The sequence below is a fragment of the Pseudophryne corroboree genome, chromosome 7 (genome assembly GCF_028390025.1).
Source record: "Pseudophryne corroboree isolate aPseCor3 chromosome 7, aPseCor3.hap2, whole genome shotgun sequence".
NCBI lineage: Eukaryota > Metazoa > Chordata > Amphibia > Anura > Myobatrachidae > Pseudophryne > Pseudophryne corroboree.
This window is the reverse complement of record NC_086450.1, coordinates 136,304,542-136,376,630: the sequence shown is the minus strand read 5'-3', so window position 1 is coordinate 136,376,630 and position 72,089 is coordinate 136,304,542.

Genomic DNA, 72,089 nt, shown 5'->3' with positions numbered 1-72,089 from the left:
GCCCTGCTAGAACAGCCGCCTGCTTCCTGCCCCCCCCCCAGCGTGTAAAGATGCCGTGTGCATGCGCACGGCATTCATTCACGCTATGGGAGAGAGCTGGGGGCAGCCCAGCACCGCCGGAGGTGCTGGGCACGCCCCCAACAGTGATGCCGCCGGCCACGGACACCCCCTACAGCAATGTCTGTGGGCCACACCGCCCACTAAAATGCCGTTATCGTGACCACACCCCCTAATTTACATGGCCACGCCCCCATTTCGCAAGTATGACCCCGGAGTCCGGCGCCCTGCCCATTTCATTTCTAGAGGGAACACTAAGTATATACATACATACATATTTTCACTTTTATATATACTGTATATAGTTAGCATATATAATATTGTTGAGCCAAAGAAGAGTAGATAGGTGACAATGCTATTACTTGTGCTGGAAGACCTTGCATAACCATGTGACAAGGATCAGGAAGGAAACCTATTGGCCACTAAGGGGAACTCTTAATTTGCAAATAAATAATTTACCCCTCCTGTTGATTGAGATTTGAAAATATGACATCTGCTATCATTGGGTTTTAACAGAAACACCTTAAACACCAATCATTACATTCAGCCCTGGTAGAAAAATTATTGGAAAAATATGGAGGAGAACATTTTGGTTCAGGTGAAATGGTTCAGAGACATGTAGAGAGGATGGATGGTAGAACAAAGCCAGATAAGTGTAACAGGGATATAGTTAGAAAGATTGGGAGAAAGCAGCCCTAGAAGATAAATCCACATATATAATACTCCTATATCTTTCTAATCGGTTCTGTTCTGCTTTGTGATGGCATATCATCCATAGACAAAAAACTTACCGAACACATCAAATAATGATGATGAGTGATATTATTTATATAATGTCGTCATATTGTGCAGCGCTGTACACGGAGATAATGGTATCCGGTCTCTAGGTTGACCACACTTTGGTCGGCATGCATTAGGTCGACATGGTTACTAGGTCGACATGACAATAGGTCGACATGAGTTTATCACAAAAAAATATTTCTTTTTTTTATTTTTTGAACTTAGTCATACTTTATGATCCACGTGGACTACAATTGGGAACAGTAACCTGTGTCGAGCGCAGCGAGGCACCTTGCCCGAAGCATAGTGAGCGAACACGGTGCACTAATTGGGGTTCCAGGTCACTCTACGAAGAAAACGACACCATACATTTTTTTAAAAACTCATGTCGACCTTATGTCATATCGACCTAATGCTTGTGTCGACCTACGTATGGTTGACCCCATGAACCACACCTGAGATAATTCCACATTATAGGTGAATAAGCTGTGTCGGCGGAATTAATCAGCAGTCTGTGTGCAGGAGCCGCTAGCACTGGACGCAGATTCTAAACAAAAGAGAACAGGCATGATAAATATATTGTTTTATTTTTTATACTGTAAAAACTGTGTATTTTAATGTCATAATTTTCTACTTTAAAAAAGATTTCTATTAAACCACTCTTTTCCATAAACTGACTTTGGTGTGAGTCCGTCCCTTGGCACGCTCTCCCTTCACTGTACTGTATTTGAAAGAGTAACATTATTGTTATCAGAATCAGAATCAGCTTTATTGGCCAGGTATACTTACGTATACTAGGAATTTGTCTTCGGTTTGCTATACAACAGCCAAGTAGGTAACAGGTAAGCAGGTGTGTGTGTGTGGGGGGGGGGGCAAGTAAAGTTACACAGATAGGTATACCGTAGGGACACAAGTGAGTTACATGTACGTCTGGTCAGTCAATGTTCAGGAGTTCAGCAGGCGGACAGCTTGGGGAAAGAAACTTTTGAGGCTTCTGGTGGATCTGGCGAGGACAGCCCTGTAACGCCTGCCTGAAGGAAGCAAGTTAAACATGCTGTGGCCGGGGTGTAGCTGGTCTTTTACTATCTTCATTGCCCGCTTTTTAGCTCTGGACAAGTACAGGTCCTGGACTGAGGGAAGGTCGGCCCCGATGATCTTCTCTGCGGTTCTGACCACCTTTTGGAGCCTGCATATGTCCCTCGCGCTGGCGGAGCTGTACCATACGAGTATCGAGGAGCACAGTGCCGACTCCACAATCGCGGAGTAGAAGAGGAGCAGGAGCTTCTGTGGGATGTTGAACTTCCTTAGTTGCCTGAGGAAGAACAACCTCTGCTGCGCTTTCCCAACAGTGGCGTCAGTGTTGGACCCCCATTTAAGGTCCCTGGAGATTGTGGTCCCTAGAAACTTGAAGGAGTCCACTAGCGATACCACACTGTCAGCAATCGTTAGCGGAGGTGCACTAGATGACTTCTTCCTGAAGTCCACTATCATCTCGACAGTTTTGAGGGGGTTGAGGTCAAGGTTGTTGTGGATGCACCACTGAGCCAGCCGGTCTACTTCCCGTCTATAGGCCGATTCGTCCCCATCCTTGATGAGGCCGATGACGGTGGTGTCATCTGCGAATTTGATGATCCTTACTGATTGCGCCTCTGAGGTACAGTCATTTGTGTACAGGGAGAAGAGCAGGGGTGAGAGGACACAGCCCTGAGGGGCCCCTGTACTGATGGACCGCGCTTGAGAGGTGAATTCCCCCGCTTTCACCACCTGTGTCCTATCTGTCAGGAAGTCTATTATCCAGGAACAGGTAGCTTCTGGGACCCCTAGGCGAAGTAATTTGGGGTGGAGGATGCTGGGGACGATTGTATTGAAGGCCGAGCTGAAATCGACAAACAGGACCCTCGCGTAGGTACCGGGAATGTCTAGGTGCTGTAGAATGTAGTGCAGGCCCAGGTTGACTGCATCCTCGACACACCGATTCGAGCGATAGGCGAACTGCAGGGGGTCCAGTTGGGGGCCAGTCACAGTTTTCAGGTGATTCAAAACCAGACGCTCGAACGTTTTCATGACCACAGACGTCAGTGCTATCGGCCTGTAGTCGTTCAGGTTCGTGATGGTGGGTTTCTTGGGGACCGGGACTATAGTAGACCTTTTGAGGCAGGAAGGGACTTTCTGTAGCTCCAGCGATTTATTGAAGATCTTGGTGAATATGGGGGCGAGCTGACCCGCACATGCTCTTAGGGCAGATGGTGACACTCCGTCAGGACCCGGAGCTTTCCTGGTTTTGGTCCTTTTGAACAATGCCTCCACCTCTTCTTGGGTGACTTGCAGTGCCTGGGGTTGGCCGTCGGTGTTCGGGGCATCGTAGAGGTGATTGTTTGGGTTGCAGGGGACTTCTTTTGCGAACCTGCAATAAAAGTGGTTCAGTTCATCTGCAAGGTCTTGGTGCATGGCGGTGGACTTTGATGTTTTCCTATAGTTGGTTATGGATTGCATTCCTTTCCATACAGATACGGGGTCATTGGTGGAGAGATCGTTTGTCAGCTTGTCCGAGAACCGCTTTTTTGCTAGCCTAATTCCTTTAGTCAGAGAGTTCCTAGTACGGTTGTATAGTGCTCTGTCACCGCTGCTATAGGCCTCCTCTTTGGCTCGACGAAGTTGCCTGAGCTGGGCATTGAACCAGGGCTTGTTGTTGTTGTAAATGCGGTAAGTCTTGGTAGGTACACACGTGTCCTCACAGTAGCTGATGTAGGATGTGACAGTGTCTGTCAAGTCATTCAGGTCGGTTGCCGAGGCTTCAAAGACCCCCCATTCCGTGCAGTCAAAGCAGGCCTGGAGCTTCATCTTGGCCTCATTGGTCCATTTCTTGACAGTCTTAACGACAGGCTTAACTGCTCTCAGCTTCTGTGTATAGGTAGGGAGTAGGTGGACGAGGCAGTGGTCAGATAGGCCGAGTGCAGCACGCGGGATAGACCGGAAGGCAGACTTGAGGGTAGTGTAGCAGTGATCAAGGGTGCGCCCTTCCCTAGTGGGACACGTGACTTGTTGTTTGTACTTAGGTAGCTCCTTGCTCAGGTTAGTTCTGTTGAAGTCACCCAGTGCTATAAGCAGAGAGTCTGGGTGTTTTTGTTCTATGTCGGATATACATATGGCCAGGTGGTGCAGGGAGAGAATAAGGGAGAGAATTTAAATACTATGAATGGTGACTCTGGTGGTCACTGTTACTTATTAGTATTAATACTGATTTGCATGCTCTTTTGTTGAACAAATCTACAATAATACTAATAAATAACACAGACCACAAAGAAATCGGAGAGGCATTGTTAATTAAATACAGACACTGTTACTAACTATGGGGGTCATTCCGAGTTGATCGCACGCTGCCGATTTTTGCTGCGCTGCGATCAGGTCTCTACTGCGCATGCGTATGCACCGCAGTGCGCATGCGCGTCGTACGGGTACAATGCGGATCGTTGCTGAGCTATGGATTTAACGAAGAATCCATACGCACAGCCGATCGCAAGAAGATTGACAGAAAGAGGGCATTTATGGGAGTCAACTGACCGTTTTCTGGGAATGGTAGGGAAAATGCAGGCGTGTCCGGGCGTTTGGAGGGCGGGTGTGTGACGTCAATTCCGCCACCAAAAAGACTGAAGTGATCGCAAAGTCTAGACCTACTCTGAAACTACACAAACTGTTTTTGCAGAGCTCGGCTGCACAGGCGTTTGCACACTTGCAAAGCGAAAATACACTCCCCCGTGGGCGGTGACTATGCGTTTGCACGGCTGCTAAAAACAGCTAGTGAGCAATCAACTCGGAATGAGGGCCAATATCTTGTAATATACAGAAATAAAGTTACTAGCCCAGTGGTTCTCAAACTGTGTGCCGTGGCACCCTGGGGTGCCTCAGGACCCTTGAAGAGGGTTTTTATGGTCAATGTAAATTTTTATGGTCAATGTAATAGGCAAAACCAATGCTGGTGACTGCTAATCATAAAATATGTGGACAAACAGAAGCAAATCCTGTCCCTCACCACACAATTAAACCTAAGGATGACATATAAACACTATTTACTCAATTTATTATTTCTTTCTAAATTTCACAATAAAACGTTTAGCCTAGAGGTGGTGTGAAAAAATGTCTGATACTCTAGGGTGGCGTAATTCAAGAGTTTGAAAACCACTGTACTAGCCTAAAGGTTCAATTCTAGCTATCATAGCTGAATTAAACCCCCATAGTGCTTTAGGTACTGTACCTCTTACCCTCAGCACATTTTGAATAGGACTGATGGTTAGTCACTTGCAAAGTAAACAGCCGCCAGTCAGGGCCAGATTATGGACCACATGGGCCTGGGGCTGAAAATAATCAAGGGCCTAAATTGAGAGAAGTGGAGGAGGTGTGACCGGTGCAGAGTTGACGTGGCCAGTCTCATTGGGCCATGTACACCCCTTTATTATCTGCCCCAATGTCTCCCTAAATACATAAAAGTAGAAAACTTACATCATTTTGAGAGGTAAAATCTGGTTATGGATTATGCCCGACTGTGTGGCCTGCTGGGCAGCTGACTGTCATTGTGCTTTCATGATGACAGGACTATTTTTATGCTTAGGTCTTGTGCTGTAGTCCCATCCTCATTGTTAATCTGACCCTATCATTAGACAAAAAAATACTCTTGATATTGCGCGATATTGTGAGCAGCACCTGAGATAGAACCCCTGTTAGTGGGAAACCAAAATATTCATACAAACAAACAATATCTCTGTGCGCTAATAAACAGTAATGAGTATATATGACTGTAAATTCAGTTCAGGAGGAAGCTGTTTGCTCCAGTGGATCGATCGATGTTCAGTGTATCGAGGTAATGTAGGGATTCGGATGATCAGAGCAAGGGTTCCCTAAAAATAAACCCCCTCACCATAATTCACCAAAAAGAAAAAAGTCAGACATATATAGTACAAGATTTTCTTTTACGTCTCAAAAATATTTAAAAAGACATACATTTTATTATAAAAGCAATATTCCATACACATGTCAGAGTACAAGAAGTTAGAATGGACATTATCTAGCAGGTACATCATAATTCCACTTCTCAGTTTTTATATATGCCCAATTTGCATGTTCTTTTAGTAATAAGTATATTTGCATGTTCTTTTAGTAATAAGTATATGTGGTACATTTGTTTTTTACTAAATAAATGTATATATTTTTAATTATCCATCCACGTTTATCATTGGAGAAAACCTAATTAGTGCCAGTTTTCTTCTTTTTTACTGTGGTTTCTGTTACTGGGACTGACAATCCCTTACTGGCAGCTGTGACAGCGCTTTCTGGGTTTTGCACTTTTACTTAGAATAGATTTCACCCTCACCTTTAGCAAAAGGTGTGAGCTCAGGGTGAAATTTACAGACACCAAGAAATGGCAGATATTGATGAATCCTACGCGTTTTGTCTTAACGCCTTCATCAGGGGTATACAACAATCAGGTTTCAGGTTTACTGACCAGTTTAAATGGAATTTAGATGGAATGCTAGCCCTATCATTATTCACATATAACAGTTTAGTTAAAATAAGATTACCTTGCACAGTGATATGTCATATCCGTAGATACAACTGATAACCGACAGTCAATTAAGTTGCCTGTAATTGATTTTAAGTAGGGAACTATCATTTGACTGCATATTGAATAAGCCATAATTACAAATAAATGTGCCGTACACTACTGGGGTTTTGCCCAATTTCATCCGATTCCGATGTTTCGGGACGATAAATCGGATGAAAACTGGCAAATCTCATGTGTTTCACATCTGATTCGATGCGCGGTCCCGTGAGCATCGGATCACAGCCCCTAGATCGGAAGTACTGGACTATAGATATATTGTACTGGCAGCATTGGCTGGGGTTGCATACGATACATCGTATGCAAAAGAATTGCATATTATTTGTCATATGCGATCCTGTCACCAGGAAGCTGTCGGGCGGTTCAAGGGTGATCGTATGCGGCTTCTCCCCTCTGAGAAGTCGCATAAGTGTATGGCCACATTAAGTGTTAGCTGAGCATTGGGGTGTGGGGCCCCCTGAGCTGCTCTGGCTGGACCACTTCAAGGCATCGCCACTTAACACTTATTTTAATTTTTTATATCACTTTCTTTGTTTGGTTTGTATCTATGTAATATTTTTTCACATTTTCCACTCCTGTAACACTCCTAACACTGAGCAGCCACTTACACACATACACACTTGCCAATGCTGGACGCAACGGTGGTGGGGGGAGCTGGTGCAGCATGGCCCTCGCCGGGCGATGTCGTCAGATTAAGTTGCATGCAGGTCCAATGAGCAATGTGGTAGCGTGCATCGTCAGCGACATAGTGGATACATGCTGGACGATTTTAAAAATGTATCGTTCCAATCCATCGGCATAGGGCAAATCGTTTAAAAAATTGTCTCATGTGTACCCAGCTTTACCTTTAAGGTTCAAAAGCTTCTACATAGAAAAAGCACTTGAAGCGTCGTCATTGACAAAGTAAGCTAGGATAAGAGATCAATAGGATATCACCTCCAACTAGAGATAATGCTAATTGATGGGGTGACATTCCATTTTCAGTGAGTGGTGTGTGTAGAGGACATTATACTGGTATAGGTTGTATGTGTTGTGAATGTTTTAATGCACTGGGGCACTGTAAATGTGGCATAATCAGAACTGTGGTGCACTATACGAGGTATGGTCTAAACTGTTGGCACTGTAATGTGGCATAATTTGAACTAAAGGGCACAGTATGTGGCATGAACTGGGGACACTAATAGTGGCAAAATATGAATTGGGGCCACTGTAATGGTCAATTCTGAACTGTGGGCTTTACTGTGTGGCAGTGGCGGATCCAGGGGGGGCACTCGGGGCCGTGCCCCCCCCCCTGTCATTTGTGGCCTCCGTCCCCCGGCGCCGACGGTCCCCCCCGCTTGTGTCACTGAGACACGCCGCTCAGTCCGGCGGCAGCGTGTCTCAGCTGTCAGGAGGAGAGCGCGGCTATGTCTGGCGGCGTGTAGCGGACTTCAAACCAGCCGCCGGTTCGTGAGCCAATCAGAGCTCGCGGACCTGGCAGCCAATCAGGAGCCGCTGGTCCGCGAGCTCTGATTGGCTCATGAACTGGCGGCTAGTTTGAAGTCCTACACGCCACTGGCGCCAGACATAGCCGCGCTCTCCTCCCGACACCCTCAGAGCCGGGCGGAGAAGCAGCAGCAGCGGGAAGCATTGCAGCACTGCTGTGGGGGCATTTGTATACCTGGCACTTTGAGGGCAATTGTATACCTGGCACTGTGGGGCATTTGTATACCTGGCGCTGTGTGGGCAATTGTATACCTGGCACTGTGGGGCATTTGTATACCTGGCACTGTGGGGGCAATTGTTTACCTGGCACTGTGGGGGGAATTGTTTAACTGGCACTGTGGGGGCATTTGTATACCTGACACTGTGGGGGCATTTTTGGATCTGGCACTGTGGGGGCATTTGTGGATCTGGCACTGTGGGTGCAATTGTGGATTTGGCACTGCACTATTGGGGGCATATGTCTGTGTATCACGTCTCATTTTAATTGGCCACACTCATTTTTTTGGTGCGCACGCCTCCGGCGCGCGCACACAGTACCTCTATGGGACACTCTCTGTCTGATTGGTCGCTGCTTAGCCCCGCCGGGACTGCCCCATTCTAGTGAATGGGGCGCGTGCGTGTCACGGACACGTGCGCGCCCCAGACGCGGTGATAGGCCCAGGCACAGACGGAACTCCATCTGTAATGTAAGGGGGCATAAGTCAGAACAAAAATATAGTACTATGGATTGTTTGAGGTAGGGGGGCCCCAAATCGGTATTTCGCTTAGGGCCCCATGAGGTCTAAATCCGCCTCTGGCCAGCGACGCACAGGGAGATGACGGGCACCCGCTGAGGTTGTGTTACCAGCGGGCGCCCGTCTCTCCTCACCGGAGGCAGGAGCTCAGTACTGAGCTCCGGCTTCCGGCGGTCACTGTGCGGCGTGCGCTATGGGAGAGACGTCAGTCATGACGTCTCTCTCATAGTGCTGAGGAGAGGACGCTGTCGAAGTCAAAAATATTACATAGAAAGAACATACAGACTCCACACATATAAGTCGCTATACTTGCAAATACGCGCAGCGAGCACAGCAATATATGGTAACACACGCATTTACACGGACATGCCACAGAGATGGATTTGACAGCACATAATAATAATAATAATATCAAGCGCCAGACATCATAATGATTTAAAATTATATAATGGAGTAATGTCATGTATGTATATTATTTGAACGAAGCAAGATAGACCTATAATATTTGGTATTAAAGCAACCAGATTAATGTGTAGATTCATTTGATACTTGTTATTAAGTTGTAGGACATTGCAACAAGTAGTTATGATTAAATGTATGAAAGCTAAAATCACTCTTATTAGGACAATAGACATTTACAGAAACAGGTGGTGGACAGGAAACTCAGGCCAGCTCTTTGGATGTCTTCAAAGCTGAACCTGTTTAGCATACGAACAGACCAGTGACTCATCATGAATGAGGAAGTTCCCTCCCTTAAAACTAGATAACACATTACAGAGACACACAGTTGCTAGTTGCTGTTTTGTCCCAGACGATGATGGAGGTGCTTCTAGACCAGTTCCTGTATTTATTTGCTGAGAGAGAGAGATATATTAAGAGGAAGATGCATTGAGGGAATGGTATGGTATGCTGGCCTGTAACTGTATGTATTAACTGCTTACTGTATGAATTGTAACCATGTAACTATATGTATACTGTACATTGTAATATATTTAATCCATATCCTTTTAATAACAAATATATACATCAATGAGCTTTGGAACTCAGATAATGTGTTGGTGTATTGTTTTCTCTTATGGGATGCAGTGTTTTGCGATGTATAGCGCACATTCATGGCACACGGTAATAATATGTGCAGGCGTCTACAATATATATTAGAGCGGGCATTTTAAATATTTGTTAGAAAGCAATTTGGTATTCACAACGCCAAGAGAGGAGGACTGCAGCGGTCTGGAAGCGGGAGCGGGGCTTGGTAAGTATGATGTTTTTTTTCTTCCTTAGTGCAGTGGGGGCATCTACTGGGGGCAAACTACGGGGGGACATTACTACTGGGGGGGGCATCAACAAGGGGCATTACTACTGGGGGCATTATTACTGGGGGGCATCTACTGGGGGCATTACTACTGGGGGTCATCTATTGGGGGCATTACTACTGGGGCAGCTACTGAGGGACATTTTTACTGGGGGGCAAACTACCGGGGGACATTATTACTGGTGGCATCTACTGGGTGTATTACAACTGGGGGGTCATCCATTGGGGGCAAACTCCTAGGGGGCATTACTACTGGGGGCAAACTACTGGAGGACATTATTACTGGGGGGCAAACTACTGGGGGCCATTATTACTGGGGGCCAACTACAAAGGGGCTAACTACAGGAGGGCATTACTACTGGCGGCGTAACTACAGGGGCATTACTACTGGCGGCGTAACTACAGGGGCATTACTACTTGGGGGCTAAACTACAGGGGGGCCAAACTACTGGGGGCATAACTACAGGGGCCAAACTACTGGTATTTTTGCACTATATGCTATCCTTGTTCACAGGGTTGCCATCAGAATTGTGCCCCACCCCCATAATATATATATATATATATATATATATATATATATATATATACACACACACACACACAGTCAGGTCCATAAATATTGGGACATCAACACAATTCTCATATTTTGGGCTCTATACACCACCACAATGGGTTTGAAATGAAACAAACAAGATGTGCTTTATCTGCAGACTTTACGCTTTCATTTGAGGGTATTTACATCCAAATCAGGTGAAAGGTGTAGGAATTACAATGGTTTCTATATGTGCCTCACACTTTTTAAGGGACCAAAAGTAATGGGACAAACTAAACAATCCTAAATCAAACTTTCACTTTTTAATACTTTTTTGTAAATCATTTGCAGTCAATTACAGCCTGAAGTCTGGAACGCATAGACATCATCACCAGACACTGTGTTTCATCCCTGGTGATGCTCTGCCAGGCCTCTAATGCAAAGGTCTTCAGTTCCTGCTTGTTCTTGAGGCATTTTCCCTTCAGTTTTGTCTTCATCAAGTGAAATGCATGATCAATCGGATTCAGGTCAGGTGATTGACTTGGCCATTGCATAACATTCCACTTATTTTCCTTAAAAAACTCTTTGGTTGCTTTCGCAGTATGCTTCGGGTCATTGTCCATCTGCACTGTGAAGAGCCGTCCAGTGAGTTCTGAAGCATTTGCCTGACTATGAAACACTTCAGAATTCACCCTGCTGCTTTTGTCAGAAGTCACATTATCAATAAATACAAGGGAACCAGTTCCATTGGCAGCCATACATGCCCACGCCATGACACTACCACCGCCATGCTTCACTGATGAGGTGGTATGTTTTTGGATCATGAGCAGTTCCTTTCCTTCTCCATACTCTTCTCTTCCCATCACTCTGGTACAAGTTGATCTTTGTCTCATCTGTCCATAGGATGTTGTTCCAGAACTGTAAAGGCTTTTTTAGATGTTGTTTGGCAAACTGTAATCTGGTCTTTCTGTTTTTGTGGCTCACCAATGGTTTACATCTTGTGGCGAACCCTCTATATTTACTCTTGTGAAGTCTTCTCTTGATTTGTTGACTTTGACACATATACACCTACCTCCTGGAGAGTGTTCTTGATCTGGGCAACTGTTGTGAAGGGGTTTTTCTTCACCATGGAAATAATTCTTCTATCATCCACCACAGTTATTTTCCGTGTTCTTCCGGGTCTTTCTTTTTTTTTTTACATATTTTTATTGAAGCAACATATGTGGTACATACATAAACATACACAGTAGGTCAAACCTATACCAGAAAGGTAAAAGCGAGAGGGGAATAAATAAGAATACAACTGTGTCCTCAGTCAAGAGACATTTCAATTATAGTAAGAACAATAATATTACACTTGTATAGAGCATGCCTCCGGAGGCCTAAGTATCAATTGAATTAAAATCTGGTCTAATCAGCTGACCCAGATTTATGCAGATTTAAGATAACAAAAAAAGAAACAAAAAAAAAGGAAAAAAACATCCGTGACCGTACGCCAACTTCCCCCCCAGACGTCTATCGAGCTCAGAATGACAATCAGTTCTATAGTACAATCGGCGGATCCCCCGCAATCGTTCTAGTTAAAAACCATTCTGTACTAGACAAGGAGTTGTGGAGCTGCACCCTAATCGCTGTCGACAAGGTCGTTATATAACTTTCCCATACTTCAAAAAATCTCTGTATCTTAGTATCTTTGTCTAGCATAATTCCTATCCATTCCATCCGAAAGAGATAAAATAATTTGGCTTTAAATAATGAAAGTGTAGGTGGATCTCTAGCAATCCACACTTGCAAAATAGCTTTCCTGGCCGCTATACTAACTGCCAACAGCAGCTTTCTACTTTCCTGAGAGAGACGTAGGTCCGGTGAGACTATACCGAAAATCGCCCATTCTGGACACAATCTCCAATAATTCACTAGGTTAGCCGTCAAGTAGTTCCTTATAGTTATCCAGAACTGTCTAATCATAGGGCAGGTCCACAGGCAGTGATATAGGTCTGCCTGGGGAGAGCCACACTTCCAACAAGCATGCGTGTCAGCTAGTCCTATTAGGCACCTTCTATGCGGCGATAAATTAGTCCTGTGTAAAATATTAAGAGACATTTCTTTATATCTAGAAGAGGGAAATAGTTTACAAGCCTTTATATGGGCCGCAAGCAAGTCGTTCGTCTCAATCCCAGGGAGACATTCCGTCCAGGACCGGATGCCCCCCTGTCCCGTAGAGTAGTCCAGAACATTCCGAAAGTAACCATAAGCAATTGATATTGCCTTACTAACTCTAGGGGCTTGTTGCAGCAGTTTATCTATCGGATTGTTCCAATCCATAGGTGAGAAGCAGCTTATAGTAGCAGACACATAGTGTTGAGCTAACAGAAAGGCCACAGGATAGGCCAATAAAACTGGATATCTAACGGTGGCCTCCTGGAATGTGAGCGGCCTCAAGCTTTGCAAATCCACCAAATGCGCTATCTTGGAAACACCCCCCTCCCACCAGATGTTGAAAGGATAGTGCGCCCTATCCTCCTGGAAGTCCGGATTGGCCATGAACGGAAGGTAAAGTGATTTGTGGGCATTTAGATCCAGTTTATTTCGTATGTCCGTCCATAATTTTTTAATGCTCCACAATAGCGGATTCCTCCTCCACTCCTCAGACACCTCCCGAGCATGTAGATGTAGAAAGGCAACCAGATCCCCTCCTTGTAAAAATTCCCTATCTAAATCAGTGTTCGTGTAGTTGTTGTCATTATGCACCCAGTCATGTAAATACCGTAGTTGAGCGGCTTGGAAGTACCAAAGAACATTAGGAAAATTAATCCCCTCATTCCCTGTGGTTTGCTGTAGCTTAATCAACGCTATATGTGGTTTCCTTCCCTGCCAAATAAATCTTCTAAAAAGAAAATTGATGCGTTGAACATCTTTAGGTAGAAGCATATGTGGCATGGCCTGTATAAAGTACATCAGACAGGGGAATGATATCATCTTAATCAAACTAGCTCTCCCCATGTATGATAAGGGCATAGATTTCCAGGTGTCAAGTTCTGCTTCAATTTTGCGGACAGCCGAAATAAAATTTAGGGTGTAAAGTCGTTCCGGTTTTCTCGATATTTGAATCCCCAAATAGGTTATTTGATCTGAGCTCCACTGTAGTGGTAAGCCCCCCACTCCGCCTCTTAAAAACGCACCACTCCCCAGTCTTAGTGCCACCGACTTCGACCAATTAACATTGAAACCAGAAACATGTCCGTACGCCTGTAGTAAATTAAATATATGAGTCAAGGAAGTCCCCGGATCTGAAACATACAGCAATAGATCATCAGCAAATGCTGTAAGCTTTAGCTCTCTGCGACCTATCTGAATGCCATGGAACTGAGTGTCACTCAATAGTAAACGATGGAGGGGATCTATGGCCAAGTTGAACAGCAGAGGAGACAAGGGACAGCCCTGTCGTGTGCTACGATGCATAACCACCGGATCACTGGTATAGCCATTCAGTAAGAGGGTAGTGGAAGGAGAATCGTATAAGTAACGAATAATATTAATAAAGTCTTGGTGGAAAAGTCTACGTTCTAAGACCCTGAATAGATGGGGCCAAAGTACCGTATCGAAGGCCTTAGTAGTGTCTAGACTGAGGAGTATATTCCTGGATTGGGGCGACTGAGCAGAGGCTATGACTGCAGCAATAGCAGCCCGAATCCCCTTTACCGAATGCGTATTGCGAACAAAGCCAAGCTGATGACTAGTTAGAGCGTGGGGGAGAATCATCTGTAGTCGATCTGCCAAAATTTTGGTAAATAGTTTTATGTCAGTATTTAATAACGTAATGGGTCTGTATGAAGTTACCAATTGAGGGTCCTGGGCGGGCTTAGGGATTAGAACGGTGTGGGCTGTTGTGAAATGGTGAAAAGGGTCTCGGTGATGTAAAAGGCCGTTAAACAATTCTAGCAGAGTCGGAATTATGTGAGGTTGGAGGATTTTATAAAATTCATTGGAGAGGCCATCCGGGCCTGGAGATTTGTGCAGATGAAGTTTGGACATGGCCGAGATAAGCTCCTCCTCAGTAATTGCGCTCGCCAGTAGATCCGTCTTCCGGGTCTTTTGGTGTTGCTGAGCTCTCCGGTGAGTTCTTTCTTTTTAAGAATGTTCCAAACAGTTGATTTGGCTACACTTAATGTTTTTACTATCTCTCTGATGGGTTTGTTTTGATTTTTCAGCCTTATGATGGCTTGCTTCAGCCTAATGATGGCTTGCTTCACTGATAGTGGCAGCTCTTTGGATCTTATATTGAAAGTCGACAGCAACAGATTCCAAATGCAAATGTCACACCTGGAATCTACTCCAGACCTTTTACCTGCTTAATTGATGATGAAATAACGAGTGAATAGCCTACTCCTGTCCATGAAATAGCTTTTGAGTCGACTGTCCTATTACTTTTGGTCCCTTAAAAAGTGGGAGGCACATATAGAAACCGTTGTAATTCCTACACCTTTCACCTGATTTGGATGTAAATACCCTCAAATTAAAGCGTAAAGTCTGCAGTTAAAGCACATCTTGTTTGTTTTATTTCAAATCCATTTTGGTGGTGTAGAGCCCAAAATATGAGAATTGTGTTGATGTCCCAATATACCTGACTGTATATATATATATATATATGTATATATATAATAAAAAACAGTTTCCCAAGTGCGCTAAATAACACTGTATCTACAATGATTCTTCCAGTGTTGTTTCCATTGAATACTGGAGAAGATTTGTATCTGGGAACCTGTAACGGACACCCCTCACCAAGATGGTCACCCAAACAAGAGGCCCAAGGCCAATTAGTAAAAAAATGTTTTAATAACACATGTTAAAACAAATACAGTTTTCACATAAAATTCCTCATATAGTGTTCACAAAGATGTGTTTAAAATGATGACAATAAAGGATAACCAGTATGTTCGTTGTGTGGTCTTTAACTCTAGATACTCCCTCACCTTTTTCAAGGTGCGAGCTAAAGAGGGAGTATCTTCACAAACTATGCTGGAAACTCCTGACTGACATATATTCCTGTGCACATACTCAGCACTGCCCCTTGCACCAAATTAAGCTCCCACAGTAATGCCCCTGACCCCATATTATGCCCCCACAGTTGTGCTCATCACCATGTTATGCCCACAAAGTGTTACTGCTCTATCCCACAGTACCTACTCATTGTCAGGGGATCCCGGCTACTGCCACGGGTCTAAGGTCCCAGCAGGGGGGAGGGGCGCTATTCACGCCTGCCCCCTTTAAACTATTGAAAATGTCCCTCCGAAAATGGCCACTGCCGCCTCCTCTAGCATCTTTAATAACTGTCTCCTCTGAGGTGGCGGCCATTTTGGAAGGAACATTTTCAATAATAGTCCACACGGAATACTGTCTGCTGCTTTGACTGCATTGCGGGACGGTTGGCAAGTGGCGGGCGTATGGGGGCAGCAGGGCATTGGCGGCAGCCAGTACGAGCGTCTTGGGCCCTCTTCTCTCTGTCAGAGTGTCTGGTCCTGGGACAGTTGTCACCACAGTGCCCCCTTGATGGTGGCCCTGCTTGTTTTACTTTCTTTATCCCCAAGTGATCTTCCAGTAAACCACTAAGTATGACATATTTCTGATGTGTTTTACACTGCAGGAAAAATGTCTGTATATTTTTAAGTCAAATGTACCCTTCAATCATCACAAAAAGATGGTCAAGGTGACAGGTATATGCTATCTGAGGATAGGGTGACCGAAAGTGATCCACACGCCAGGAAATGCATTTCCCACAAGCCATCACAAACTAGGCAGAAATCTGCAGGTACCCAGCCATTGGAATATTGATTTTGTTTCATCCAAACCACTTTTTCTAAGTGTCTTACATAGCCGCAAGACATTTTGATTACAATGCGAAAACTGAAATGATTTAATATAGCGTATAACGATTGACAAGATTTGGACAGGAACAAGTGACAGCTGGAAAATAATTATTTTAGAGTCTATAATTCTCATATTTAAATCAATGAAAATGAACACAGAATTAATAACATTTTTGTTCTGCTTTGTTCCATTTTAGTAGTCAATTTTCTTTGCAGGCCAAAGAATGCAGATAATTATATAATAAAAGTTCTGCCACATTCTTTATCCTGTAAACCAGAAATATGAAGACAACCTAATGTACATTTGTAACCAGGGACATAATGACATAATTCTTCCCACCCTCCCCCATAGTCTATAGCTTAAAACATGAAGAAAAAACACTGTATGTATTTCAACCAAAACTGTGCTTATATTTAAATGTTTAGAATGTGTATATATTATTATTATTATTATTATTATCATCATTATTATTATAACACCAAATAGGACAATTATCTGCAAAAGTGAGCATAGGCCCAGCCATATCTGGATTAAGGGCCCCAGGGGCCCTAGGCAAGATACTATTTTGGAGCCCCTATAGACATCTCTCTATTATACAGTATATACCTTGGTAAATGATAGGTGCTCTGTCCTGGATTGTATTTAACATTGGGTGGGACTCTGGTCTGCCATATAAAGACATGAGGTGGATGGGGCTTTGAGCTGTGATGATATTTCTGTGGTTCACTGTTCAAAGTAATTTTTTTAATATGGCATTCCAAAAAAACTTTGGACACCCCTGATTGCATGATAAATATTTCATACCACACATGCAAATTGGCAATTAATTATCATAATCGAAAACTTGCTTGTCCAGTCCCTAACACCACATGCATAAACAGCTAACAACTTAATATATTTAATTCAGTATCAGAAGCAAAATTAGGGACAAGAACAGTTTCACATTTATTTCAACTGTTGTTCTGAATAACAATTCCATCTCCTAACATACTGCTATTTTATATACCGCATTTAAGAAAGAAAACTTGGTTAGTAGAGAAAAAAGTGCAATGAAAAAAAAAAAAATAGGAACCAATATGATATTATACCTAATGCCATATCAAAACTGTTCTCACGGCCTAATTCATGTTTGTAGGCAATGGCTGATGTTCACGCAACGGAACGAATATCAGCCACGTTTCCACTGCGATCCCGCTCGCAATGATAATTTCATGGAGAAGTAAATGACAGGAAGTGACTGTTTGGAGGTGCTAACGGGGAGTTTTGGAAAAACACAGGCATGTCACATCCATTTTCTGTCCGTGTATCTGCCGTCAGCTGCAAGCTCGCACTGCAAAAACATGGGTTGCTACTCCTGTATCCAGTCTGCACTACCACAGGCCTACCCTCAGTGCCGTTTCTTGCGGCGGGCGAGCCATGCAATCGCACGGGGCGCCCGCCGCAGCACTTTACAGGTCCTTGTCTCCCCCTCTTCCCGAGCACTCCTGCTCGGGGGGCGGTGTTTTGCGGAATGATGCGGTTACGTCGTGACGTCACGACGCAGTCGCGTCATTCCGCAAAACCCCGCCCCCCAAGCAGGAGTGCTCGGGAAGAGGGAGGAGCAGACAAGCTGGAAGAAGGAGGCGGCCGGTGCGAGGAAGGAGAGGCGGCCCGAAGAGTGGGAAGATCCTCTTCATATGTAAGTAGTCTCTCTCTCCCCCCCCCCCCTCCCTCTCCCTTCCTTCTCCCCCACTTGACACTTGCCTGCCGTACTGTGTAAAATGGGGACACTTGCCTGCCGTACTGTGTAAAATGGGGACTCTTGCCTGCCGTACTGTGTAAAATGGGGACTCTTGCCTGCCGTACTGTGTAAAATGGGGACTCTTGCCTGCCGCACTGTGTAAAATGGGGACTCTTGCCTGCCGCAATGTGTAAAATGGGGACTCTTGCCTGCCGCAATGTGTAAAATGGGGACTCTTGCCTGCCGCAATGTGTAAAATGGGGACTCTTGCCTGCCGCAATGTGTAAAATGGGGACTCTTGCCTGCCGCAATGTGTAAAATGGGGACTCTTGCATGCCGCAATGTGTAAAATGGGGACTCTTGCCTGCCGTACTGTTTTTTTTCTCCTTGTGGTGGCCGTGATGATATCAGATGAGGCCACGCCCATTTTAATGAGACCACACCTATTTTAAATAGGCCACGTCCCTTGCTGGGAGCGCACGCATGCTTTTTCTTTTTATAGCTATGGGGGGGTGCATTTTTTTATGTCAATGGGGGGGGGGGTGCATTTTGTAATCTTGCACTGGAAGCCAAATTGGCTAGAAACAGCCCTGCCTACCCTTAACCATGATGTTCCTCATTTTTTGGGTATAGGCTGCGAGTGTGTACGCAATTGCGAAATGAGTTTGCGGTAGCTCCGATGGGTGACAGATTCACTTTCTAAAATTAGCAGCTCCATAGCCTAGAAAATCGCAATTACATCTGCGTACAACACCAAAGTACAAAAAAGGAGAGTTCTACTCTCCAGTGGTAAGCCTACCCACCCTCCCCGCGCTATTTATTAAATAAATATACAGCTGTGTATGTTTTGAGACTTGGTTAGAGTCTCTGGCATATGGAAATAAGTAAATAATTAAAACATCGCACTTCACGTTATCTATAGAATACTCAAATGTAGATATACATACATATACTGTATAGACTTCCAATAGTAGTCCGGCACTCGCTCAGAAAATGTGCTGCAGGCCCGGTGCCCTGATTCTCAATAATACGGTGGCTGAAATCAATATCCGGCACTCGGATATATATATTGGCTGTGAATCTGTCAGAAAAAGTTGGGAGACTTGAACTATGTATAAAAACACACATTTATTTTAAACATAACAAACAAAAAAACATATATAAAAAAAACATATTCATAAAAAGCATGTGCTAAAATAGCAGGTCATCCAATTTAGGACTGATCCCTGAATGTCCCATATATTAACACGGATAGTTGGTATAATCCTTAGTATTTCCAAACTTTCATGGATATTAGAACACTGGTGATAGACTGTTACTAATGTATCCTTTTAAGACAATATGAAACAAATGTTGCAAGTAGCTGTTTCACTGTATCCACAGAAACTAACAGGTTTACTTTGTATGCCGGCATCCCGGTTTAGATTATGCACAGTTCATATATAAAAGAGGGAGCGTATGCTGGGATATTTACCACCAGATGAATATGAACTCTCATACTGTTGTAGCACGTCCATCACTCTATTCCCGGTGGTGAGGCTGTCATCGCCCCGGGTGATGTTGGCGTCAGTGCATAATTGGCTCCGTATGTATGGAGCAACGGATACCCGCAGTGTTCTCACACACCATGGCCGTAGGAATGAATCCCGTCTGGTAGCGGCCAGGTGATCAGCGCTGCTTGCTCGTCACAGCAGATGCGGCAGCGTGATCGTGGTGGGTGGTCTACGCAGCTTGATCTCCCGATAATGGTGGTACAGTGAAGTCGCTACCGTGAGTGTATCGTCAACGCGTTTCGTTCCACAATGCCTTGGGACTTCCTCAAGGCTGCCACTCATTGTGCTTTTTCCTCTTTTAAAGCTGATAGTGCTCATTAATTAGCTGCAGCTGTGTATATTGATTTAACTCTTTCAGTATATCTATACTCTTATACTTTGGATCCACACATGCATTTTAAATATATTACCATACACATTTCACATAAAAAGTAAGAAGTAAAAGAAAAGTCTCCCAACAATGACCATATTGCTCTATCAGTTTTTTATTTAATTTACAAACAACAATTAGATAGTCCAAATATTCTTATAAAGCGAAGCTTCAGCAAAACTCATATATGAAATCAGATATAGTTTACTGGCATCCTGCAATCAGGTGTATATGACCTTTAAACCTCTTAATTCGTGAAAGAAAGAAATCCCAAACCTTTTACATGTCCTCATGTTGCTAGAGAAGGTATAAAAGGTGTATAAAAAAAACAAAGATACATTTTTGTAAATATCTATAAATATAAAAATAAGATTTTAAACCTACCGGTAAATCTTTTTCTCCTAGTCCGTAGAGGATGCTGGGGACTCCGTAAGGACCATGGGGTATAGACGGGCTCCGCAGGAGACATGGGCACTATAAAGAACTTTAGATGGGTGTGCACTGGCTCCTCCCTCTATGCCCCTCCTCCAAACCTCAGTTAAAGAACTGTGCCCAGAGGAGACGGACAGAACGAGGAAAGGATTTTTGCTAATCCAAGGGCAAAATTCATACCAGTCCACACCATCCACACCGTATAACATAGAATATACGCAACCAGTTAACAGTATGAACAAAACAGCATCGGCTAAAGACTGATCTTAACTGTAACATAACCCTTATGTAAGCAATAACTATATATAAGCCTTGCAGAAATATGTCCGCACTGGGACGGGCGCCCAGCATCCTCTACGGACTAGGAGAAAAAGATTTACCGGTAGGTTTAAAATCTTATTTTCTCTTACGTCCTAGAGGATGCTGGGGACTCCGTAAGGACCATGGGGATTATACCAAAGCTCCAGACCGGGCGGGAGAGTGCGGATGACTCTGCAGCACCGATTGAGCAAACATGAGGTCCTCCTCAGCCAGGGTATCAAACTTGTATAATTTTGCAAAAGTGTTTGAACCCGACCAAGTAGCAGCTCGACACAGCTGTAGTGCCGAGACCCCCCGGGCAGCCGCCCAAGAAGAGCCCACCTTCCTAGTGGAATGGGCCTTGACCGATTTTGGTAACGGCAAACCAGCCGTAGAATGCGCTTGCTGAATCGTGTTACAAATCCAGCGAGCAATAGTTTGCTTTGAAGCAGGGGCACCAATCTTGTTGGATGCATACACGACAAACAGCGCTTCAGTTTTCCTGACTCTAGCCGTTCTGGCTACGTAAATTTTCAAAGCCCTGACCACATCAAAGTAACTCGGAATCCTCCAAGTCACGTGTAGCCACAGGCACCACAATAGGTTGGTTCATATGAAAAGATGAAACCACTTTTGGCAGAAATTGCGAACGGGTCCGCAATTCTGCTCTATCCATATGGAAAACCAAATAGGGGCTTTTATGTGACAAAGCCGCTAATTCAGACACTCGCCTAGCCGAAGCCAAGGCTAATAACATGACCACCTTCCACGTGAGATATTTCAACTCCACCGTTTTAAGTGGTTCAAACCAGTGTGACTTTAGGAAACTTAAGACCACGTTAAGATCCCAAGGTGCCACTGGAGGCACAAAAGGAGGCTGAATATGCAGCACTACCTTTACAAAAGTCTGAACTTCTGGGAGAGAAGCCAATTCTTTTTGCAAGAAAATGGATAGAGCCGAAATCTGGACCTTAATGGAACCTAATTTAAGGCCCAAATTCACTCCAGTTTGTAGGAAGTGAAGGAAACGACCCAGATGGAATACTTCCGTAGGAGCATTCTTGGTCTCACACCAAGAAACATATATGTTACTTCCTTCCTAGCCTTTATCAGCGTAGGGATAACCTCAACCGGAATGCCTTTTTCTGCTAGGATCCGGCATTCAACCGCCATGCCGTCAAACGCAGCCGCGGTAAGTCTTGGAACAGACAAGGTCCCTGTTGCAACAGGTCCTGTCTTAGAGGAAGAGGCCACGGATCTTCTGTGATCAGTTCCTGCAGATCTGGATACCAGGTCCGTCTTGGCCAATCTGGAACAATGAGGATTGTTCTCACTCCTTTTCTTCTTACTATCCTCAACACCTTTGGTATGAGAGGAAGAGGAGGAAATACATAGACTGACTGGAACACCCACGGTGTCACTAGGGCGTCTACAGCTACTGCCTGAGGGTCTCTTGACCTGGCGCAATACCTCTGTAGCTTTTTGTTGAGGCGGGACGCCATCATGTCTATCTGTGGCAGTTCCCACCGACTCACAATCTGTGCGAAGACTTCTGGATGAAGTCCCCACTCTCCCGGGTGTAGGTCGTGTCTGCTGAAAAAGTCTGCTACCCAGCTGTCCACTCCCGGAATGAACACTGCTGACAGTGTGCTTACATGATTCTCCGCCCAGCGAAGAATTCTGGTGGCCAGGGTATTAAACTTGTAGAATTTTTCAAAAGTGTTTGAACCCGACCAAGTCGCCGCTCGGCAAAGCTGTAATGCCGAGACGCCTCGGGCAGCCGCCCAAGAAGAGCCCACCTTCCTAGTGAAATGGGCCTTTACCGAATTTGGTAATGGCAATCCAGCCGTAGAGTGAGCCTGCTGAATCGTGTTACAGATCCAGCGAGCAATAGTCTGCTTAGAAGCAGGAGCGCCAACCTTGTTGGCTGCAAACAGGACAAACAGTGCCTCTGTTTTCCTAACCCGAGCCGTCCTGGCTACATAAATTTTTAAGGCCCTGACTACATCAAGGGACTTGGAATCCTCCAAGTCACCCGTAGCCACAGGTACCACAATAGGTTGGTTCATATAAAACGATGAAACCACCTTATCCTCAATTCTGCTCTATCCACATGGAAAATCAGACAGGGGCTTTTGTGAGACAAAGCCGCCAATTCGGACAACCGCCTTGCAGATGCCAAGGCCAACAACATGACCACCTTCCAAGTGAGAAATTTTAATTGAACCGTTTGAAGAGGTTCAAACCAGTGAGATTTTAGGAACTGTAACACCACGTTAAGGTCCCATGGTGCCACTGGAGGCACAAAAGGAGGCTGTATGTGCAGCACTCCCTTTACAAAAGTCTGGACTTCTGGGAGAGAAGCCAATTCCTTCTGAAAGAAAATTGATAGGGCCGAAATCTGTACCTTAATGGAGCCTAATTTTAGGCCCATATCCACTCCTGTCTGTAGAAAGTGGAGAAAACGGTCCAGATGGAAATCTTCCGTAAGAGTATTCTTGGCTTCACACCAAGATACATACTTTCTCCAGATACGGTGATAATGTTTCGCCGTCACCTCCTTCCTAGCCTTTATCAGAGTAGGGATGACTTCCTCCGGAATGCCTTTCCCAGCTAGGATTCGGTGTTCAACTGCCATGCCGTCAAATGTAACCACGGTAAGTCTTGGAACACGCAGGGCCCCTGTTGCAACAGGTCCTCCCTGAGAGGAAGAGGCCACGGATCTTCTGTGAGCATTTCCTGAAGATCTGAATACCAGGCCCTTCGAGGCCAATCTGGGACAATGAGTATTGTCTGCACTCTTTTTCATCTTATGATTCTCAATATCTTTGAGATGAGCAGAAGAGTAGGGAACACATAGACAGACTGAAACACCCACGGTGTCACCAGGGTGTCCACCGCTACTGAGGGTCCCTTGACCTGGCACAATACCTCCGAAGCTTCTTGTTGAGGCGTGACGCCATCATGTCTATTTGAGGAAGTTCCCAATGACTTGTTATCTCTGCAAAAACTTCTTGATGAAGTCCCCACTCTCCTGGATGGAGATTGTGTCTGCTGAGGAAGTCTGCTTCCCAGTTGTCCACTCCCGGAATGAAGACTGCTGACAGAGCGCTTATGTGATTTTCCGCCCAGCGAAGAATCCTGGTGGCTTCCGCCATTGCCACTCTGCTCCTTGTCCCGCCTTGGCGGTTTACATGAGCCACAGCTGTGACGTTGTCTGATTGAATCAGAACCGATAGGTCGCGAAGAAGATTCTCCGTTTGTCGTAGGCTGTTGTATATGGCCCTCAATTCCAGTACGTTGATGTGTAGACAAGCCTCCTGGCTTGACCATAGTCCCTGAAAATTTCTTCCTTGTGTGACTGCTCCCCATCCTCGGAGGCTCGCATCCGTGGTCACCAGAACCCAGTCTTGAATGCCGAACCTGCGACCCTCGAGAAGGTGAGCACTCTGCAACCACGACAGGAGACACACCCTGGCCCTGAGGGACAGGCTTATTTCCTGATGAATGTGTAGATGGGACCCCGACCACTTGTCCAGAAGGTCCCACTGAAAAGTCCTCGCATGGAACCTGCCGAAGGGGATGGCCTCGTAGGTCGCCACCATCTTTCCCAGTACTCGAGTGCATTGATGGACTGACACTTTTTTTCGGTTTTAACAGGTCTCTGACCATGTTCTGGAGTTCCTGGGCTTTTTCGATCGGGAGAAAAACCCTCTTTTGTTCCGTGTCCAGTATCATGCCTAAGAAAGATAGCCGAGTCGTTGGAATCAATTGTGACTTTGGTAGATTTAGAATCCAGCCATGCTGTTGCAGTACTCTCAGGGAGAGCGACACGCTTTTCTGCAATTGATCTCTCGATCTCGTTTTTATCAGGAGATCGTCCAAGTATGCAGAGCCGGATTAAGGCTTCAGGGGGCCTGGGGTACTTAAGACAGGGGGGCCCATATATATATATATATATATATATATATATATATATATGTATGTACATATACATGCATACATACATACATCTATACACACATACATATATGTGTATATATATACACACACACACACACACACACATATGTGTATACACATATATATATATATACACACACACACACACACATAGATATATATATATATATATAGGCAAAGCAGTCGGCACTCGCAAAATCAACTGTAACAACCAGCCTCCGTGCTGCATTCAAAGTGTCCATACAGTATTCCAGAAAAGAACGGCACTGGAGGCAATGAACTCAAAGAACATGCAGTGTATTTTAAGCACATATACACATGTATATACACACATATACATACAGGTAACAACAGCCCGGCACTCTCTAGTATTAAAGGATGTAGAGTGCCCCGGTGCCCTCAGGATCAAATGCACACAACTTGAAGAAAAGGACTGCGGCACTCGGGACGTTTTGAAAAATCACTGTATTAAGTGCAATACATCGTACATCGACGTTTCGGGGATTTTAACCCATTCCTCAAGATGTGTCTCTACCACATCTTGAGGAAGGGGTTAAAATCCCTGAAACGTCGATGTACGATGTATTGCACTTAATACAGTGATTTTTCAAAACGTCCCGAGTGCCGCAGTCCTTTTCTTCAAGTTGTGTATATATACATACATATATACACACATACATATATGTGTGTGTGTATATATATATATATATATATATATATATACACACACACACACACACACACACACACACACACACACACGTGTATATATATATATATATATATTATACACACACACACACACACACACACACACACACACACACACACACACACACATATATATATATACATTATATATATATATATATATATATATATGTATATATATATACACACACACACACATATTATATATATAAGTCAGCCTTACTTTTTGACTCATCTCTAAATGATATACAGTTACCCTTCCCCCCCAAGGTGCACAGTTATCTGCTCCCTATGGTATGCAGTTACCCCCCCCCCCCCCCCCCAAGGTGCACAGTTATCTGCTCCCTATGGTATACAGTTACCCCCCCCCCCCCCCCCCCCCCAAGAGACTCACAGATCTGGCTGAATGTCTCTTCCAGGGGCTAATGCTGAATGTGTCCAGCGAATGCACGGGGCTCCGGGGAAAGCTCTGTGTGTCAGCTCGGGGTCTCCGGTGTCCGTGTCCCGTTACCTGCTCCTCTCAGCACTCAGCAGCAGTTAGGTGGACGGACGGAGCGGGGTTTCCGCAGCTGTAGCTCCTCTCCTCCCAGCCGGAGGGAGGGGGATACTGGGGACAGACCTGCAGCCACCGTGCGCTCCCGATCACCCCTCAGTGTCTATACTGACAGGCGCCTTTACTGTAACAGGGCGGGGAGAGTATTCTACACACTAATATCCGCGCCGGGGAAGATGGGCTGAAGGGCTCGTAGCTCTGCCTTAGTTTGCCGCGGCCTGTTAGTTTGACAGGTGCAGCAAGCGGAAGAGCGGGGAGAGCGCTTCTCCGTCCAGACCGGCGCCTCCCTGCAGTGATGACCTCGCTGAGCAGCTAGCTCCGGCTCTAGGCACAGTACTGCAGATCGGATCAGAGATCCGATTTGTGGTGGGTTGTGGGGCTGCGGGGGGCCCTTTTAAAAAGGGGGGCCCGGGGTACGTACCCCCAGGGCTCCCCCCTTAATCCGGCTCTGCAAGTATGGGATAATTGTGACTCCCTGCCTGCGGAGGAGCACCATCATTTCCGCCATTACCTTGGTGAAAATCCTCGGGGCCGTGGAAAGCCCAAACGGCAACGTCTGAAACTGGTAATGACAGTCCTGTACAGCGAATCTCAGGTACGCCTGATGAGGGGGATATATGGGGACATGAAGGTATGCATCCTTTATGTCTAGTGACACCATAAAATCCCCCCCTTCCAGGCTGGAGATAACTGCCCGAGCGATTCCATCTTGAATTTGAACTTTTTCAAGTACAGGTTTAGGGATTTTAAATTTAGAATGGGTCTGACCGAGCCATCCAGTTTCGGGACCACAAACAGGGTTGAATAGTACCCCTTCCCCTGTTGAACTAGGGGAACCTCGACAACCACTTGTTGTTGACACAGTTTTTGAATTGCAGCTAAAACTATCTCCCTTTCTGGGGAAGAAGCTGGTAAAGCCGATTTGAAAAATCGGCGAGGAGGCACGTCTTCGAATTCCAGCTTGTAGCCTTGGGATACAATTTCCATTGCCCAAGGATCCACGTCTGACTGAACCCAGACGTGGCTGAAGAGTCGAAGACGTGCTCCCACCGGTGCGGACTCCCTCAGTGGAGCCCCAGCGTCATGCGGTGGATTTAGTAGAAGCCGGGGAGGACTTCTGCTCCTGGGAACTAGCCGTAGCAGGCATTCTTTTCCTTGTACCCTTACCTCTAGCGAGGAAGGAAGAGCCCCGACCTCTTCTAGACTTATGCGACCGAAAGGACTGCATCTGATATTGTGGTGTTTTCTTTTGCTGTGGGGGAACATAAGGTAAAAAAGTAGATTTACCCGCGGTAGCTGTGGAAACCAGGTCCGCTAGACCTTCCCCAAATAAAACCTCACCCTTGTAAGGCAAAACTTCCATATGCCTCTTTGAGTCGGCATCACCCGTCCATTGGCGGGTCCACAGGGCTCGCCTAGCAGAAATCGCCACGGCGTTGGCTCTTGAACCTAGCAGCCCAACGTCTCTCGAAGCGTCTCTCATATATAAGACTGCGTCTTTAATGTGACCTAAGGTCAATAAAATGGTATGCCTATCTAGGGTATCAATGTCAGCTGACAATGTATCTGCCCAAACTGCTACAGTGCTACAAACCCAAGCTGACACTATTGCCGGTCTGAGCAAGGCACCCGTATGTGTATAAATTGATTTTAAGGTAGTTTCCTGTCTGCGATCAGCAGGATCCTTGAGGGTTGCCGTGTCTGGAGACGGTAGCGCCACCTTTTTGGACAAGCGCGTTAAAGCCTTGTCCACCCTGGGCGAGGATTCCCACCGTACCCTGTCCTGTGCCGGGAAAGGATACGCCATAAGAATTTTCTTGGGAATCTGCAGTTTCTTGTCTGGAGTTTCCCAAGCCTTTTCAAATAATGCGTTCAGCTCATGAGATGGGGGAAAGGTTACCTCAGGTTTCTTTTCCTTAAACATGCATACCCTCTTGTCCGGGACAGAGGGGTCATCTGTAATATGCAAAACATCTTTTATTGCAATAATCATGTAATGAATACTTTTAGCCACCCTTGGGTGTAACCTCGCATCATCGTATCGACACTGGAGTCAGAATCCGTGTCGGTATCAGTGTCTGCTACTTGGGACAGGGGACGTTTCTGAGACCCTGGAGGGCCCTGTGTTACAGCCAAAGCCATGGATTGACTCCCTGTCTTTTCTCTGGATTCTGCTTTGTCCATTCTCTTATGTAATAAAGATACATTTGCATTTAAAACATTCCACATATCCAGCCAATCAAGTGTCGACGACGGAGACACCACAATCATCTGCTCCACCTCCTCCTTAGATGAGCCTTCCGCCTCAGACATGCTGACACACACGTACCGACACCCCCACACACTCAGGGATATATATATATAGAGAGAGAGAGAGAGAGAGAGAGAGAGAGAGACAGTCCCCAATAAGGCCCTTTGGAGAGACAGAGAGAGAGTGTGCCAGCACACACCCAGCGCCACCGGACACTGGAATAAATCCCAGTCAGTACAGCGCTTTTACAAATATACTCACTGCACCAAATAAATGTGCCCCCCCCCCCCCTTTTTTATGCCCTCTGTACTTTGTTCAGCAGGGGAGAGTCCAGGGAGCCAGCTTCTCTGCAGCGTGCTGTGGAGAAAATGGCGCTGAGGGCTTCGATCCCGCTCAAATCTTTATACTGGCGGGGGGTTTTGCAATATACTGCCTCCGCAGTATATATCTATGCCAGTGTCCCCAGGGGTGGTCTTCAGTATGCCGGCGGTCGGGCTCCCGGCGACCAGCATACCGGCGCCGGGAGCCCGACAGCCGGCATACCGACACTTATTCTCCCTCGTGGGGGTCCACGACCCCCCTGGAGGGAGAATAAAATAGCGTGGCGAGCGCAGCGAGCCCGCAAGGGGCTCATTTGCGCTCGCCACACTGTCGGTAGGCCGGCCTCCCGGCGCCGGTATGCTGGTCGCCGGCAGATCGTAGTGAACCCGTCCCCAGAGGTTTATTAAATGCTGCCCAGGGCGCCCCCCCTGCGCCCTGCACCCATACAGTGCCGCCAGTGTGTGTGTGTGTGTTAGGAGCAATGGCGCACAGCGTTACCTCATAGAAGATCCGAAGTCTTCTGCCGCCTTTGAAGTCTTCTATCTTCTCATACTCACCCGGCTTCTATCTTCCGGCTCTGTAAGGAGGACGGCGGCGCGGCTCCGGGGCGAGCGGCGAGGGTTTCCGACCCTCTGGAGCTAATGGTATCCAGTAGCCTAAGAAGCAGAGCCTATCATTTAAGTAGGTCTGCTTCTCTCTCCTCAGTCCCACGATGCAGGGAGCCTGTTGCCAGCAGTGCTTCCTGAAAATAAAAAACCTAACAAAAAGTCTTTTTTCAGAGAAACTCAGTAGAGCTCCCCTGCAGTGCACCCAGTCTCCTCTGGGCACAGGATCTAACTGAGGTCTGGAGGAGGGGTATAGAGGGAGGAGCCAGTGCACACCCATCTAAACTTCTTTATAGTGCCCATGTCTCCTGCGGAGCCCGTCTATACCCCATGGTCCTTACAGAGTCCCCAGCATCCTCTAGGACGTTAGAGAAATAGAAATTATAAGTAATAATAAGAAAAAATATATTTATCTCAACAAAGCACATGAATATATAGTATATTAATTTCATATGCATAAGTTCATTATTCCACAGTAGAAAAGGAAAATTGATCATAAAAGCGCAACTAATGGATTGCAGCCTATGAGAAAAACAAGTGGCACCTCACAAGTTAATCACCAAAATAATACAATACAGAAAGATTTTTTCTCTCACAATGGCGCACACCACATATATAGTAGGTAAAAAGTTCTTACTCCAAAGAGGTTTTTTAGGAGTTACTGAATCCAAATTCTTTTGAGTTGGAATCGTTCTTATTCACACACCATAGGTACTTCCATAAGGATAAATTCCAGTGGATTCCAAACCGCAAAAAAAGAAAAAACGTCTAGTACAATATTGGCCCTCATTCCGAGTTGTTCGCTCTGTAATTTTCTTCGCATCGCAGCAATTTTCCGCTAATTGCGCATGCGCAATGTTCGCACTGCGACTGCGCCAAGTAAATTTGCTAAGAAGTTTGGTATTTTACTCACGGCATTACGAGGATTTTTCTTCGTTCTGGTGATCGTAATATGATTGACAGGAAGTGGGTGTTTCTGGGCGGAAACTGGCCGTTTTATGGGAGTGTGTGAAAAAACGCTGCCGTTTCTGGGAAAAACGCGGGAGTGGCTGGAGAAACGGGGGAGTGTCTGGGCGAACGCTGGGTGTGTTTGTGACATCAAACCAGGAACGAAACTGACTGAACTGATCGCAGTGGCAGAGTAAGTCCCGAGCTACTCAGAAACTGCTAAGAAATTTCTATTCGCAATTTTGAGAATCTTTCGTTCGCAATTTTGCTAAGCTAAGATTCACTCCCAGTAGGCGGCGGCTTAGCGTGTGCAATGCTGCTAAAAGCAGCTTGCGAGCGAACAACTCGGAATGAGGGCTATTGTCTGAACAGATGACAGAATTACTTTATTACATTAGACTCACAATAAAAAATTATAAAACAAGCATGTCATCACACAAATTGTGGGTAGGGGTCACAATGGCTCAATCTCCACGCTATTACCCATCCCAGATCGAATAGGGATGAGAGTCCAAAAGCCCGGGATTCTTCCACCTCCTCAGGTAGATCGTGGATCCAATAGAGCTTTCCCTTTGATCTTTCTCACCAACTTAAAGCTTTTCGGACACCAGGTCCTTTGTCAGATGCTTCTGATGCTTCTGACGAAGGACCTGGTGTCCGAAAAGCTTTAAGCTGGTGAGAAAGATCAAAGGGACAGCTCTATTGTATCCACGATCTACCTGAGGAGGTGAAAGAATCCCGGGCTTTCGGACTCTCATCCCTATTCGATCTGGGATGGGTAATAGCGTGGAGATTGAGCCATTGTGACCCCTACCCACAATTTGTGTGATGACATGCTTGTTTTATCATTTTTTATTGTGAGTCTAATGTAATAAAGTAATTCTGTCATCTGTTCAGACAATATTGCACTAGACGTTTTTTCTCTTTTTGAGATTGGGAATCCACTAGAATTTATCATTATTCCACAGTGAAACAAAAATTACTACTATATTATATATCATAGGGGCTACATACAAGGACCCCACGACTAAAATCTATACAACGTAAACAAAATATATACACACACATACAGTGTCCACCGGCACTCACATACTAAAATCAGCTTGCTCCGGTGCTTGTCAATATAAAGAAATAAGTATCCAGCAGTAACAGCACTCGGAGACCATGCAGAAAGTAGAAAACGGTGTAATTCACAGCATTAACGTTTCGGAGCTACAAGCCCCGTTCTCAGAATGCACACAACATCAGTGTGTGTATATATATATATATATATATATATGCAGAAACTGGAACACGGCACTCAAAGGTCTTCATACACATGCATACAGCAGACTTGACAACAGCCGATTACACAGCCATGTAGTGATGTCAACGTTTCATTTAATGCTAAATTTCGTCAGGACAAAGATGAATAAACATAACAAGTGCTTACCTTAAATACCCAACAAACACAGACTGGTCCCGCCGCTGCACGAGCTGGTTCCTGACGGGAGCCAATGACGTCACCATCCAGCGACGCACGCTCACTCGCGTCGTTACCATGGCAACCCGCCGAGCACCCAAACTCTGTGCTGCAGAATGGACAAATATCCCCATTAACTAGTGCATAATCCACATAAACTAACATAAAATTACAGTGCAACAATAACAAGAGGCAATGGGCAATTACTAGAACGTAACTAATCAAAACAGAGCTACACTTTAGCAAGCCAGAGGGAACGGGTGGCAGACAGGAGATAATAAGAAAGCGTGTTTACATCTTAATTAAGGTGCTTTTATAATTAACTTGTAGCAAGAAGAATAAATACTATACAATAACCAATCATAGAGACCTAGGTTAATATATACGATGTCAAACACGAAAACTTGTATAATTAGAGAAAACAACCCAAGTTATTAGACTCATTAAGCCCATAAGGGGTAAGAGTCCGGAGCTCAAAAATCCAACGTGCCTCCTTACGGAGAAGGAGAGCACCCCGGTCGCCTCCCCGTATATTAATGGGGACATGGTCAATGACCTTATGTCGCAAACTGGCTAGGGAATGCTTAGCCTCCCGAAAATGGCGAGCTACCGGCTGTTCTTGGGGAGTTCCCTCTAAAGCAGAGCGAATAGCCTGACGATGCAATGCCATCCTCTCTCTGAACTGGCGGATGGTCTTACCTATGTATAATAAGCCACAAGGGCATTTAATATAATAAATTACATAGGTGCTTAAACAAGAAAGTACATGTTTAATGCGGATTTTGACACCAGAGTGTGGATGATTAAAAGTTGGGCCACATTCCTTCGAACGACACGTGGTGCAGCCCAAACATTTATAGCAACCTGGCTGACGTGCAAGAAAAGTCTTGGGTATTGTAATATCAAAGTTGGAAATGTCATTCCTAACAAGAAAATCACGAAGATTCCGGTTCCTCCTATAGCTGGGCATCAATTTAGAGTCCTTAAGGGATTTAAAGTCTGGGTCCGTGGTGATAATAGGCCACAGCTTTTTGCCTATCTGCATATTCCGTTGGCTAAACGGGTGGAACTCTTGGACAAAGGGGACTTTATTATCCCCATTGGAATTAGCCGGCTTAATTGTCAGGACTTCATCTCTAGATATTCCCAGGACCTGATTTTTGATGGTCTTCAAATGAGTAATGGCATAACCACGGCTAACAAAGTCCCGTATCATAAAATCTATGCGGCGTTCAGCCTTCTCAAGAGTGTCACAAGTCCGGATCGCCCGCAGAAATTGGGATTTGGGTAGGCTATGAGTAACAAAACTGGGATGTTGGCTGTCTGCCCTCAGAACAGTGTTCCGGTCCGTCGGTTTCTTAAATAGATCAGTGACCAATTTCCCATTATATAAGGATACTTCCACATCCAGGTAATGCACTACTTTGTCACTGATGGTGTAAGTGAACCGTATGTTGGCATCCAAAGTGTTAGCGACCTCCATTGCCGCAGTGAATTCCTGGCTAGTACCAGACCAGATGATGAAGAGATCATCTATGTACCTAGTTAGGTACAAAATCTTGGTTTGCATCATGGGGTTCAACAAAAAAAGATCTTTATCAATATCAAACATAAAAATGTTAGCCAGAGAAGGCCCCACACAAGATCCCATGGCACAGCCTCTTAGTTGGATATACCACTGACGGTCAAATAAAAAGTAATTCCTTGTTAAAGATAACTTCAGCAGGTCACAAAAGAAATTAATGTCAGGGCCCCGATAGGCCAAATTACCTGTAAGAAACCTACGAACAGCCTGTACCCCCCTGGCATGGGGGATATTGGTGTATAATGACACCACATCTATTGTACAAAGATGACAACCTTGTGGAAGTGTTGGTAATGTAACCAGTTTCCTAAGGAAGGTGGAGGAATCCTTCAGATAGGTCGGTTGATCTTGGATCAATTCTTGAAGGAAACTGTCCAAATATTGTGATATGATATAGTAAATTGAGTCACGGGCACTGATAATGGGGCGCCCGGGAGGATGAATAGAATCTTTTTGTAATTTTGGGATAGAGTATATAACTGGTGTTTTGGGAAAATTGATAATTAATGCTTTACAGACCTTCTCAGTGATAATGTCATTGTTAACTGCTTCCAATAGGATGGTATCCAATTCCTTTTTAAATGTAGCTGTAGGGTCTGATGCGAGTCTTCTGTAGACCTCTGCGTCATTCAATTGAGATAACATCTCATTACGGTAATAATCAAGGTCTAACACGACCACGCCCCCACCCTTGTCGGCTGGGCGGATAACTATGTCTGTATAATCTTGTAAATTCCTCAATGCTGCTTGCTCAGATCTAGTGAGGTTATTTCTTGGAGTGGTAAAGCTATCAACTTCATCCATAACACATTTATTAAGGGTCCTTGTGAACACCTTCAAGGAATTATTAGAAGAGGCCGGGTCAAATGTTGACTTAGGTTTGAACCTTTGAATCTGAGATGATGGAAGCTGTACTGGTTGCTTATCAAAAAATTCTTTAAGACGTATTTGTCGTGTAAATTTGTGTAGATCCACCGTCCAGGCAAATTTGTCGAACTTAGCTGAAGGAATGAAAGATAATCCTTTATTCAGGACACTCAATTCATCCCTGGATAAAGTTCTTTTGGAAAGATTAAAGACTATGTCCGTTTTTTCGCTACGCGCTTCTTGTTTGTAGATCCTTTGCCATTGGCCCCCTCGCCTTGTTTTTTTGGTGGAGCCACGCGTTGAGCGCGGGTTCGAACCCCTAAAGGGGGTTTACCTGGGACTTTTGAGGGCTCACCATCCTGGTCACTTTGTGATGATTGTGTACCAGACGAATCATTATTAATGCGATCACGATGTTGTCGCCATTTTGAGGATCTAAAGTGTTTTGTAGAAGCATTTGGGTTATTAACCCAAGGATAAACGGTTCCTTGTTGGTAATCTCTCTGAACCACCAAAAGTTTGTCACGTTTGAATTTCAGCAATTCTTGTCGGTATTTTTCAGTTTGTTCCTGTAATTTATTTATCCAGTTGGTTTCAGGATCATTTCTGAACGAGTCCTCCATAGTTTTCTCAAACTCAGCAATTTCGGTTTTAATCTTAGTTAATTCCCGGTTGGACTCCTCAATGACCAATAGTAATAAATCGAAGCTACATTTATTAAGAACGGCCATCCAGCGTCGGCAAAATTCAGTGTTAAATTTACCGATGGTGGGGGCGTTCTTAATTCTAAATCCCCTTGGGATCAGTTTTTTACGGAAATAATCACTCAAAGTAGACCCGTGCAGAAAATAATCAATTTCCTTCTTTTTCAGTTTTAACAATTTGAAGAAGAATTGTCCATTTGGCATGGATAACCCCGTTGCGTCCGTAAGCTCTGGGAATAAAATATTTTCTGCATCACTCTCAGAGAGAGAGAGCATTTCACCCAGTGGCAGGGTAACATCCCTGTAGCCACTGGTAGCAGGTTGCTCTATGCCCGTTGCCATATCAATGATATGTTATATTCCATATACTCCAAGTGAAAAAAATAGGAAAAAAAACACAAAACAAAAAAATTAGGAGAACAAAGTCTGTGTCCTGGTGGTTTAAATTGAGGGTGCCTCGTCAATGTAGAAACAGTGAGAGTATCCGTCGCTTAGCAAAACGGACGATTACACAATCTCTCCAGAAGTATAATGCAGGGAAGGACTGGCACTCCAAACAAATCCACAATGGAGATAAGGCCCAGGTGCCCGTGTAGAGGAAATTGCATGCAGAAACTGGAACACGGCACTCAAAGGTCTTCATACACATGCATACAGCAGACTTGACAACAGCCGATTACACAGCCATGTAGTGATGTCAACGTTTAATTTAATGCTAAATTTCGTCAGGACAAAGATGAATAAACATAACAAGTGCTTACCTTAAATACCCAACAAACACAGACTGGTCCCGCCGCTGCACGAGCTGGTTCCTGACGGGAGCCAATGACGTCACCATCCAGCGACGCACGCTCACTCGCGTCGTTACCATGGCAACCCGCCGAGCACCCAAACTCTGTGCTGCAGAATGGACAAATATCCCCATTAACTAGTGCATAATCCACATAAACTAACATAAAATTACAGTGCAACAATAACAAGAGGCAATGGGCAATTACTAGAACGTAACTAATCAAAACAGAGCTACACTTTAGCAAGCCAGAGGGAACGGGTGGCAGACAGGAGATAATAAGAAAGCGTGTTTACATCTTAATTAAGGTGCTTTTATAATTAACTTGTAGCAAGAAGAATAAATACTATACAATAACCAATCATAGAGATCTAGGTTAATATATACGATGTCAAACACGAAAACTTGTATAATTAGAGAAAACAACCCAAGTTATTAGACTCATTAAGCCCATAAGGGGTAAGAGTCCGGAGCTCAAAAATCCAACGTGCCTCCTTACGGAGAAGGAGAGCACCCCGGTCGCCTCTCCGTATATTAATGGGGAGGCGACCGGAGAGATTGTGTAATCGTCCGTTTTGCTAAGCGACGGATACTCTCACTGTTTCTACATTGACGAGGCACCCTCAATTTAAACCACCAGGACACAGACTTTTGTTCTCCTAATTTTTTTGTTTTGTGTTTTTTTTCCTATTTTTTTCACTTGGAGTATATGGAATATAACATATCATTGATATGGCAACGGGCATAGAGCAACCTGCTACCAGTGGCTACAGGGATGTTACCCTGCCACTGGGTGAAATGCTCTCTCTCTCTGAGAGTGATGCAGAAAATATTTTATTCCCAGAGCTTACGGACGCAACGGGGTTATCCATACCAAATGGACAATTATTCTTCAAATTGTTAAAACTGAAAAAGAAGGAAATTGATTATTTTCTGCACGGGTCTACTTTGAGTGATTATTTCCGTAAAAAACTGATCCCAAGGGGATTTAGAATTAAGAACGCCCCCACCATCGGTAAATTTAACACTGAATTTTGCCGACGCTGGGTGGCCGTTCTTAATAAATGTAGCTTCGATTTATTACTATTGGTCATTGAGGAGTCCAACCGGGAATTAACTAAGATTAAAACCGAAATTGCTGAGTTTGAGAAAACTATGGAGGACTCGTTCAGAAATGATCCTGAAACCAACTGGATAAATAAATTACAGGAACAAACTGAAAAATACCGACAAGAATTGCTGAAATTCAAACGTGACAAACTTTTGGTGGTTCAGAGAGATTACCAACAAGGAACCGTTTATCCTTGGGTTAATAACCCAAATGCTTCTACAAAACACTTTAGATCCTCAAAATGGCGACAACATCGTGATCGCATTAATAATGATTCGTCTGGTACACAATCATCACAAAGTGACCAGGATGGTGAGCCCTCAAAAGTCCCAGGTAAACCCCCTTTAGGGGTTCGAACCCGCGCTCAACGCGTGGCTCCACCAAAAAAACAAGGCGCGGGGGCCAATGGCAAAGGATCTACAAACAAGAAGCGCGTAGCGAAAAAACGGACATAGTCTTTAATCTTTCCAAAAGAACTTTATCCAGGGATGAATTGAGTGTCCTGAATAAAGGATTATCTTTCATTCCTTCAGCTAAGTTCGACAAATTTGCCTGGACGGTGGATCTACACAAATTTACACGACAAATACGTCTTAAAGAATTTTTTGATAAGCAACCAGTACAGCTTCCATCATCTCAGATTCAAAGGTTCAAACCTAAGTCAACATTTGACCCGGCCTCTTCTAATAATTCCTTGAAGGTGTTCACAAGGACCCTTAATAAATGTGTTATGGATGAAGTTGATAGCTTTACCACTCCAAGAAATAACCTCACTAGATCTGAGCAAGCAGCATTGAGGAATTTACAAGATTATACAGACATAGTTATCCGCCCAGCCGACAAGGGTGGGGGCGTGGTCGTGTTAGACCTTGATTATTACCGTAATGAGATGTTATCTCAATTGAATGACGCAGAGGTCTACAGAAGACTCGCATCAGACCCTACAGCTACATTTAAAAAGGAATTCGATACCATCCTATTGGAAGCAGTTAACAATGACATTATCACTGAGAAGGTCTGTAAAGCATTAATTATCAATTTTCCCAAAACACCAGTTATATACTCTATCCCAAAATTACACAAAGATTCTATTCATCCTCCCGGGCGCCCCATTATCAGTGCCCGTGACTCAATTTACTATATCATATCACAATATTTGGACAGTTTCCTTCAAGAATTGATCCAAGATCAACCGACCTATCTGAAGGATTCCTCCACCTTCCTTAGGAAACTGGTTACATTACCAACACTTCCACAAGGTTGTCATCTTTGTACAATAGATGTGGTGTCATTATACACCAATATCCCCCATGCCAGGGGGGTACAGGCTGTTCGTAGGTTTCTTACAGGTAATTTGGCCTATCGGGGCCCTGACATTAATTTCTTTTGTGACCTGCTGAAGTTATCTTTAACAAGGAATTACTTTTTATTTGACCGTCAGTGGTATATCCAACTAAGAGGCTGTGCCATGGGATCTTGTGTGGGGCCTTCTCTGGCTAACATTTTTATGTTTGATATTGATAAAGATCTTTTTTTGTTGAACCCCATGATGCAAACCAAGATTTTGTACCTAACTAGGTACATAGATGATCTCTTCATCATCTGGTCTGGTACTAGCCAGGAATTCACTGCGGCAATGGAGGTCGCTAACACTTTGGATGCCAACATACGGTTCACTTACACCATCAGTGACAAAGTAGTGCATTACCTGGATGTGGAAGTATCCTTATATAATGGGAAATTGGTCACTGATCTATTTAAGAAACCGACGGACCGGAACACTGTTCTGAGGGCAGACAGCCAACATCCCAGTTTTGTTACTCATAGCCTACCCAAATCCCAATTTCTGCGGGCGATCCGGACTTGTGACACTCTTGAGAAGGCTGAACGCCGCATTGATTTTATGATACGGGACTTTGTTAGCCGTGGTTATGCCATTACTCATTTGAAGACCATCAAAAATCAGGTCCTGGGAATATCTAGAGATGAAGTCCTGACAATTAAGCCGGCTAATTCCAATGGGGATAATAAAGTCCCCTTTGTCCAAGAGTTCCACCCGTTTAGCCAACGGAATATGCAGATAGGCAAAAAGCTGTGGCCTATTATCACCACGGACCCAGACTTTAAATCCCTTAAGGACTCTAAATTGATGCCCAGCTATAGGAGGAACCGGAATCTTCGTGATTTTCTTGTTAGGAATGACATTTCCAACTTTGATATTACAATACCCAAGACTTTTCTTGCACGTCAGCCAGGTTGCTATAAATGTTTGGGCTGCACCACGTGTCGTTCGATGGAATGTGGCCCAACTTTTAATCATCCACACTCTGGTGTCAAAATCCGCATTAAACATGTACTTTCTTGTTTAAGCACCTATGTAATTTATTATATTAAATGCCCTTGTGGCTTATTATACATAGGTAAGACCATCCGCCAGTTCAGAGAGAGGATGGCATTGCATCGTCAGGCTATTCGCTCTGCTTTAGAGGGAACTCCCCAAGAACAGCCGGTAGCTCGCCATTTTCGGGAGGCTAAGCATTCCCTAGCCAGTTTGCGACATAAGGTCATTGACCATGTCCCCATTAATATACGGGGAGGCGACCGGGGTGCTCTCCTTCTCCGTAAGGAGGCACGTTGGATTTTTGAGCTCCGGACTCTTACCCCTTATGGGCTTAATGAGTCTAATAACTTGGGTTGTTTTCTCTAATTATACAAGTTTTCGTGTTTGACATCGTATATATTAACCTAGATCTCTATGATTGGTTATTGTATAGTATTTATTCTTCTTGCTACAAGTTAATTATAAAAGCACCTTAATTAAGATGTAAACACGCTTTCTTATTATCTCCTGTCTGCCACCCGTTCCCTCTGGCTTGCTAAAGTGTAGCTCTGTTTTGATTAGTTACGTTCTAGTAATTGCCCATTGCCTCTTGTTATTGTTGCACTGTAATTTTATGTTAGTTTATGTGGATTATGCACTAGTTAATGGGGATATTTGTCCATTCTGCAGCACAGAGTTTGGGTGCTCGGCGGGTTGCCATGGTAACGACGCGAGTGAGCGTGCGTCGCTGGATGGTGACGTCATTGGCTCCCGTCAGGAACCAGCTCGTGCAGCGGCGGGACCAGTCTGTGTTTGTTGGGTATTTAAGGTAAGCACTTGTTATGTTTATTCATCTTTGTCCTGACGAAATTTAGCATTAAATGAAACGTTGACATCACTACATGGCTGTGTAATCGGCTGTTGTCAAGTCTGCTGTATGCATGTGTATGAAGACCTTCGAGTGCCGTGTTCCAGTTTCTGCATGCAATTTCCTCTACACGGGCACCTGGGCCTTATCTCCATTGTGGATTTGTTTGGAGTGCCAGTCCTTCCCTGCATTATATATATATATATATATATATATATATACATAATCCCCCCCTTCCCCGTATTGGTGTCATTTCTTCATTCTAATAGGTTTCTTTTATATTTTCCTATTACACAAAGAGCCACCCTTAGAGAACCCTGCTCCAGGCCATTGATCCCTAGTTCCCTATTCCAATGTCCATATCCACACCCCAAAAGGTAGCCCATAATTGTAGGTGTCCTTAATCATCTAAATATGTATAATCAAGTGCCTCATTAAGGCCTTTGGGCATAAGTGTCTCCAATTTAAAGATCCAGGAAGACTCATCTATATAAAGTTGCCTAAATCTATTTCCACCTCTTTTTGTGTTGGTATACCTTTCCACTGCTATAATCGACAAACATTTGGGATCCCCTGCATGATGTTTTGAAAAGTGTCGTGAGACACTATGCGTAGCTTTTCTATTCAAAATATTACATCTATGTTCCCTAAATCTACTTTTAATGCTTCTAGTGGTTCTTCCTACATATTGTAGAGAACATGGACACTGGAGGACATACACAGAGTAACTGGATTCACAGTTCATAAAATGTTTGATGTTAAAGATATCCCCATTAGAGCTAGATGTTATACTGGTTGCTTTATTCACCATATATTTACAGGTCAAGCAAATAGATTTATTGCATTTAAAACAGCCCACAATCTTATTTGTTAGCCAATTTGAAGATCCTTCCTTTTTTATTCCATTCAGGGTTTTTAGCATGCCTGGAGCTAACATATTCCCCAAATTTGTGTTCTTTTTAAAGATTACTGCTGGTCTTTTATTAATTACACTTTTTAGTATAGGGTCCTTTCCTAGTATTGCAAAATTATCACAATCTTTTTTTATTTCCCTTGATTTAGTGTTATATTTAGATGGGGAAAAAATAGGATTTTAATACCTACCGGTAAATCCTTTTCTCCTAGTCCGTAGAGGATGCTGGGTTCCACTTCAGTACCATGGGGTATAGACTGTTCCGCAGGAGCCATGGGCACTTTAAGACTTTTTCAGAGTGTGAACTGGCTCCTCCTTCTATGCCCCTCCTCCAGACCTCAGTATAGGAACTGTGCCCAGGGAGACGGATTTACTTTTTTAGTTAATGGTGAGATTAATACCAGCTCACACTTCAAGCATGCCGCACACATGGTATTCAACAAAATACATGCCAACGGCATGATCATTACAGCAACCTTGCTGAAAACATTTTAAAAAAATTAACAACTGCAGGCAAAGTACGCACTGAGTTGGGTGCCCAGCATCCTCTACGGACTAGGAGAAAAGGATTTACTGGTAGGTATTAAAATCCTGTTTTCTCATACGTCCTAGAGGATGCTGGGGTCCACTTCAGTACCATGGGGTTATACTAAAGCTCCAGTACGGGCGGGAGAGTGCGGATGACACTGCAGCACCGATTGACCAAACTGTAGGTCCTCATCGGCCAAGGTGTCAAACTTGTAAAACTTAGCAAACGTGTTTGCCCCTGACCAAGTAGCTGCTCGGCAAAGTTGTAATGCCGAGACCCCCCGGGCAGCCGCCCAGGACGAGCCCACCTTTCTAGTAGAATGGGCAGTCACCGAATTCGGTACCGGCAATCCTGACGTAGAATGAGCGTGCTGAATCGTACCTCTGATCCAGCGCGCAATAGTCTGCTTAGAAGCAGGACACCCAATCTTGTTGGGAGCATACAGGACAAACAGAGCTTCTGTTTTCCTTATCCGAGTCGTTCTTGCGACATAGATTCTCAAAGCCCTGACCACATCAACGGACTTTGAAGCAGCGATGGTGTCAGTAGCCACTGGCACCACAATAGGTTCGTTTATATGGAAAGAAGAAAACCACCTTTGGAAGAAATTGTTGACGAGTTCGTAACTCAGCCCTATCTTCATGGAAAACCAAGTAAGGGCTCTTGTGAGACAAGGCACCTAACTCAGACACCCTTCTTGTGGATGCCAAGGCCAACAGCATGACCACTTTCCAAGTGAGAAATTTTAACTCCATCTCCTGGAGAGGTTCAAACCAATCCGATTGAAGGAATCGTAACACCACGTTAAGATCCCATGGTGCCACAGGAGGCACAAATGGAGGTTGGATGTGTAGCACCCCTATCACAAAAGTCTGAACTTCTGGAAGGGAAGCCAATTGTTTCTGAAAGAAAACGGACAAAGCCGAAAGCTGGCCCTTGATTGAACCCAATCGTAGGTCTGCATCCACACCCACCTGGAGAAAATGGAGAAAACGTCCTAACTTAAAACTCTTCCATTGGAGTCTTCTTGGTTTCACACCAAGACACACATTTTCCCCAAATACGGTGGTAATGTTTAGACGTTACTCCTTTCCTGGCCTGAATAAGAGTGGAAATTACTTCTTTGGGAATACCCTTTCGGTCTAGGACCCGGCGCTCAACAGCCATGCCATCAAATGTAGCCACGGTAAGTCGTGATACACGCACAGCCCCTGCTGTAGCAGGTCCTCGCGAAGAGGAAGAGGCCAAGGATCTTCTATGATCAACTCTTGAAGGTCTGGATACCAAGCCCTCCTTGGCCAGTCTGGGACCATGAGGATCGCTCGAACTCCTGTTCACTTTATGATTTTGAGAACTTTTGGTATCAGTGCAAGTGGAGGGAAGACATATACCAACCGGAACACCGAATGGGTCACTAGTGCATCCACTGCTATTGCTTGAGGGTCTCTCGACCTGGAACAATATCTCTGAAGCTTCTTGTTGAGATGAGATGCCATCATGTTTACTTGAGGAACTCCCCAAAGACCTGTCACCTCTGCGAAGACTTCTTGGTGGAGGCCCCATTCTCCTGGATGGAGATCGTGTCTGCTGAGGAAGTCTGCTTCCCAGTTGTCCACTCCCGGAATGAAAATTGCAGACAGAGCTCTTGCATGTCTTTCTGCCCAGCGGAGGAACTTTGTCACCTCTGCCCTTGCCGCTCTGCTTTCGTTCTGCCCTGACGGTTTATGTACGCGACTGCTGTTACATTGTCCAACTGGATCTGTACGGGTTGATCTTGAAGAAGATGTACCACTTGTAGAAGGCCGTTGTAAATGGCTCTCAACTCCAGAACGTTTATGTGAAGACAAGTTTCTTGACTTGACCATCTACCTTGGAAGCTCTCCCCCTGTGTGACTGCTCCCCAGCCTCGGAGACTTGCATCCGTGGTCACCAGGATCCAGTCTTGAATCCCGAACCTGCGTCCCTCTAGGAGGTGAGAACCGTGTAGCCACAACAGGAGCTAAATTCTGGCTTTGGGTGACAGGATTATCCTCTGATGCATGTGTAGATGGGATCCGGACCACTTGTCCAATAGGTCCTCCTGGAATACTCTGGCATGGAATCGGCCAAACTGTATGGCCTCGTAGGCCGCTACCATCTTTCCCAACAACCGAATGCATTGATGAATCGACGCTCTTGTTGGTTTCAGAATTTGTTTGACCATTCTCTGGATTTCCAGAGCCTTTGAAATACCCTCTGTACTTCTGTGTCCAGTATCATCCCGAGAAAGGACAATCTTGTCGTTGGTTCCAATTGTGACTTTGGAAAATGTATGATCCAACCATGACGTTGGAGTATTGTCAGGGAGAGTGCAATGTTCTGCATCAACTTTTCCCTGGACCTCGCTTTTATCAGGAGATCATCCAGATAAGGAATTATATTGACTCCTTGCAGTCAAAGGAGGACCATCGTCTCCGCCATTACTTTGGTGAATACCCTCGGTGCCGTGGAGAGTCCGAACGGCAACGTCTGAAACTGGTAATAACAATCCTGTACTGCGAATCTCAGATAAGCTTGATGCGGAGGATAAATTGGAACATGTAAGTAGGCATCTTTCATGTCCACTGACACCATGAATTCCCCCTCCTCCAGACTGGAAATCACTGCCCTCAGAGATTCCATCTTAAACTTGAACCTTTGCAGGTAGAGATTCAGATTTTTCAGGTTTAGAAATGGTCTGACCGAGCCGTCCGGCTTCGGAACTACAAATAGGCTTGAATAAAAACCTTTCTCCTTGTTTAGACAGGGGAACCAGGACAATGACTTGATCCTGACACAATCACTGTATTGCTACTGCTACCACTTTCCTATCCGGGACAGAAGCTGGTAAGGTCGATTCGAAAATACGGCCTGGGGAAATGTCATGAAACTCCAGTTTATACCCGTGGGACTCTATTTGTACAGCCTACGTGTCTAGGCCAGATTGAACCCAGAACTGACTGAAGAGTTTCAGATGTGCCCCCACCTGAGCGGACTCCCGCAAGGGAGCCCCAGTGTCATGCTGAAGATTTGGCATAAGCAGAGGTTGATTTCTGCTCCTGTGAGACACTGTGGACTTTATTTCCTTTTTCCCTACCTTTACCCTTTTTTTAAAAATTTTAATTATTGGGTCGAAAAGACTGCATCTGAGAGTGATGTGTCTTTTACGCCGGCGCAGGAGCATTAGGCAAGAATGTCGACTCTACCTGCGTTAGCCGCAGAACTAAAGCATCCAACCCATCTCCAAATAAGGCCTCACCTTTATACGGGAGAGCCTCCATATTCCTTTTGGAGTCTGCGTCAGCATTCCATTGGCTAATCCACAATGCCCTCCGTGCTGAGATTGCCATGGTAGCGTTTCTTGATCCCAAGAGACCAATATCTTTCATGGTTCCTAGCATGTACGCAGCAGCGTCTATGATATGTCCTAACGTTAGGAGTATCTCGTCTCCATCTATTGTGTCAATGTCTAATGACAAGTTTTCTGACCACTTTTAAATAGCACTACTAACCCACGCATAGACAATGGTAGGGCTGAGTAGTGTCCCATTGGCCACATCAATAGATCACCTCACGAGCTTGCAGTCTGCCGGCTCCTTAAGTGAAGCCATTCCACACGCAGGGAGAAACACCTTTTTCCTTTTATGACAGGGCCCTGTGACTCCCACCTTTTGGAAAAAGGTAAGCTGCCTGAATTCCTTTTGGGAATCTGAAATTTCTTTTCAGGTTAAATCAGACTCCCTCCAAGACTGTTCAACTCATGAGGTGGAGGGAAAATTACATTACTTCTTTACTAAAGTAAACCCTCTCCTGTGGTAAAAGAGGGGGCTTCGTAACTTCTAACACCTCCTTTATAGCTAAACCATGTTTTGAATGCTTTTCGCTAACTTAGGACCTATTCCCCTGGAATCACTAGTGTCGACACAGGAATCAGAGTCCGTGTGGGTATCAGTTTGTACTACTTGTGCAAATTTTTATGTGACCCAGACGGGTCCCTGTGGATGAAAGGCAGAACTTTTAAAAATCACATCTTCAACAGATTATTTTCAGTTTTCTGCATGAGATTCAGTCCAACCTCTTACTGATATGATTCACACTATCACGTAAACCTTTCACCCAGTCAGGCTCTTGATGTCATATTACAACTCTGTGTCCCTAACATGGCTCCCACAGAGGAAGAGCTCCCTGCCTCAGACATGTCACACACATGCACAATCACACCACAGACACTCCGGGCTTATAGGGGACAGACCCACAGTAAAATCTGTCAGAGGGACACAGAAATGAATTGCCAGTCCACAACTCAGCGCTTAAATAAAAATCTCTGTCGTGTACTTTGTACACAGAGACTTTCCGCTCTCTCTCTCTCTCTCTCTATATATATATATATATATATATATATATATATACTGTATATTGCCATAATATCACAATATACACTTTCCCCCCCTCTTTCTACTCTGATACTAAACAGAAACTAAGAGGAGGATCAGCGTTTCTTCCCCTGCTTTTTGCTGGAAGAAAATGGCGCTGAGCAGTGTGCTGGCTGACTGAGGAGGAAGCCCTGCCCCCGTAATGGCACATTTCTCCTCAGAATTTTTCACACTATTTTTTATACTGGCGGGGGCTAGGACTGTGCCTCAGCATCTTATGTCCTCTTGTTAGCCAGTTTAGAGTAGGTTTCATGCTGCCCAGGGCGCCCCCCGCCCCCCCCCCCCCCCCCCAAACCCCCTCCACCCCCTGGCCCTGCACCCTGCTGTGCCTGTGTTGATGGGTAGCATGGCGCGCAGCGTTCCCGCCTGCTGCATGGTACCTTTTAGCCGTCACGATGACTGAAGATCTCCCTTCTGTACACTCACCTGTCTTCTGGCTCTGCAAGGGGGGTGACGGCGCGCTGTGGGAGTGAGCGCATAGCCGCAGCTAGTGTTCAGTTCCCTTCAGGAGCTAATGGTGTCCTGTCAGCAAGAAGTAGAGCCATGAAACTATTCAGGAAGTTGGTTCCTACTTCTTCCCCCTAAGTCCCACGAAGCAGGGAGACTGTTGCCAGCAGTCTCCCTGAAAATAAAAACCTAACATAAAGTCTTTCAGAGAAACTCAGTAGAGCTCCTCTGGAGTGCATCCAGTCTGCCTGGGCACATTTTCTAAACTGAGGTCTGGAGGAGGGGCATAGAGGGAGGAGCCAGTTCACAGTCTGAAAAACTCTTAAAGTGCCCATGGCTCCTGCGGAACCGTCTATACCCCATGGTACTGAAGTGGACCCCAGCATCCTCTAGGACGTATGAGAAATAATCTTTTCAGATACCTTATTTGTTTGACTGATAGATGTGATGCCCCCCATATTCGTTGTTGATATTTCTTGTCTTGGATTAAATGGACCTTCCCTATTTATTATTGGATCTTGTGTTAATAACAGATCTTTTCTACACAATTTCCTAGCATATTCTCTTGCATTGTTAAGGAGTCTACCTGGATAGCCCCTTCTTTCAAAATGTCCCAACATGATCTCCATTTGAGAAAAGAAATCCTCATCCCCTGCACAATTTCTCCTTAAGCGCACTATTTGATTTTTTGGGATGTTTCTTATCCATGGTCTATGGTGAGGCAGGTAGAATATATGAGCATAAGGGTCATGTGGGCATTATACACAGGCGCAGCAGTATATACTGCTGGAAATTTGTTGAGTTTTGATTAGAGATGTGTGGAAAAGATAGCACTGCCTCACCTGTCATAGACTTTTTACTCCAGAGTTTTGACTATAAAATGATTAGAAAAATACAAAGATATTTCTAATATATTCTTTGTATATTTCATATACTTTATATAGTCAGAACTCTGGCATATATGTTAGTATGACAGGAAAGGCTCTGCCTCACCTCACCACACGTCACTGGTTTGTGTGGGTTTCCTCCAGATGTACAAGTTTCCTCCCACAATCCAAAAACATACTGGTAGATTAACTGGCTTTTGACAAAGAAATGAACACTAGTCACTTTGGGTGGTATACAAATGATATATCATGCCCAATCTCCTTTCTAACGTGATCGCAGTTATCGCGCCCATAGTAATCAGGTTTAGCTGCGTAAAAGGTTGGGCGCCCTCACTACTCTGGGGGTAGCGAGCTGAAATTATTATACCATGCCTGTTAGCAGAAACAGAACGGGTGTTGAAGGGGGTGAAAATAATTGAATACCGCCCTTTGTGTCTATGTGATAGGGAATATGGATTGTAAGATACACTGTAGCAGGGACTGATGTGAATGACCAATGTTCACTGTAAAGTGCTGCATAATATATGTGCATTATTTATAAATAACTGTTAATAAATTAAAATAAAGAAATTATCCCTATTCCCATTGGTGGTAGGTGAGGCTAATGCAATGCGCAATGGTAGGTTAATTCACAATAAAGGGCATATATACAGTACAAGGAGCATCCCAGAGGAAAATATACAATACAGAGAGTATCCCAGAGATCAATATACAATACAGAGAACATTCCAGAAACTGATAAACCAAACAGAGAGAATTCCATATGTCACATATAGGCAGCAGTACCCTGATCACCAAGTCTACTGCTCTCCTCTCTCCACTCTGCCTTTCTTTAAGCTACAAACTTCAGCAAGTATGCTGTTCTTCCAGGTTGTACTACAGCAGGTGTAGGCAACATGTGGCACTCCAACTGCAGGCACTGTCACAGTTTAAGGATGCCTTAACTACATAACTGTGGCAAGGTCGCAAGGAATGTTGGGATGTGTAGTTCCACATGTGAAATACCACAGATTGCCTACCCTGTTACTACAGCCTGTGACACTTGCATCATTTAATACCCACCCTTCCAAGCACTCTCTTGCAAGATCATTTTTGTTAGTATTCTGGGCTCCAATGTGCCTGTACTTTCCCCATGGACCCTGCTATACTTTTTCCTGATTAACTTTTTCTTTTTTTTACTATTTATGTGTATCTGGCACTATACTGGAGACATTATGTGTAAGGAACACTACTGTGGCTGTTATGTGTAAGGCTGCTAATTGTGTGTGTAGAGGGAGTGTGAAAATATATTTATTTATAGTTTGATAATATGAAGTTGTGAGGCCATGCCCACTTTTCCAGGGGTGCTAGTAGGGTGCTCAGGGTGCTAGTAGGCCTGGAACTGGCCCTGCACTGCAGGTGGGGCAGATATAACATGTGCAAAGAGTTAGATTTGGGTGGGTTAATTTGTTGTTGTGCAGGGTAACTACCGGCTGTTTTATTTTTACACTGCAGTTTAGATTTCAGTTTGAACACACTCAGGAGCGTATCTAGGCACGGGCAAGCCGGGCAGGCGCCTGGCGCACTGCGGCCCGCGGCCTCAGTCACCCTGCAGGCGTCCGCCGCACCCCGGCTGCAGCAAGCGTTGTGGGCAGTGTGGGCGCCCGCTGCAGCCGGCTCCATTTTCAGACAGACACTAGAGGTCATAATTGACCTCTAGTGTTTGTGCGGCACTGCTATGGGAGAGACGTCATGACGTCTCTTCCATAGAGAGGAGCTGGCGGCGGCCAGAGATGGAGCTGCAGCAGCAGCAGCGGTTGGGAAGCAGGAGCGGGGCTGGTGTTGTTTTTTTTTTAGTGTTTGTAAGCGGCGCTACAAGGGGGCATCTCTACTGGCAGCACATTTAATGGGGGCACATCTAAGGGGGCATAACTACAGGGGCATCTGTACTGGCAGCACATCTAAGGGGGCATAACTACAGGGGCACCTCTACTGGGGGTACATCAAATGGGGGCAAATCTACAGGGGGCATCTCTACTGGGGGCACATCTAAGGGAGCATAACTACAGGGGCACATCTACTGGGGGCATAATTACTGGGGGCACAACTACAGGGGCCACACCCCTTCCCTATGAAGCCAAGTCCCTATTTTTTTACACGCGCCTTCGGCGCGTACTAACCGTTTTACCTGGGTGCAACAAGGTCTAGAACTGGCCCTGAACACACCCCACCCAAATCTAACTCTCTCTACACATTGTACCTGTCCCACCTGCAGTGCACATGGTTTTGCCACTTAGAGGAAAATGTTGCTGCTGCGACCACGTCTGAATTAGGCCCTATGTACAATATAGTGACTGCCATACAATACAAAGCCTTGTTAATTCATACTGAACCTGCTACCAAATTCTTCCAGGCAGGGGCGTAGGGAGGGCGGTTCCAGTGGAGCGCAAGCTCCAGGCGCCGGAAACTTCAGAGGGCACCGGGCAGCTACTAGCGCACGCAGGGGGGTTTCTGAGTACCTAGAAACCCCCCCTGCTAACTCGATCTGCTACTGCAGCGCAGTGAGGAGCGGCTGGAGGAGGGATGAGGAGTGCTTCGGGCAGCGGAGTGCGGCGCAGAGAGAGCGGCTCCCCCCGGAGTGCGGCGCAGAGAGAGCGGCTTCCCCCCAACATGCAGCCCATCAACAGCAGCCTCCCGGAGAAGAAGCAGGGGGTACAAGTGAGGACCAGTCTCCCCGGCGAGATCGGGTGCAGGAGTGGGGCACGAGGCGGTGGCATGGAAGGGGCGTCCAGGGCAGCAGGTGCAGTCCAAGTGGGTGTGTGAGGGGGGACAGTCAGTCTGTATTGACAATATTGCACTAGACGTTTTTCTTTTTTTGAGATTGGGAATCCACTGGAATTTATCATTATTCCACAGTGAAACAAAAATTACTGCTACATTATATATCATAGGGGCTACATACAAGGACCCCATGACTAAAATCTACACAACGTAAACAAAATATGTACAACATATTTTTACATATATAGAGAGATGCATAATCCACCCCCCACACACACACACACACACACACACACACACACACACACACACACACACACCCCTTCCCCCATATTGTTGTAATTTCTTCATTCTAATAGGTTTATTTTATATTTTCCTATTACACAAAGAGCCACCCTTAGAACACCCTTCTCCAGGCCAAAGTGATCCCTATTTCCCTATTCCAATGTCCATATCCACACCCCAAAAAGTAGCCCATAATTGTAGGTGTCCTTAATCATCTAAACCACAGGTTCTCAAACTCGGTCCTCAGGACCCCACACAGTGCATGTGTTCAGTGGCGGAAGTTTGTCACAGTTGCCTGGAGGCAAGAAAAATATTGGTGCCCCCTATATATATATATATATATATATATATATATATTGTAACTACAGTATATGAAGCTACTGCAAAAAACCGTTGCAACTAGGCAGATCTATGTAGGGGTCCAGCCACACACTACATAGATCTGCTCAGTAACTCACAATGCTGATAATTTCTCTGACAATTAATTTGCCAGTGTCATACCCATGATTAGAACCCACAACCTATTACACTGGAAGCATGCACCTTACTGGTGGAGATATCTGCTCCTGCATAGGAAGTATGAGAATTCTAACTATATGAAGTTACGTGTAATTGTCAGAGAAATAACTTCACATAGTTAGAATTCTCATGTTTCCTTTATAGGAGCAAATAGCTTCATCAGTAAGGTGTCTGCTTCCAGTGTATCTATAATAAAGAGGGTGTGATTTGTAAGGTGTAGTGACTAGTGGGGAAGTCGGCTACAGAAGAGATACCGGCTGCTGTCAAATAACTTAATTGATTAATGTCATTGAACACACGGAACAGGAGGAGAGGTGCCCCCCTTCAAAGCAGGAGCCCGGCGGCAGCTGACTCCGTTGCCTCCCAGAGTTCTGCCTCTGCATGTGTTGCAGGTCTCCTCACAGAATCACAATTGAAATAATAAGAATTTACTCACCGGTAATTCTATTTCTCGTAGTCCGTAGTGGATGCTGGGAACTCCGTAAGAACCATGGGGAATAGACGGGCTCCGCAGGAGACTGGGCACTCTAAAAGAAAGATTAGGTACTATCTGGTGTGCACTGGCTCCTCCCTCTATGCCCCTCCTCCAGACCTCAGTTAGGGAAACTGTGCCCGGAAGAGCTGACACAACAAGGAAAGGATTTGGAATCCAGGGTAAGACTCATACCAGCCACACCAATCACACTGTACAACTTGTGATAACCATACCCAGTTAATAGTATGAACAAAAACTGAGCCTCCGTTTACGGATGGCTCATAACAATAACCCTTTAGTGAAGCAATAACTATATACATGTATTGCAGAGAGTCCGCACTTGGGACGGGCGCCCAGCATCCACTACGGACTACGAGAAATAGAATTACCGGTGAGTAAATTCTTATTTTCTCTGACGTCCTAGTGGATGCTGGGAACTCCGTAAGGACCATGGGGATTATACCAAAGCTCCCAAACGGGCGGGAGAGTGCGGATGACTCTGCAGCACCGAATGGGCAAACTCAAGGTCCTCCTCAGCCAGGGTATCAAACTTGTAGAATTTTGCAAATGTGTTTGAACCCGACCAAGTAGCAGCTCGGCAAAGCTGTAATGCCGAGACCCCTCGGGCAGCCGCCCAAGAAGAGTCCACCTTCCTTGTGGAATGGGCCTTCACCGATTTTGAATGCGGCAATCCAGCCGCAGAATGAGCCTGCTGAATCGTGCTACATATCCAGCGAGCAATAGTTTGCTTTGAAGCAGGAGCACCCAGCTTGTTGGGTGCATGCAGGATAAATAGCGAGTCAGTTTTTCTGACTCCAGCCGTCCTGGAAACATAAATTTTCAAAGCCCGGACTACGTCCAGCAACTTGGAATCCTCCAAGTCCCGAGTAGCCGCAGGCACCACAATAGGTTGGTTCAAATGAAACGCTGATACCACCTTTGGGAGAAATTGGGGACGAGTTCTCAATTCTGCCCTGTCCATATGGAAGATCAGATATGGGCTTTTACAAGACAAAGCCGCCAATTCTGACACACACCCAGCCGAAGCTAAGGCCAATAGCATGACCACCTTCCACGTGAGATACTTTAGCTCCACGGTCTTAAGTGGCTCAAACCAGTGTGATTTCAGGAAATCCAACACAACGTTAAGATCCCAAGGTGCCACTGGAGGCACAAAAGGGGGCTGAATATGCAGCACTCCCTTAACAAACGTCTGAACTTCAGGCAGTGAAGCCAGTTCTTTTTGAAAGAAAATAGATAGGGCCGAAATCTGGACCTTTATGGATCCTAATTTTAGGCCCATAGACACTCCTGACTGTAGGAAGTGCAGGAATCGACCCAGCTGGAATTCCTCTGTAGGGGCCTTCCTGGCCTCACACCAAGCAACATATTTTCGCCATATTCGGTGATGATGTTTTGCTGTCACGTCTTTCCTAGCCTTTATCAGCGTAGGAATAACTTCATCCGGAATGCCCTTTTCCGCTAGGATCCAGGCGTTCTACCGCCATGCCGTCAAACGCAGCCGCGGTAAGTCGTGGAACAGACAGGGCCCCTGTTGTAACAGGTCCTGTCTGAGAGGCAGAGGCCATGGGTCCTCTGAGATAATTTCTTGTAGTTCTGGGTACCAAGTTCTTCTTGGCCAATCCGGAACGATGAGTATAGTTCTTACTCCTCTCTTTCTTACTATCCTCAGTACCTTGGGTATGAGAGGAAGAGGAGGGAACACATAAACCGACTGGTACACCCACGGTGTCACTAGTGCGTCCACAGTTATCGCCTGAGGGTCCCTTGACCTGGCGCAATATTTTTTTAGCTTTTTGTTGAGACGGGACGCCATCATGTCCACCTGTGGCAGTTCCCAGCGATTTACAATCTGTGTGAAGACTTCTTGATGAAGTCCCCACTCTCCCGGGTGGAGGTCGTGCCTGCTGAGGAAGTCTGCTTCCCAGTTGTCCACTCCCGGAATGAACACTGCTGACAGTGCTAGCACGTGATTCTCCGCCCATTGAAGAATCCTTGTGGCTTCTGCTATTGCCATCCTGCTTCTCGTGCCGCCCTGGCGGGTTTACATGGGCGACCGCCGTGATGTTGTCTGACTGAATCAGTACAGGTTGGTTTTGAAGCAGGGGCTCTGCTTGATTCAGGGCGTTGTAAATGGCCCTTAGTTCCAGTATATTTATGTGTAGTGAAGTCTCCAGACTTGACCACTGTCCTTGGAAGTTTCTTCCCTGAGTGACTGCCCCCCATCCTCGGAGGCTTGCATCCGTGGTCACCAGGACCCAGTCCTGTATGCCGAACCTGCGGTCCTCGAGAAGATGAGCACTCTGCAGCCACCACAGCAGAGACACCCTGGCCCCTGGGGACAGGGTGATCAACCGATGCATCTGAAGATGCGATCCGGACCAGTTGTCTAACAGATCCCACTGAAAGATCCTTGCATGGAACCCGATGAAGGGAATTGCTTCGTAAGCAGCCACCATCTTTCCCAGGACTCGGGTGCAGTGATGCACCGATACCTGTTTTGGTTTCAGGAGGTCCCTGACCAGAGATGACAATTCCTGGGCCTTCTCCACCAGGAGAAACACCTTCTTTTGTTCTGTGTCCAGAATCATGCCCAGGAAAAGCAGACGCGTCGCAGGAATCAGCTGCGACTTTGGGATATTCAGAATCCAGCCGTGCTGTTGCAACACTTCCTGAGAGAGTGCTACGCTGACCAACAACTGCTCTCTGGACCTCGCCTTTATGAGGAGATCGTCCAAGTATGGGATAATTATAACTCCCTTCTTCCGAAGGAGTATCATCATTTCGGCCATTACCTTGGTAAATATTCTCGGTGCCGTGGAGAGACCAAACCGCAACGTCTGGGATTGGTAATGACAGTCTTGTACCACAAACCTGAGGTATTCCTGGTGAGGTGGGTAAATGGGGACATGCAAGTAAGCATCCTTGATGTCCAGCGACACCATAAAATCCCCCTCTTCCAGGCTTGCAATAACCGCCCTGAGCGATTCCATTTTGAACTTGAACTTCTTTATATAAGTGTTCAAGGATTTTAAATTCAGGATGGGTCTCACCGAACCGTCCGGTTTCGGTACCACAAACATTGTGGAATAGTAACCCCTGCCCTGTTGAAGGAGGGGGACTTTGATTATCACCTGATGGAGGTACAGCTTGTGAATTGCCGCCAGTACTACCTCCCTTTCCCTGGGAGCAGCTGGCAAGGCTGATTTGAGGTAACGGCGAGGGGGAGTCGCCTCGAACTCCAGCTTGTATCCCTGAGATACAATTTGTACAGCCCAGAGATCCACTTGTGAGCGAACCCACTGGTTGCTGAAGTTTCGGAGACGCGCCCCCACCGCACCTGGCTCCGCCTGTGGAGCCCCAACGTCATGCGGTGGACTTAGTGGAAGCAGGGGAGGATTTTTGTTCCTGGGAACTGGCTGCCTGATGCAGTTTCTTTCCTCTACCCTTGCCTCTGGCCAGAAAGGATGCTCCTCTGACTCGCTTGCCTTTCTGAGGCCGAAAGGACTGCATTTGATAATATGGTGCTTTCTTAGGCTGTGAGGGAACCTGAGGTAAAAAAGTCGACTTCCCAGCAGTTACTGTGGATACGAGGTCCGAGAGACCGTCCCCAAACAATTCCTCACCCTTATAAGGCAAAACCTCCATGTGTTTTTTAGAATCAGCATCACCTGTCCACTGCCGAGTCCATAATACTCTCCTGGCAGAAATGGACATTGCATTAATTCTAGATGCCAGCAGGCAAATGTCCCTCTGTGCATCCTGCATATATAAGACGACGTCTTTTATATGTTCGATGGTTAGCAAAATAGTATCCCTGTTGAGGGAATCAATGTTGTCTGACAGGGTATCAGTCCATGCTGCTGCAGCACTACACATCCAGGCTGAAGCAATAGCAGGTCTCAGTAGAGTACCAGAGTGTGTATACACAGACTTCAGGATAGCTTCCTGCTTTCTATCCGCAGGATCCTTTAGGGCGGCCGTATCCTGAGACGGCAGTGCCACCCTTTTAGATAAGCCTTGTCCACCCTAGGGGATGTTTCCCAACGTAACCTATCCGTTGGCGGGAAAGGGTACGCTATCAGTAACCTCTTAGAAATTACTAGTTTCTTATCAGGGGAACTCCACGCTTCTTCACACAAATCATTTAATTCATCAGATGGGGGAAAAGTCACTGGCTGCTTTTTCTCCCCAAACATAATACCCCTCTTGGTGGTAACCGGGTTAATATCAGAAATGTGCAATACATCTTTCATTGCAGTAATCATGCATCGGATGGCTTTTGTAGACTGTACATTTGTCTCATCCTCATCTACACTGGAGTCAGACTCCGTGTCGACATCTGTGTCTACCATCAGAGCTAGAGGCGCACCAAGGTCGCTGTGTGACTAAGCTAAGCGACACAAGTGGCCGACACTAACACCTGGCCCATCTAGGAGTGGCACTGCAGTGTCAGGCAGGATGGCACTTCTAAAAAATTGTCCCCAAACAGCACCTGATGCAAAGAAAAAAAGAGGCGCACCAAGTTCGCTGTGTGACTAAGCTAGTATACTTGACGACACAGAGGTAGGTAGAGCAGTGGCCTTCCGTACCGTACTGCTATATATACTGGTGGTCACTGTGTCAGCAAACTGCAAAACTAAAATGCACCACAGGTATAGAATGTAGATGGATAGTATACTTAATGACGACACAAAGGTAGATACAGCAGTGGCCTTCCGTACCGTACTGCTATATATAGTATACTGGTGGTCACTGTGTCAGCAAACTGCAAAACTAAAATGCACCACAGGTATAGAATGTAGATGGATAGTATACTTAATGACGACACAGAGGTAGGTACAGCAGTGGCCTTCCGTACCGTACTGCTATATATACTGGTGGTCACTGTGTCAGCAAACTGTAAAACTAAAATGCACCACAGGTATAGAATGTAGATGATAGTATACTTAATGACGACACAGAGGTAGGTACAGCAGTGGCCTTCCGTACCGTACTGCTATATATAGTATACTGGTGGTCACTGTGTCAGCAAACTGCAAAACTAAAATGCACCACAGGTATAGAATGTAGATGGATAGTATACTTAATGACGACACAGAGGTAGGTATAGCAGTGGCCTTCCGTACCGTACTGCTATATATACTGGTGGTCACTGTGTCAGCAAACTGCAAAACTAAAATGCACCACAGGTATAGAATGTAGATGGATAGTATACTTAATGATGACACAGAGGTAGGTACAGCAGTGGCCTACTGTACCGTAATGCTATATATTAAATTATATACTGGTGGTCACTGGTCAGCAAAACTCTGCACTGTACTCCTCCTATATAATATTAATTATACTGGTGGTCCCCAGTCCCCACAATAAAGCAGCACACTGAGCACAGATATGGAGTGTTTTTCAGGCAGAAAACGTATACTGGTGGTCACTGTCAGCAAAACTCTGCACTGTACTCCTGCTATATAATACAGCTGCTCCCCAGTCCCCACAATTAAGCAGTGTGAGCACAGATATATGCAGCACACTGAGCACAGATATGGAGCGTTTTTTTCAGGCAGAGAACGGATAAAACTGGTGGTCACTGATCAGCAAAACTCTGCACTGTACTCCTCCTATATTATACAACTGCTCCCCAGTCCTCCCCACAATTAAGCAATAATGCACAATCAAGTTCAACAATAATGGAGAGGAAGCCAGCCACGTCCTCTCCCTAACATTTCCAATGCACGAGTAAAAATGGCGGCGACGCGCGGCTGCTTATATAGAATCCGAATCTCGCGAAAATCCGACAGCGGGATGATGACGTTCGGGCACGCTCGGGTTAACCGAGCCATACGGGAGAATCCGAGTATGCCTCGGACCCGTGTAAAGTGGGTGAAGTTCGGGGGGGTTCGGTTTCCGAGAAACAGAACCCGCTCATCACTATCTAAAACAGCCCAAGTCTTATTTGTTAGCCAATTTGAAGATCCTTCCTTTTCTATTCCATTCAGGGTTTTTAGCATGCTTGGAGCGAACATAGGCCCTCATTCCGAGTTGATCGCTCGGTATTTTTCATCGCATCGCAGTGAAATTCCGCTTAGTACGCATGCGCAATATTCGCACTGCGACTGCGCCAAGTAATTTTACAATGGAGATAGTATTTTTACTCACGGCTTTTTCATCGCTCCGGCGATCGTAATGTGATTGACAGGAAATGGGTGTTACTGGGCGGAAACAGGCCGTTTTATGGGCGTGCGGGAAAAAACGCTACCGTTTCCGGAAAAAACGCAGGAGTGGCCGGGGAAACGGGGGAGTGTCTGGGCGAACGCTGGGTGTGTTTGTGACGTCAAAACAGGAACGACAAGCACTGAACTGATCGCACAGGCAGAGTAAGTCTGAAGCTACTCTGAAACTGCTAAGTAGTTAGTAATCGCAATATTGCGAATACATCGGTCGCAATTTTAAGAAGCTAAGATTCACTCCCAGTAGGCGGCGGCTTAGCGTGTGTAACTCTGCTAAAATCGCCTTGCGAGCGATCAACTCGGAATGAGGGCCATATTCCCCAAATTTGTGTTCTTTTTAAAGATTACTACTGGTCTTTTATTAATTACACTTTTTAGTACAGGGTCCTGTTCTAGTATTGCAAAATGATCACAAACAATCTTTTTTTATTTCCCTTGATGTAGTGTTCTATTTAGATGAAAAAATAATATTTTCAGATACCTTATTTGTTTGACTGATAGATGTTATGCCCCCCATATTCGTTGTTGATATTTCTTGTCTTGGATTAAATGGACCTCCCCTGTTTATTATTGGATCTTGTGTTAATAACAGATCTTTTCTACACAATTTCCTAGCATATTCTCTTGCATTGTTAAGGATTCTACCTGGATAACCCCTTCTTTCAAAATGTCCCAACATGGGGGGTCATTCCGAGTTAATCGCTCGCTAGCAGTTTTTAGCAGCCATGCAAACGCTATGCCGCAGCCCACCGGGGAGTATATTTTAGCTTAGCAGAAGTGCGAACGCATGTGCAGCCGAGCTCTGCAAAAACAGTTTGTGCAGTTTCTGAGTAGCTCTGAACCTACTCAGCGCTTGCGATCACTTCAGCCTATTTGTGTCCGGATTTGACGTCATACACCCGCCCAGCGAACGCCCAGCCACGCCTGCGTTTTTTCAGACATGCCTGCGTTTTTGCAAACACTCCCTGAAAACGGTCAGTTGACACCCAGAAACGCCCCCTTCCTGTCAATCTTCTTGCGGCCGTCAGTGCGACTGAAAACTTTGCTAGAACCTGAGCACAACCAGAAAGGTCTTTGTACCCGTATGTCGTGCGTGCGCATTGCGGGGCATACGCATGCGCAGAAATGCCTTTTTTTTTCACCTGATCGCTGCGCTGCGAAAATCGGCAGCGAGCGATCAACTCGGAATGACCCCCAAGATCTCCATTTGGGAAAAGAAATCCTCATCCCTTGCACAATTTCTCCTTAAGCGCAGTATTTGATTTTTTGGGATGTTTCTTATCCAAGGTCTATGGCAGTGATTTTCAACCTTTTTTTTACTCGCGGCACACCGAATAATATTTTAAAATTGCGAAGGCACACCATCAGTTCCCCACAGAAAAAAAAATAAACACACATATTGGCCCTCACAGTAAAAAAGCAAAAAAAAAACAACACACACATACATTGGCCTACACAGAAAAAACAATCACATTGCTCCCCACATAAATACTATTGCTCCCCACATAAATCAATCACTTTTCTCCCCACAAAAATACTATTGCTTCCCACATGAATTATTCACATTGTTCCCCCCATAAATCCTTAAATTCTTATTCTCCCCACATAAATCCTATTGTTCCCCACAGGAGAAATAAAATAACAAATATCAGCTGTCCTCCTCCCTGTCCCTCAGTGGCGGGGGCTGTTCATAGTGGAGTTCTGCGAATACTGAGCAGCGGGTGGTCGGGCAGGTGTGGATGTGGGTGGACAAGGAAAGCTGTGTATGCAGGCGGGAACTGGTAGATGTGTATGCAGGCGGGTGGGCTGGCTGGGTGGTGAGACGCGGCGGCTGTGACTTATGATATCACATCGTTTTCAAGTCATAGGTCATGGCCAGAGCACGACTGATCCTCTAAGAAGAGCCCGGGCCAACAGTTCACTCTGAAGGTGCAGAAAGCTGCTCTGGCTCCGCGGCACACCTTGCAGCTGGTCACGGCACACTGGTTGAAAAAGCCTGGTCTATGGTGAGGCAGGTAGGATGGGGAGATAATTACAAAAATTGTGCCGCTATTTGGAGGGGGCAGGGCTAGATGGAGCAAATCATGTCATTTAGCCTCCACCATGGGAAAATGATGGCAGGAGCGGAGCTAAATGACGTGATTCACCTAATGACACAAGAACCCGGACCTGCCCCCCAGAGTGTCCAGCAGTGTCCTCCCTGGGCTTCTCCTGGAGAGGATACATAAGTAGTCGGCAAGTTTGCATTATGGAGAACCACCAAAGTAGACAGAATTACCACATCATTATGGGACAACTTGGTGGTGCAGTGATTAACATTGTTGCCTTACACCACTAAGGTCATGGGTTTATTTGCAAACTAGGACCCTATCTATGAGGAGTTTGTATATTCTCTATGTATTTGTGTCAGGGACATACGGTAAGGTAAATGGCTGTGGAGCCAGATTTACACACAATATATGAGCCTAAGGGTCATGTGGGCATTATACACAGGTGCAGCAGTATATACTGCTGGAAATTTGTTGAGTTTTGATTAGAGATGTGTGGAAAAGATAGGAGTGTCTCACCTGTCATAGACTTATTAACTCAAGAGTTTTGACTATAAAATGATTAGAAAAATACAAAGACATTTCTAATATATTCTTTTATTTTTCATGTACTTTATGTAGTCAGAACTCTGGCATATATGTTAGTATGACAGGAAAGGCTCTGCCTCACCTCACCACACGTCACTGGTTTGTGTGGGTTTCCTCCAGATGTACAAGTTTCCTCCCACAATCCAAAAACATACTGGTAGATTAACTGGCTTCTGACAAAGAAATGAATACTAGTCACTTTGGGTGGTATTCAAATGATATATCATGCCCAATCTCCTTTCTAACGTGATCGCAGTTATCGCGCCCATAGTAATCAGGCTTAGCTGCGTAAAAGGTTGGGCGCCCTCACTACTCTGGGGGTAGCGAGCTGAAATGATTATACCATGCCTGTTAGCAGAAACAGAACGGGTGTTGAAGGGGGTGAAAATAATTGAATACCGCCCTTTGGTGGTCATTCCGAGTTGTTCGCTCGTTGCCGATTTTCGCTATGCTGCGATTTGCTGCTAAATGCGCATGTGCATGGTATGCAGCGCGCATGCGCTTAGTTATTTAACTAAAAACTTAGCAGTTTTGCTGTTGTTCGTGCGGCGCTTTTCAGTCACACTGCTGATCGGTGAGTGATTGACAGGAAAGGGGCGTTTCTGGGTGGTAACTGAGCGTTTTCTGGGAGTGTGCTAAAAAACGCAGACGTGCCAGGTAAAAATAAGAATTTACTCACCAGTAATTCTATTTCTCGTAGTCCGTAGTGGATGCTGGGTACTCCGTAAGGACCATGGGGAATAGACGGTCTCCGCAGGAGACTGGGCACTCTTTTTTTTTTTTTAAACACATTTTATTAGATGGATCACAAATTGGTTACAATAATAACAGAACACCCAGACAAAATGGGCATTTAAAGAGCAAATGTAGCTACAATAAATTGTTACATCAACTGAGTGGATCCTTTTTTTTTCTTTTGTAAAAGATTAAAGTTAAGGCATTTGAAGTGGGTAACTCTCGGCAACGGAGTGGCCATCCGTCATAGAGAGTTAGCGGAGGAAATAAGAAGAAAAGAATACTCAGAGAGAGGATAGAAGGGGTCGGAAAGGTAGAGGGGGCAGAGCATATCAATTCAGAAAAGAAGGAAGGGGGGTCGAAGGGGGTGGAGGGGTGGCCTTCAGAGACAAGAGGTGGGCAGAGCAGCGGTGTGCCATGTCATGTTGCAAATGGGGAGGGAGCCTGTTGTAGGCTTAGCCACGGGGACCATACTTTATCAAATTGCTTTGAAGTGTTACGTATGACAGCGGTCATATATTCCATTTTGTGGACATACCAAATTCGGGAGATTATCACCGGCATTGGGGAGGGAGTCGGGCTCTTCCAGTCCGTGGCTTTTTGGCATGTCATTGCCGAAACTACATGTCGAAATAGCTTGTTTTGGTGTCTGTTAAGAGTAAGGAGGGTCATGGGGAGCAAAAAGTATTGGGGGTCAGGAGGGATGGAGGTGTCAAATAAGCGCGAGAGCAAGGTAATAAGTTCACCCCAAATTTTAAAGATTTTTGGGCAGGTCCACCATATGTGTAAGAATGAGCCAACATCCGTACAACCCCTCCAGCAGCTATCTGGAGTGTCAGGAAACATAGTATGTAGACGGGAAGGAACATAATACCAGTGGTATAGTAATTTGTAGATATTTTCTTTTATTCTCACACATATGGAGCTGGAGGCTGCATTATCCCAGATGTCAACCCAATCTTCATTACCTATAGTAAATCCCAGCTCCTTTTCCCATGCTAACTCGTGGGGGGTCCGGGGTGAAGTGGGGTAATCGCTAAGTAAAGCATAAATATCTGAAATGAGGCCCTTGGTGCTGGTGCGTTTCCAGCTAATGTATTCGAAGGGGGATAATTGTCTGTGGAGAAGGGTAGTGGTAGTGGTGGAGTGGAAATGTCGAATTTGCAGATAACGAAAGAAGTCTGAGGGAGGGATTACCGTTCCTTCTCGGATATCTGCAAATTGTGGGAAGGTGGCATTGGAGGTGATGTCGTTAACATATAGCAAACCACTCGAGCGCCAGGATGTATGCGAGGTTCTACACATACCTGGGGGGAAGGCTGGATTATGAAAGAGCGGAATTAACGGGGACGGGTATGGGGCCAAACTGAACCGTCTGTTTGTCAGGTCCCATGTCGCTAGTGAGCGACTTACTACAGGGTGTGAGAGGGCTGTCCGGGGGCGTTGGTTCCGGTGGAGCCATAATAGGGAGGATAGTGTAGCTAGACCTGTCTCCTCTGCCTCGATCCCCACCCAAACCTTCCGCGTCCCGCCCTCGTTGCACCATTGTGCACATTGAGAGAGTTGCGCAGCATAAAAATATTTCTGAAAGTCCGGAATACCCAGGCCCCCATTTCTGGTGGGGCGCTGAAGCAATTTGAGTCTAACGCGGGGACCTTTATGATTCCAGATAAAAAGGGAGGATTGGCGTTGTAATGTCTTAAAGACGTAGGTAGGAACATAAATCGGGAGAGTCTGAAATAAATACAGAAGTCGAGGGAGCACGCTCATCCTGACGGAGTTTATTCTGCCTATCCATGAGATGAAGTAGCTGGACCATTCCAGCAAATCTTCCTGGATTGTCTGCAATAAGCGGGGATAGTTTGCTTGGAAAAGCTGATGGTGATGATGGGTCAGGTACACACCGAGGTATTTGATTTTCTTTGCATACCAGTTACAGGGAAGCCCTTCTAGTGTTATCAGACGCCTGGCGTCCAGGGATGAAGCCGACCTGATCCGGGTGGACCAGACCGGGCATCAGGGGAGCCAGACGGTTAGCTAATATTTTCGCATATATTTTCAGGTCGACATTCAATAAGGAGATTGGTCTATAATTTAAGCAACTGGTCGGGTCTTTGTCAGGCTTTGGGATTACCACTATGTCGGCCCGGGTCGTCTCCGGCAGGAAGGAGGCTCCCTCAAGAATATCGTTAAATAGGGAGGATAGGTGTGGGGCAAGCTCTTTCGCGAACAGTTTATAATATTGGGCTGTGAAACCATCCGGGCCTGGTGCGGCTGACGAGCGCATGGAACGTATGGCGGCTATTGTCTCCTCCACCGAGATCCGACTATTAAGGGCTTCTAACTGGGTGTCAGATAGGGCTGGGAGGGGGGTATCAGACAAGTATGCGCGTGCTCCCCCAGCCCCGTCAGGCGACAGAGGGGGCGGGTCAGACAGGTTATAAAGGGAGCTATAAAACAGGCGGAAATCTTCGGTCATCACTTCAGGGTCATATGTATAGGTTCCCCTTTGTGGCGAGTACAACTTATTTATTGCGCCCAGCGCCTGCTTGCGACGTAGTTTGTTGGCCAGTAGGGAGTCTATTTTGTCCATTTTATCATAAAAACGTTGGTGCAGTTTCCGAAGAATTAGTGCTGCACGGTTAGAGAGGAGGGTGTTAAGTTGTCCCCGGAGGGAATCGATCTGAGGGAGCAGGGAAGCGTCGGGGGATGCCTTATGTTTGGATAGTAAGGTGGCTATTTCTGATTCGAGGGAGGCGATCTCCTGCGCGTTTTTTTTCCTAATCGCCGACGATTTCGCCAGCAAAGCGCCGCGAATCGTGGCTTTGTGAGCTTCCCAAAGGACATTAAGTGAGATGTCAGGAGACATATTTTCGGTGAAATAGTGTGTGATTGCCAGTCTAATTTCCTCTAGTGCAGAGGGGTGTTGCAAGAGCGAGTCGTCAAGACGCCATTTATATTTCCGACGGGGCGTGCGGTATATATCTATGAGGAGGTAGACCCCAGCATGGTCTGTCCATGTCAGTGGCGTGATGCCCGCATCAGTAATCAGAGGTACGAGGGCAGAGGAGATGTGAATCATATCGATCCTGGAATAGTGTTGGTGCGGAGCTGAGAAATGGGTAAAATCTTTGGTGTGGGGGTGTTGGGAACGCCAAGTGTCACAAAGGCCGTGGTGTTTCATGGTGGCGGTGAGTGTACGGGAGGCCCGAGGTAGGGTCGTCATGGAAGCGTGAGGTGGAGGGCCGGATCTATCTAACGACGGGTCGATTATGGTATTAAAATCACCACCCATGATAATGCTTCCCTGTGCTTCTCATGACAGGCGTTTAGAGAGAGAGTCAAAAAATAGAGATTGGTCTTGGTTGGGGGCGTAGGTGTAGACCAAAGTGAGAGCCATAGAGCGGAGGGTACCCATTACCATAAGGAACCGTCCGTCTGGGTCTGTCACTGTCCTAGAGTGGATAAACGGGATGTTGCGGTGAACTAAAATGGCCACACCACGTTTTTTACAGTCTGCCGAGGCAAAGTAGGACTGGGAGAACCATTTGCCCTTAAGCTGAGTGTGGGAACCGGTGAGATGTGTTTCCTGAAGGAATGCTATGTCGACTTTCTCACGTCTGCAAGCACTCAGAAACACAGTACGCTTCCTAGGGGAGTTCAGGCCATTTACATTGACCGAAAATATTTTAAGGAACATGGCTAGTCACGTGAGGGAATATGACAGATTGCCAAACATGATCCGATAACGTACAGTTTGAGCCTGGAGGAGGCCACCCCTCTGGGCAGAGAAAGAAAAGGAGCGGGAAGGTCAAGCAGAGGGCACAAGAAAAGAGAGAGGGGGAAGAACATAGAGAAGAAAAATCCCAAACGGGGAAACATCCCTGAAATTGTGGGTCCCATTCGGGGGCCGCAGGGAAAAAAAATTGTATAAGTAACAATGTAAGCAACAATAAGGGATTGTGGGGGGGTAACTGAGATACCATGTGAGAGGGTGTATGTCACCCGGGCCACAAGGGTTGAGAATGGTCGTGGCCATTTTTCATTTATAAAGAACAGAGTATAATATAGAACATGGAGAACTGTGTCCAGGCAGTAAAATTACAAACAAAAAGTTAAGGGAAAAAAAGGGGGGGGGGGGGATACCACAGGAGTACAAATTAATTAAACTTAACTATAACAGCAATAACAAAGAATAGTTACGACATTAGATTTTGGACGGAGGTCAAATCTTCCGCAGCCGTTGCTCGTTTCAGGGCTGCACCAACATTTCGTGGACAAGCCGTAGCGGGGGGTCACCCCAGGTCAGGGAGGGTCGCTGTCCACAGTGCGTTGTCGTATCACCCTTGTCCATTCAGGCAGGGGAGACTGAGAGTGTGGCGGTTTAGATGATGAGGCCGCCATGTCGGCTACAGATGATGCAGGGAGGAGATCCAGCTTTGCAAGCAGTTCCTGGCCTTGAGTTAAAGTCTTGACAGAGTAAACAGCGTTGTTGGCCGAGACGTGGAGTTGAAAGGGGAATCCCCATCTGTATCTGATCTGGTGCTGTCGCAGGACCCGGGTGACCGATTGGAGGTCCCGTCGTTTTTGGATAGTGGAGGGAGCCAGGTCCTGAAAGATCTGTAGCTGCATACCTTTAAACAGGATCTCTGGGGAGTCTCGGACGGAGGATAGGATTTTCTCTTTTGAGCGGAAATAATGGAAACGGACAATAACATCCCTGGGCGGTTGAGCAGGAGACGGTTTAGCATGAAGTGCTCTATGAGCCCTGTCACAGAGACACTCTTCGTCCGTGAGGTCTGGTACGAGGTGTATGAAGAATTCTCTCAGAAATGACGGCAGTGAAGGGCCGAGGACCGATTCTGGAACACTGCGTATGCGCAAATTATTTCTACGCGAGCGATTTTCCTGGTCCTCTTGTCGCTCTTTAAGGGTCTCCATTTCCTCGTGTAGCCTAGTGAGCTCTCTGTCAAGGCGATGTTGGGAGCGGCAGAGATCGTCGGTCTTTGTTTCCAAGGCGTCTGTTCGGTTGCCGAGGGCTGTGAGATCCGACTTAAATTCTGCAATGGCGTTCGAGAGTTCCTGTTTGAATGCAGACTGCACTCCCTCCAGTAGGCTCGACATTACCGCCTGTATCTGGGGATCGATACCCACTTCCGAAGAGCACGGAGAGGGAGGGGAGCTCGTGGTCATGTTGGGGTTCTGCGGGCCCTTAGATTTTGAGCCAAAGAAGTTAGTCGGGGCTTGCGTTACTTTTTTGTTCTTGGACATAATGGCATGTATGAAAAGGGGGGTGGGAGTGGGAGAGAAAAAGAAAAAGGATCGGAAAATTATTGGATGATGGACACAGTCCGTAGATTGTACAGTGAGCGAGTAATCCAGGCAGGTCAGGCTGCTGGTCCACCACTCCGCGCCGGGTTCCTATGGGGATGGAAAACAAGTATTGCAGGCTCCAGGGAGCCCGGAGGACGGAGGGGGGAGCCGCAGCAAGTACGTAGAGAGTAATCGGGGTCCAAACTGCGACGTATTCCGGGTTTCAGTTAGTGTAGAACAAGTAGCTAACAGTAACGGCCGCCAGAGGGGGATGGATTTGCCAGCTTTAGGTACTCCAGCCACGGAGTTGGGAGTAAAGTGCCAGAGAGTATTATATATAAAGTCCAGCTACTTAATTATGGCACGCGTAGTATTTTATTGTGTTGCGTTATATCATCTTGAGGGTGTTTCGGGGATGTGTGGATCCGATCATCACAGTAATGGAGCCGTAACCCTTTCAGGTGCTATCCCTGCATCTGGGGTGGATCGCAGCCCGACCCTTCACATAGTGGCCCGGGCACGCATGGTGGGTGTTAAAGCATTTTCATGGCCGTCTCCACTACGGGCGGAGGTGCGGACTGAATCTGTAATCCTGCAGGAGTGAGGAGAGTGTGATGTAGTGCAGCTTATCTTTACTCTGGCTGGTTGCCAGGAAGCAAGATGGCGGCCCTGGACTCCAGTCACAGGCTTCTATGGAGCAGGGGAGCAAATAAGGAATGGCTGCTGTGGCAGCAGCAATTACTCACTGTATTCCAGATGGGCTGGGCACTGAAGGGAATGCAGCCTTCATGTGTGTTATATAGACATCCAGGGCTGCACACAAGAGTGCACAGCTTACTCCAGACTGTGTCCCCGGAATCCAAGATGGCCGCCGCAGCACACACAGAGCTGCTTCTCTCCCTTCTTCTATCTCCTGTGGGGCTGTGTGGGGGTCCCCCCTACCGCTGCAGGGGACAGCAGGCCCTAGGGAGTGCAGGTAGGAGATGTGAGGATGTCAGGAGGGGTCCCTTGTTGATTTCCGGCCCGGTCGCGGGGCACCCGCGCCGTGGAGCTCAACGTGCGGGTTGGCCCCAAACTCCAGTCCCCGGCTTTCCGGCTCGCCTAGGCCACAACCCGCAGGGACAGAGCAGGCTGTCCCCCGGCTCCGTGACCGGCGGCGGCCGGCTCCAGGGGGTCTCAGGTAGACAGGGGAAGCCCGATGCCCGCAGCAGGAGGCACTTTGCAGGGGTTTTATTCCGCTGGGCCCCGGAGCTCTTCAGAAGCACGTCCTTGCTGTGCAGACGTTAGGCCACGCCCCCCGAGACTGGGCACTCTTAAAAGAAAGATTAGGTACTATATCTGGTGTGCACTGGCTCCTCCCTCTATGCCCCTCCTCCAGACCTCAGTTAGGGAAACTGTGCCCGGAAGAGCTGACATTACTAGGAAAGGATTTGGAATCCAGGGTAAGACTCATACCAGCCACACCAATCACACCGTACAACTCGTGATAACTATACCCAGTTAACAGTATGAACAACAACTGAGCCTCATTCCACAGATGGCTCATAACAATAACCCTTTAGTTAAGCAATAACTATATACATGTATTGCAGAGAGTCCACACTTGGGACGGGCTCCCAGCATCCACTACGGACTACGAGAAATAGAATTACCGGTGAGTAAATTCTTATTTTCTCTGACATTCTAGTGGATGCTGGGTACTCCGTAAGGACCATGGGGATTATACCAAAGCTCCCAAACGGGCGGGAGAGTGCGGATGACTCTGCAGCACCGAATGAGCAAACTCAAGGTCCTCCTCAGCCAGGGTATCAAACTTGTAGAATTTTGCAAAAGTGTTTGAACCCGACCAAGTAGCAGCTCGGCAAAGTTGTAAAGCCGAGACCCCTCGGGCAGCCGCCCAAGAAGAGCCCACCTTCCTCGTGGAATGGGCTTTTACAGATCTAGGATGCGGCAGTCCAGCCGCAGAATGTGCAAGCTGAATCGTGCTACAGATCCAGCGAGCAATAGTCTGCTTTGAAGCAGGAGCACCCAGCTTGTTGGGTGCATGCAGGATAAATAGCGAGTCAGTTTTTCTGACTCTAGCCGTCCTGGAAACGTAGATTTTCAGGGCCCGGACTACATCCAGCAACTTGGAATCCTCCAAGTCCCGAGTAGCCGCAGGCACCACAATAGGTTGGTTCAAATGAAACGCTGATACCACCTTTGGGAGAAATTGGGGACGAGTCCTCAATTCTGCCCTGTCCATATGGAAAATCAGATATGGGCTTTTACATGACAAAGCCGCCAATTCTGACACACGCCTAGCTGAAGCTAAGGCCAACAGCATGACCACCTTCCACGTGAGATATTTTAGCTCCACGGTCTTAAGTGGCTCAAACCAATGTGATTTCAGGAAATCCAACACAACGTTGAGATCCCAAGGTGCCACTGGAGGCACAAAAGGGGGCTGAATATGCAGCACTCCCTTAACAAACGTCTGAACTTCAGGCAATGAAGCCAGTTCTTTTTGAAAGAAAATAGACAGGGCCGAAATCTGGACTTTTATGGATCCCAATTTTAGGCCCATAGTCACTCCTGACTGTAGGAAGTGCAGAAATCGACCCAGCTGGAATTCCTCTGTTGGGGCCTTCCTGGCCTCACACCAAGCAACATATTTTCGCCATATGCGGTGATAATGTTTTGCTGTCACATCCTTCCTAGCTTTTATCAGCGTAGGAATCACTTCATCTGGAATGCCCTTTTCCGTTAGGATCCGGTGTTCAACCGCCATGCCGTCAAACGCAGCCGCGGTAAGTCTTGGAACAGACAGGGCCCCTGCTGCAGCAGGTCCTGTCGGAGCGGCAGAGGCCATGGGTCCTCTGAGATCATTTCTTGTAGTTCTGGGTACCAAGTTCTTCTTGGCCAATCCGGAACGATGAGTATAGTTCTTACTCCTCTCTTTCTTATTATCCTCAGTACCTTGGGTATGAGAGGAAGAGGAGGGAACACATAAACCGACTGGTACACCCACGGTGTCACTAGGGCGTCCACAGCTATTGCCTGAGGGTCCCTTGACCTGGCGCAATATCTTTTTAGCTTTTTGTTGAGGCGGGACGCCATCATGTCCACCTGTGGCCGTTCCCAACGATTTACAATCAGCTTGAAGACTTCTGGATGAAGTCCCCACTTTCCCGGGTGGAGGTCGTGCCTGCTGAGGAAGTCTGCTTCCCAGTTGTCCACTCCCGGAATGAACACTGCTGACAGTGCTAGCACGTGATTCTCCGCCCATCGAAGAATCCTTGTGGCTTCTGCCATTGCCATCCTGCTTCTTGTGCCACCCTGGCGGTTTACATGGGCGACCGCCGTGATGTTGTCTGACTGAATCAGCACCGGTTGGTTCTGAAGCAGGGGTTCTGCTTGACTCAGGGCGTTGTAAATGGCCCTTAGTTCCAGAATATTTATGTGTAGGGAAGTCTCCTGATTTGACCACTGTCCTTGGAAGTTCCTTCCCTGAGTGACTGCCCCCCAACCTCGGAGGCTTGCATCCGTGGTCACCAGGACCCAGTCCTGTATGCCGAATCTGCGGCCTTGGAGAAGATGAGCACTCTGCAGCCACCACAGCAGAGACACCCTGGCCCTCGGGGACAGGGTGATCAACCGGTGCATCTGAAGATGCGATCCGGACCACTTGTCTAACAGATCCCACTGAAAGATCCTTGCATGGAACCTGCCGAAAGGAATTGCTTCGTAAGAAGCTACCATCTTTCCCAGGACTCGCGTGCAGTGATGCACCGACACCTGTTTTGGTTTCAGGAGGTCCCTGACCAGAGATGACAATTCCTGGGCCTTCTCCACCGGGAGAAACACCTTCTTCTGTTCTGTGTCCAGAATCATGCCCAAGAACAGCAGACGCGTCGCAGGAATCAGCTGCGACTTTGGGATATTCAGAATCCAGCCGTGCTGTTGTAGCACTTCCCGAGATAGTGCTACGCTGACTAACAGCTGCTCCTTGGACCTAGCCTTTATAAGGAGATCGTCCAAGTACGGGATAATTATAACTCCCTTCTTCCGAAGGAGTATCATCATCTCGGCCATTACTTTGGTAAATACCCTCGGTGCCGTGGACAGACCAAACGGCAACGTCTGGAATTGGTAATGACAGTCCTGTACCACAAACCTGAGGTACTCCTGGTGAGGTGGGTAAATGGGGACATGCAGGTAAGCATCCTTGATGTCCAGCGACACCATAAAATCCCCCTCTTCCAGGCTTGCAATAACCGCCCTGAGCGATTCCATCTTGAACTTGAACTTCCTTACATAAGTGTTCAAGGATTTTAAATTTAGAATGGGTCTCACCGAACCGTCTGGTTTCGGTACCACAAACATTGTGGAATAGTAACCCCGTCCCTGTTGAAGGAGGGGAACCTTGATTATCACCTGCTGAAGGTACAGCTTGTGAATAGCCGCCAGTACTACCTCCCTTTCCCCGGGAGCAGCTGGCAAGGCTGATTTGAGGTAACGGCGAGGGGGAGTCGCCTCGAACTCCAGCTTGTATCCCTGAGATACCACTTGTAGCACCCAGGGATCCACCTGTGAGCGAACCCACTGGTCGCTGAAGTGCCGGAGATGCGCCCCCACCGCACCTGGCTCCACTTGTGGAGCCCCAGCGTCATGCGGTGGACTTAGTGGAAGCAGGGGAGGATTTTTGTTCCTGGGAACTGGCTGTCTGGTGCAGCTTTTTTCCTCTACCCCTGCCTCTGGGCAGAAAGGATGCGCCTCTGACCCGCTTGCCTTTCTGAGGCCGAAAGGACTGTACTTGATAATACGGTGCTTTCTTAGGCTGTGAGGGAACCTGAGGTAAAAAAGTCGACTTCCCAGCTGTTGCTGTGGATACGAGGTCCGAGAGACCGTCCCCAAACAATTCCTCACCCTTATAAGGCAAAACCTCCATGTGCCTTTTAGAATCAGCATCACCTGTCCACTGCCGAGTCCATAATACTCTCCTGGCAGAAATGGACATTGCATTAATTCTAGATGCCAGCCGGCAAATGTCCCTCTGTGCATCCCTCATATATAAGACAACGTCCTTTATATGCTCTATGGTTAGCAAAATAGTATCCCTGTCGAGGGAATCAATGTTGTCTGACAGGGTATCAGACCATGCTGCTGCAGCACTACACATCCATGCTGAAGCAATTGCAGGTCTTAGTATAGTACCTGAGTGTGTATATACAGACTTCAGGATAGCCTCCTGCTCTCTATCTGCAGGCTCCTTTAGGGCGGCCGTATCCTGAGACGGCAGTGCCACCCTTTTAGATAAGCGTGTGAGCGCCTTGTCCACCCTAGGGGATGTCTCCCAACGTAACCTATCCGTTGGCGGGAAAGGGTACGCCATCAGTAACTTCTTAGAAATCACTAGTTTCTTATCAGGGGAACACCACGCTTCTTCACACAAATCATTTAACTCATCAGATGGGGGAAAAGTCACTGGCTGCTTTTTCTCCCCAAACATAATACCCTTTTTAGTGGTAACCGGGTTAATGTCAGAAATGTGCAACACATTTTTCATTGCCGTAATCATGCATCGGATGGTCCTTGTGGACTGTACATTTGTCTCATCCTCGTCTACACTGGAGTCAGACTCCGTATCGACATCTGTGTCTGCCATCTGAGGTAGCGGGCGTTTTTGAGCCCCTGATGGCCTCTGAGACGCCTGGGCAGGCGCGGGCTGAGATGCCGGCTGTCCCAAAGCTGTTACATCATCGAACCTTTTATGTAAGGAGTTGACACTGTCGGTTAATACCTTCCACATATCCATCCACTCCGGTGTCGGCCCCGTAGGGGGCGACATCACACTTATCGGCTCCTGCTCCGCCTCCACGTAAGCCTCCTCATCAAACATGTCGACACAGCCGTACCGACACACCGCACACACACAGGGAATGCTCTGACTGAGGACAGGACCACACAAAGTCCTTTGGAGAGACAGAGAGAGAGTATGCCAGCACACACCACAGCGCTATATAACACAGGGATTTACACTAACACAGAGTGAATTTTCCCCAATAGCTGCTTATATCACCTTTTGCGCCTAAA